The following is a 72,089-nucleotide window of genomic DNA, read 5'->3' as shown; positions in this document are numbered from 1 at the left end:
AAAATAGCAAACGGTCGGTAAACAAATTACTGTTGGGCAATTGATAGAACCTCGAATAATTATGACGATATCCAGGCAATGATCATTACATAGGCATCACGTCCAAGATTAGTAGACCAACTCCTGCCTGCATCTACTACTATTACTCCACACATCGACCGCTATCCAGCATGCATCTAGTGTATTAAGTTCATCGAAAAATGGAGTAATGCAATAAGAACGATGACATGATGTAGACAAGATCCGTTTATCTATGGCAGTAGATATAGATCTCGTCTTTTTATCCTTTTAGTAGCAATGATACATACGTGTCGGTTCCCTTTCTGTCACTGGGATCAACCACCGTAAGATCGAACCACTATCGGGCACCTCTTCCCATTGCAAGATAAATAGATCAAGTTGGCCAAACAAAACCCAAATATCGGAGAAGAAATACGAGGCTATAAGAGATCATGCATATAAGAGATCAAAGAAACTCAAATAACTTTCATGGATATAAAAAGATATGACTGGTCATAAACTCAAAGTTCATCATATCCCAACAAACACACCGCAAAAAGAGTTACATCATATGGATCTCCAAGAGACCATTGTATTGAGAATTCAGCGAGAGAGAGAAAGCCATCTAGCTACTAACTATGGACCCGAAGGTCTACAAAGAACTACTCACGCATCATCGGAGAGGCACCAATGGAGGTGGTGAACCCCATCTGAGATGGTGTCTAGATTGGATCTGGTGGTTCTGGACTCTGCGGCGGCTGGATGAATATTTCGTCGACTCCCCTAGGGTTCTGGTATTTTTGGGGTATTTATAGAGCAAACAGGCGGTCCGGGGGGCACCTGAGGTGGGCACAACCCACCAGGGCGTGTCTGGGCCTCCTGGCGCGCCCTGGTGGGTTGTGCCCCCCTCGGGGCACCCCCCAGGTGCAACCAGGGCCCATTGCCTTCCTTCTGGCCCATAAAAAATCATCGTGGAGTTTCGTGGCATTTGGACTTCGTCTGATATTGATTTCCTGCGATGTAAAAAACATGGAAAAAACAACAACTGGCACTTGGCACTATGTCAATAGGTTATTACCAAAAATGATATAAAATCGCTATAAAATGATTATAAAACATCCAAGATTGATAATAAAACAGCATGGAACAATCAAAAATTATAGATACGTTGGAGACGTATCAGCTTCCTCCAAACCGGAGAACTTCCCGGCGACCAAGATGAGGCTGAGAAAGTAGCCTGGAGGGCCAGTACATATTAGTTTGTCGATGACACTCTGTATAGAAGGAGTCCCAACGGTGTGAAATTGAAGTGTGTCTGCCGGGAGGATGGAAAGGAACTGCTGGCTGAGATTCACAGAGGAATGTGCGGCTCACACAGTGGATCAAGGGCATTAGTTGGGAAAGCATTCTGGCAAGGATTCTATTAGCCCACATCCCTCCAAGATGCGGTTGAGCTCGTCACGACATGTGAAGCCTGCCAGTTCCATTCCAAGAGAACATACCTGCCTGCCCAAGCCCTTCAGACAATCCCTTTATCATGGCCATTTTCGGTCTGGGGGCTCGATATCCTCGGCCCCTTCCCCCGAGCAATCGTGGGCTTTGAATTCTTGTTCGTCGCCATAGACAAGTTTACAAAGTGGCCGAAAGTGACTGCCGTGAGAAAGGTGACTGCCCAATCAGCTATCAAGTTCTTGAAAGAATTAGTGTGTCGTTTTGGAGTTCCGGCAAGAATCATCACCGACAACGGCACCCAATTCACGAGCCACGCCTTCATGCAATATGTCTGTACCCTCGGATGCAAGATCTCATTCGCCTTTGTGGCACAGCCTTGGAGCAATGGACAAGCTGAGAGGGCGAACGCTGAAGTGCTACATGGACTCAAGACAAGAACTTTCGATACGCTACAGAAGCACGGCAGGCGGAGGATCAAGGAGCTGCCGATAGTTCTCTGGCCCCTCGGAACGGCACCTAACCGAGCTACCAGGCAGACTCCCTTCTCCCTGGTCAATGGGGAAGAAGCAGTTATCCCCACGGAACTCATTTATGGGTCCCCTCGAGTGCTTGCCTATGATGAAGTAGCGCAAGATCAGCACCGGCGTGACGACGTTGTGCTACTCGAGGAGAACCGTCTCTGGGCTACTACGCGTGCTGCACGCTACCAGCAAGCCCTGCGCCGCTATCACAGCCGCAGGGTTCATGCCCGGTGTTTTGAGGATGGTGACCTTGTCCTTAGGCGCGTTCAGTCAGCCAAGGGTACAAACAAGCTATCACCGAAGTGGGAAGGCCTTACCGGGTGGTACGAGTCACCAGACCCGCGCAGTCCGTCTGGAGACCGGAGATGGCACTCAGTTGCAAAACTCATGGAATATTGAGCATCTCCGCAAGTACTACCCGTAAGGCGCGAGGCTGTCGGGCACTCCCCGGCAGCCACCCTTTTGTACAGGCCTTGCCTCAGCTGCATGTAACCCCTTGTACAAAGCCGGAGCGATGACCCCGTGCAAGAGAAAATAAAGAAGCGATGTAGGGGGCCCCCAACTAAGATTGCATGCATGCATGAGCACACCAAGATCACTGCATAAGCATTTCATGAGCATTTTCATATGCATATAGATAGGATTGCATCCTGCATTCATTCTCATCTACATGGAGTTGCAGGTTCCTGCCGTGAACTTGGCTTCGACAAGGGACGAGAAGATTGCACGACACTGCGATCCCCGGCAAGCCAAACAGATAAGTTTTACCTCTTGTCCATTAGTGTTCTGTAAAGCTATAACTTTGCATGAGAAAACCTCGCCTCTCTTTTGAAACTTAGGTGCTCCCATCCATGACTCGAACGTTGCTTCAGTCAGGATGGTTGCACTGGCCTTTAGTAAAAAGGAGTTGGTGGGGGGCTTGCCCCTCTGTCTGTCCCCCGGTAGACGTAGCTCTCTGGCAGACAAGAGGGTGCCGGCAGGATATCCTGCCGGGGAAAACTCGTTTATTTCACTAAAGAAGCACCCCACCTCTGCATGGACATACACATGCACGGGTTCCCGGCAAGGTTCATCTTTTTCATTCATATGCTGATACAAGTACAAGCATTACAGAACACAAAGATGGACTCGAGAGATTACATTATTTGAATTAAAATTTGGCAAGTGCTGGCTGATTTAAGATTGGAAAAAGATAAGTGCTCCGTAAACTCCTCTCCCTGTCCCTCTTATCCCAGGTATTGCGGTGGGAAGGGAAGAGGACAGGCGCCGCACCGGCACAACGCCACCCCGATCCTTGTCAGGAGCTGTCAACCCCAGCCTGACAAGATCGGGAGTGGCGAGGCTGCGAAGGAGGAAGACGTGCGGAGCACCGCGACGGCCCCCTGGTCACCGCCCCTAGGACCGAAAGGGGGGCTCCAGCACAGGCACCTGCAGAGGAAGGCGCCGGAGCCCAGCTAGAAGGCCCCAAAAGGAAGTGGAAGCACCAGGGGGACGAGCCTTTTCCCGGCAGCCAGAAGAAACGGTGATGACAACGCCGGGAAAATGTGGGAAGAGCCAGGCAGACAGGCAACAGGTCACCAGTACAAGACGAACGTGTTGATGCGGTCGTGCTCCTACTGGACGGCCTGCCTCCCGTCTTCTCCTTCTCCCCAGGCTTTATCTCCATCCACACCGTCCCAGAGGAAGGCCGGGGCTCCAGTCCGGCACCCCCTTGGGAAGACGACAAGTGACTAGGGCGGCCAGGAGGCTCGATGCGTGCCGCACCCCAACTTGGCGGGTAGGAAGGCGCGCCTCTCGTCGACAACAGCCCCAAGATCTCCGGGAGGGGCATTGCTGGGATTACCAATAATCTCCAGCCCCGCCTCCCGGCCGAGCCTCGAAGAGACCAAGATATTCACCACGCCAAGGACCAAGCTCACTCCCCGAGCGTCAGCACCAGCATGGGGCGACAATAACCCCAAGCAGGAGCCTGGGGGCTGGCCCCAGGCTTTTCTCTTCGGTATCGCCGGCGGAAGCAGAGAACAAGGGAAGAAGAGGGGGAATGCAAAGATGGATGACTCCGCCCTCCTCCGCCCCTCCCTTTTATAGGCCGGGCGGGGAAGGGCAGCTGCTCCATCAACGGGTGACCATCACCCTCCTCCGCCAATTCAAGGCAGGCGGACCCTCTCCAAGATGCTCTCCCGCGCCACGCGCCTCCGTTACCTACCCCGCGCGATGCATGCAGCATACGTGCCAAGGTTAAGGGCGCACTATGGGAAGAGTAAATTGGAGTTTCTACCCCGTGCGTTAAAGTCATTCACGGGCAATCATTGGAGCGGCCCCACCACTATTTGCTTTACACCACACGCGGGGAAACCGGAAACTGGCCCGAAATCAAGGCTAATGAAGCAGCAATGGAAACCTCAAGGGGCCAACCCCATCAGCAACCCTGCCTGTGCACTTATTAGGCCCTACCCGACGACGCTCAGCAACGCGTTTGGGGCAGGCCCGAGGGCTTCTATCGGTGCAACAAACCCTGGGTCTGTTGCCCAGACTGTGCACAGGCACAAGAACAAGATTGAGGCACCAGCTCAAGTCAGAGATTGAGGGACCAAGAGATTTGAAGAACCAACATGCAGTATCTTGGTCCCTCTGAACTGCATGTTGGCTCTTCAAATCTCTTGGTCCCTCAATCTCTGACTTGAGCTGGTGCCTCAATCTTGTTCTTGTGCCTGGGCACAGTCTGGGCAATGGACCCAGGGTTTGTTGCACCGATAGAAGCCCCCGGGCCTGCCCCGAACGCGTTGTTGAGCGTCATCGGGGTAGGGCCTAATAAGTGCACAGGCAGGGTTGCTGAAGGGGTTGGCCCCTTGAGGTTTCCATTGCTGCTTCATTAGCCTTGATTTCGGGCCAGTTTCCGGTTTCCCCACATGTGGTGTAAAGCCAATAGAGGGGGAATGCAAAGATGGATGACTCCGCCCTCCTCCGCCCCTCCCTTTTATAGGCCGGGCGGGGAAGGACAGCTGCTCCATCAACGGGTGACCACCGCCCTCCTCCGCCAATTCAAGGCGGGCGGACCCTCTCCAAGATGCTCTCCCGCGCCACCCGCCTCTGTTACCTACCCCGCGCGATGCATGCAACATACGTGGCCAAGGATAAGGGCATGCTGTGGGAAGAGTAAATTGGCAGTTTCTATCCCGTGCATTAAAGTCATTCACGGGCCATCATTGGAGCGGCCCCACCACTATTGTCTTTACACCACACGTGGGGAAACCGGAAACTGGCCCAAAATCAAGGATAATGAAGCAGAAATGGAAACCTCAAGGGGCCAACTGTTGGGGAACATAGTAATTTCAAAAAAATTCCTACGCACACGCAAGATCATGGTGATGCATAGCAACGAGAGGGGAGAGTGTTGTCCACGTACCCTCGTAGACCGAAAGAGGAAGCGTTAACACAACGCGGTTGATGTAGTCGTACGTCTTCACGATCCGACCGATCAAGTAGCGAACGTACGGCACCTCCGAGTTCAGCACACGTTCAGCTCGATGACGTCCCTCGAACTCCGATCCAGCCGAGTGTTGAGGGAGAGTTTCGTCAGCACGACGGCGTGGTGACGATGATGATGTTCTACCGACGCAGGGCTTCGCCTAAGCACCGCTACGATATTATCGAGGTGTAATATGGTGGAGGGGGGAACCGCACACGGCTAAGAGATCAATGATCAATTTTTGTGTCTATGGGGTGCCCCCCTGCCCCCGTATATAAAGGATCAAAGGGGGAGGTGCAACCAGCCTTGGGGCGCGCCAGGAGGAGTCCTACTCCCACCAGGAGTAGGACTCCCCCCCTTTTCCTAGTTGGATTAGGACTTGGGAGGGGGGAAAGAGGAGAGGGAGAAGAAGCAAGGGGGGCGCCGCCCCCTTCTCCTTATCCTATTCGGACTAGGGGGAGGGGCGCGTGGCCCAGCCCTAGCCGCCTCTCCTCTCTTCCACCTAGGCCCATTAAGGCCCATTATGTTGCCGGGGGGTTCCGGTAACCTCCCGGTACTCCGGTAAAATCCCGATTTAACCCGGAACACTTCCGATATCCAAACATAGGCTTCCAATATATCAATCTTTATGTCTCGACCATTTCGAGACTCCTCGTCATGTCCGTGATCACATCCGGGACTCCGAACAACCTTCGGTACATCAAAACATATAAACTCATAATATAACTGTCATCGAAACATTAAGCGTGCGGACCCTACGGGTTCGAGAACTATGTAGACATGACCGAGACACGTCTCCGGTCAATAACCAATAGCGGAACCTGGATGCTCATATTGGCTCCCACATATTCTACGAAGATCTTTATCGGTCAGACCGCATAACAACATACGTTGTTCCCTTTGTCATCGGTATGTTACTTGCCCGAGATTCGATCGTCGGTATCTCAATACCTAGTTCAATCTCGTTACCGGCAAGTCTCTTTACTCGTTCCGTAATACATCATCTCGCAACAAACTCATTAGTTGCAATGCTTGCAAGGCTTAAGTGATGTGCATTACCGAGAGGGCCCAGAGATACCTCTCCGACAATCGGAGTGACAAATCCTAATCTCGAAATACGCCAACCCAACAAGTACCTTCGGAGACACCTGTAGAGCACCTTTATAATCACCCAGTTACGTTGTGACGTTTGGTAGCACACAAAGTGTTCCTCCGGTAAACGGGAGTTGCATAATCTCATAGTCATAGGAACATGTATAAGTCATGAAGAAAGCAATAGCAACATACTAAACGATCGAGTGCTAAGCTAACGGAATGGGTCAGGTCAATCACATCATTCTCCTAATGATGTGATCCCGTTAATCAAATGACAACTCATGTCAATGGCTAGGAAACATAACCATCTTTGATCAACGAGCTAGTCAAGTAGAGGCATACTAGTGACACTCTGTTTGTCTATGTATTCACACAAGTATTATGTTTCCGGTTAATACAATTCTAGCATGAATAATAAACATTTATCATGATATAAGGAAATAAATAATAACTTTATTATTGCCTCTAGGGCATATTTCCTTCAGTCTCCCACTTGCACTAGAGTCAATAATCTAGATTACACAGTAATGATTCTTACACCCATGGAGCCTTGGTGCTGATCATGTTTTGCTCGTGGAAGAGGCTTAGTCAACGGGTCTGCAACATTCAGATCCGTATGTATCTTGCAAATTTCTATGTCTCCCACCTGGACTAAATCCCAGATGGAATTGAAGCGTCTCTTGATGTGTTTGGTTCTCTTGTGAAATCTGGATTCCTGTGCTAAGGCAATTGCACCAGTATTGTCACAAAAGATTTTCATTGGACCCGATGCACTAGGTATGACACCTAGATCGGATAAGAACTCCTTCATCCAGACTCCTTCATTTGCTGCTTCCGAAGCAGCTATGTACTCCGCTTCACACGTAGATCCTGCCATGACGCTTTGTTTAGAACTGCACCAACTGACAGCTCCACCGTTCAATGTAAACACGTATCCGGTTTGCGATTTAGAATCGTCCGGATCAGTGTCAAAGCTTGCATCGACGTAACCATTTACGATGAGCTCTTTGTCACCTCCATAAACGAGAAACATATCCTTAGTCCTTTTCAGGTATTTCAGGATGTTCTTGACCGCTGTCCAGTGATCCACTCCTGGATTACTTTGGTACCTTCCTGCTAGACTTATAGCAAGGCATACATCAGGTCTGGTACACAGCATTGCATACATGATAGAGCCTATGGCTGAAGCATAGGGAACATCTTTCATCTTCTCTCTATCTTCTGCAGTGGTCGGGCATTGAGTCTTACTCAACTTCACACCTTGTAACACAGGCAAGAACCCTTTCTTTGCTTGATCCATTTTGAACTTCTTCAAAACTTTGTCAAGGTATGTGCTTTGTGAAAGTCCAATTAAGCGTCTTGATCTATCTCTATAGATCTTGATGCCCAATATATACGCAGCTTCACCGAGGTCTTTCATTGAAAAACTCTTATTCAAGTATCCCTTTATGCTATCCAGAAATTCTATATCATTTCCAATCAGCAATATGTCATCCACATATAATATCAGAAATGCTACAGAGCTCCCACTCACTTTCTTGTAAATACAGGCTTCTCCAAAAGTCTGTACAAAACCAAATGCTTTGATCACACTATCAAAGCGTTTATTCCAACTCCGAGAGGCTTGCACCAGTCCATAAATGGATCGCTGGAGCTTGCACACTTTGTTAGCTCCCTTTGGATCGACAAAACCTTCCGGTTGCATCATATACAACTCTTCTTCCAGAAATCCATTCAGGAATGCAGTTTTGACATCCATTTGCCAAATTTCATAATCATAAAATGCGGCAATTGCTAACATGATTCGGACAGACTTAAGCATCGCTACGGGTGAGAAGGTCTCATCGTAGTCAATCCCTTGAACTTGTCGAAAACCTTTCGCAACAAGTCGAGCTTTATAGACAGTAACATTACCGTCAGCGTCAGTCTTCTTCTTGAAGATCCATTTATTTTCAATGGCTTGCCGATCATCGGGCAAGTCAACCAAAGTCCATACTTTGTTCTCATACATGGATCCCATCTCGGATTTCATGGCCTCAAGCCATTTTGCGGAATCTGGGCTCACCATCGCTTCTTCATAGTTCGTAGGTTCGTCATGGTCTAGTAACATAACCTCCAGAACAGGATTACCGTACCACTCTGGTGCGGATCTTACTCTGGTTGACCTACGAGGTTCAGTAATAACTTGATCTGAAGTTTCATGATCATCATCATTAACTTCCTCACTAATTGGTGTAGGTGTCGCAGAAACCGGTTTCTGTGATGAACTACTTTCCAATAAGGGAGCAGGTACAGTTACCTCATCAAGTTCTACTTTCCTCCCACTCACTTCTTTCGAGAGAAACTCCTTCTCCAGAAAAATTCCGAATTTAGCAACAAAAGTTTTGCCTTCGGATCTGTGATAGAAGGTGTACCCAACAGTCTCCTTTGGGTATCCTATGAAGACACATTTCTCCGATTTGGGTTCGAGCTTATCAGGTTGAAGTTTTTTCACATAAGCATCGCAGCCCCAAACTTTAAGAAACGACAACTTTGGTTTCTTGCCAAACCACAGTTCATAAGGCGTCGTCTCAACGGATTTTGATGGTGCCCTATTTAACGTGAATGCAGCCGTCTCTAAAGCATAACCCCAAAACGATAGCGGTAAATCAGTAAGAGACATCATAGATCGCACCATATCTAGTAGAGTACGATTACGACGTTCGGACACACCATTACGCTGTGGTGTTCCGGGTGGCGTGAGTTGCGAAACTATTCCGCATTGTTTCAAATGAAGACCAAACTCATAACTCAAATATTCTCCTCCACGATCAGATCGTAGAAATTTTATTTTCTTGTTACGATGATTTTCAACTTCACTCTGAAATTCTTTGAACTTTTCAAATGTTTCAGACTTATGTTTCATTAAGTAGATATACCCATATCTGCTCAAATCATCTGTGAAGGTGAGAAAATAACGATATCCGCCACGAGCCTCAATATTCATCGGACCACATACATCTGTATGTATGATTTCCAACAAATCTGTTGCTCTCTCCATAGTTCCGGAGAACGGTGTTTTAGTCATCTTGCCCATGAGGCACGGTTCGCAAGTACCAAGTGATTCATAATCAAGTGGTTCCAAAAGTCCATCAGTATGGAGTTTCTTCATGCGCTTTACACCGATATGACCTAAACGGCAGTGCCACAAATAAGTTGCACTATCATTATCAACTCTGCATCTTTTGGCTTCAATATTATGAATATGTGTATCACTACTATCGAGATTCAACAAAAATAGACCACTCTTCAAGGGTGCATGACCATAAAAGATATTACTCATATAAATAGAACAACCATTATTCTCTGATTTAAATGAATAACCGTCTCGCATCAAACAAGATCCAGATATAATGTTCATGCTTAACGCTGGCACCAAATAACAATTATTTAGGTCTAAAACTAATCCCGAAGGTAGATGTAGAGGTAGCGTGCCGACCGCGATCACATCGACTTTGGAACCATTTCCCACGCGCATCGTCACCTCGTCCTTAGCCAATCTTCGCTTAATCCGTAGCCCCTGTTTCGAGTTGCAAATATTAGCAACAGAACCAGTATCAAATACCCAGGTGCTACTGCGAGCATTAGTAAGGTACACATCAATAACATGTATATCACATATACCTTTGTTCACCTTGCCATCCTTCTTATCCGCCAAATACTTGGGGCAGTTCCGCTTCCAGTGACCAGTCTGCTTGCAGTAGAAGCACTCAGTCTCAGGCTTAGGTCCAGACTTGGGTTTCTTCTCCTGAACAGCAACTTGCTTGCTGTTCTTCTTGAAGTTCCCCTTCTTCTTCCCTTTGCCCTTTTTCTTGAAACTAGTGGTCTTATTGACCATCAACACTTGATGCTCCTTTTTGATTTCTACCTCCGCAGCCTTTAGCATTGCGAAGAGCTCGGGAATCGTCTTATCCATCCCTTGCATGTTATAGTTCATCACGAAGCTCTTGTAGCTTGGTGGCAGTGATTGAAGAATTCTGTCAATGACGCTATCATCCGGAAGATTAACTCCCAGTTGAATCAAGTGATTGTTATACCCAGACATTTTGAGTATATGCTCACTGACAGAACTATTCTCTTCCATCTTACAGCTGTAGAATTTATTGGAGACTTCATATCTCTCAATCCGGGCATTTGCTTGAAATATTAACTTCAACTCCTGGAACATCTCATATGCTCCATGACGTTCAAAACGTCGTTGAAGACCCGGTTCTAAGCCGTAAAGCATGGCACACTGAACTATCGAGTAGTCATCAGCTTTGCTCTGCCAGACGTTCATAACATCTGGTGTTGCTCCTGCAGCAGGCCTGGCACCCAGCGGTGCTTCCAGGACGTAATTCTTCTGTGCAGCAATGAGGATAATCCTCAAGTTACGGACCCAGTCCGTGTAATTGCTACCATCATCTTTCAACTTTGCTTTCTCAAGGAACGCATTAAAATTCAACGGAACAACAGCACGGGCCATCTATCTACAATCAACATAGACAAGCAAGATACTATCAGGTACTAAGTTCATGATAAATTCAAGTTCAATTAATCATATTACTTAAGAACTCCCACTTAGATAGACATCCCTCTAATCCTCTAAGTGATCACGTGATCCATATCAACTAAACCATGTCCGATCATCACGTGAGATGGAGTAGTTTCAACGGTGAACATCACTATGTTGATCATATCTACTATATGATTCACGCTCGACCTTTCGGTCTCCGTGTTCCGAGGCCATATCTGTTATATGCTAGGCTCGTCAAGTTTAACCTGAGTATTCCGCGTGTGCAACTGTTTTGCACCCGTTGTATTTGAACGTAGAGCCTATCACACCCGATCATCACGTGGTGTCTCAGCACGAAGAACTTTCGCAACGGTGCATACTCAGGGAGAACACTTATACTTTGATAATTTAGTGAGGGATCATCTTATAATGCTACCGTCAATCAAAGCAAGATAAGATGCATAAAAAGATAAACATCACATGCAATCAATATAAGTGATATGATATGGCCATCATCATCTTGTGCTTGTGATCTCCATCTCCGAAGCACCGTCATGATCATCATCGTCACCGGCGCGACACCTTGATCTCCATCGTAGCATCGTTGTCGTCTCGCCAATCTTATGCTTCTACGACTATCGCTACCGCTTAGTGATAAAGTAAAGCATTACAGGGCGATTGCATTGCATACAATAAAGCGACAACCATATGGCTCCTGCCAGTTGCCGATAACTCGGTTACAAAACATGATCATCTCATACAATAAAATTTAGCATCATGTCTTGACCATATCACATCACAACATGCCCTGCAAAAACAAGTTAGACGTCCTCTACTTTGTTGTTGCAAGTTTTACGTGGCTGCTACGGGCTTAGCAAGAACCGTTCTTACCTACGCATCAAAACCACAACGATAGTTTGTCAAGTTGGTGCTGTTTTAACCTTCGCAAGGACCGGGCGTAGCCACACTCGGTTCAACTAAAGTTGGAGAAACTGACACCCGCCAGCCACCTCTGTGCAAAGCACGTCGGAAGAACCAGTCTCGCGTAAGCGTACGCGTAATGTCGGTCCGGGCCGCTTCATCCAACAATACCGCCGAACCAAAGTATGACATGCTGGTAAGCAGTATGACTTATATCGCCCACAACTCACTTGTGTTCTACTCGTGCATATGACATCTACGCATAAAACCAGGCTCGGATGCCACTGTTGGGGAACGTAGTAATTTCAAAAAAATTCCTACGCACACGCAAGATCATGGTGATGCATAGCAACGAGAGGGGAGAGTGTTGTCCACGTACCCTCGTAGACCGAAAGCGGAAGCGTTAACACAACGCGGTTGATGTAGTCGTACGTCTTCACGATCCGACCGATCAAGTACCGAACGTACGGCACCTCCGAGTTCAGCACACGTTCAGCTCGATGACGTCCCTCGAACTCCGATCCAGCCGAGTGTTGAGGGAGAGTTTCGTCAGCACGACGGCGTGGTGACGATGATGATGTTCTACCGACGCAGGGCTTCGCCTAAGCACCGCTACGATATTATCGAGGTGTAATATGGTGGAGGGGGCACCGCACACGGCTAAGAGATCAATGATCAATTGTTGTGTCTATGGGGTGCCCCCTGCCCCCGTATATAAAGGATCAAAGGGGGAGGTGCGGCCAGCCTTGGGGCGCGCCAGGAGGAGTCCTACTCCCACCGGGAGTAGGACTCCCCCCCTTTTCCTAGTTGGATTAGGACTTGGGAGGGGGAAAGAGGAGAGGGAGAAGAAGGAAGGGGGCGCCGCCCCCTTCTCCTTGTCCTATTCGGACTAGGGGGAGGGGCGCGCGGCCCAGCCCTAGCCGCCTCTCCTCTCTTCCACCTAGGCCCACTAAGGCCCATTATGTTGCCGGGGGGTTCCGGTAACCTCCCGGTACTCCGGTAAAATCCCGATTTCACCCGGAACACTTCCGATATCCAAACATAGGCTTCCAATATATCAATCTTTATGTCTCGACCATTTCGAGACTCCTCGTCATGTCCGTGATCACATCCGGGACTCCGAACAACCTTCGGTACATCAAAACATATAAACTCATAATATAACTGTCATCGAAACGTTAAGCGTGCGGACCCTACGGGTTCGAGAACTATGTAGACATGACCGAGACACGTCTCCGGTCAATAACCAATAGCGGAACCTGGATGCTCATATTGGCTCCCACATATTCTACGAAGATCTTTATCGGTCAGACCGCATAACAACATACGTTGTTCCCTTTGTCATCGGTATGTTACTTGCCCGAGATTCGATCGTCGGTATCTCAATACCTAGTTCAATCTCGTTACCGGCAAGTCTCTTTACTCGTTCCGTAATACATCATCTCGCAACAAACTCATTAGTTGCAATGCTTGCAAGGCTTAAGTGATGTGCATTACCGAGAGGGCCCAAAGATACCTCTCCGACAATCGGAGTGACAAATCCTAATCTCGAAATACGCCAACCCAACAAGTACCTTCGGAGACACCTGTAGAGCACCTTTATAATCACCCAGTTACGTTGTGACGTTTGGTAGCACACAAAGTGTTCCTCCGGTAAACGGGAGTTGCATAATCTCATAGTCATAGGAACATGTATAAGTCATAAAGAAAGCAATAGCAACATACTAAACGATCGAGTGCTAAGCTAACTGAATGGGTCAGGTCAATCACATCATTCTCCTAATGATGTGATCCCGTTAATCAAATGACAACTCATGTCAATGGCTAGGAAACATAACCATCTTTGATCAACGAGCTAGTCAAGTAGAGGCATACTAGTGACACTCTGTTTGTCTATGTATTCACACAAGTATTATGTTTCCGGTTAATACAATTATAGCATGAATAATAAACATTTATCATGATATAAGGAAATAAATAATAACTTTATTATTGCCTCTAGCGCATATTTCCTTCACCAACCCCTTCAGCAACCCTGCCTGTGCACTTATTAGGCCCTACCCCGATGACGCTCAGCAGCGCGTTCGGGGCAGGCCCGGGGGCTTCTATCGGTGCAACAAACCCTGGGTCCGTTGCCCAGACTATGCACAGGCACAAGAACAAGATTGAGGCACCAACTCAAGTCAGAGATTGAGGGACCAAGAGATTTGAAGAACCAACATGCAGTTTAGAGGGACCAAGATCAAGCCAGAGTTGCAAGATAGCGGCAACAGAAGGGCCTCCCTTGTCGGGCAGGTGAGCCCGAGAAGGGGCGAGGCCACCGCCAGAAGCACGCAACCAGGGCACCCCGGCAAGGTCTGTCGGGGCTCGCGGGGGCAGAACCCCCCCCCCCCCACACACACACACACCAACCACTCAAGCACGACCCACGTCGTTAATCAGTGCGGTGTCAAGCCGCAGGGTGATTAAGTGGCAGCCATTCTCCACATGGCAGCCATTTCCTACAGAAGAAACCCACAGATGACACCCGTCCTGCGACGTGTCAAGAGAATAGGCGCGGAGCTGGCAAGATAGCCCGGCAAGCCTTGTCGGGCAACTAGTGATCTGACACTAAGCGGTGCATTTAATGCACCCTGTCAGCCTGCAGAGTTAGGTATGATAGCACTGTTTGCTATCATATCAGTGGATAATGACTACTTTGCCATTGTGGCGACCCCTTAATCTATAAAAGGAGGCCCATGGCACCCGTAGGAAGGGTTGGAAAGTAGACAAACCCACACCCCCATATGCGCGTAGTCGCTGCTGCCCTACGGTAACCCCTGTCGGGCAAGTGTACTGCGCTTCACCATCCCCATTCCGTCATCAATCCACTAAAGCAAGAGTAGGGACTTACACCTCGCGGTGGCCAGAACCTGGGTAAATTGCATGTGTGCTCTCTGTCGTGTTGTTGTGCGCTGGTCTGCTCTTTGTGCGACGCGACGCCCCCCTGCTGAACCAGCAAGGGGCCTCCTGGACCCATAGGTGGCCGTGGATACCCGGTGATAATGCCCTAGAGACAATAATAAAATGGTTTTTTATATTTCCTTAATCATGATAAAGGTTTATTATTCATGCTAGAATTGTATTGACCGGAAACTTAAATACATGTGTGGATACATAAACAAATACCGTGTCCCTAGTGAGGCTCTACTAGACTAGCTCGTTGATCAAAGATGGTTAATGTTTCCTAAGCATAGACATGAGTCGTCATTTGATAACGGGATCAGATAATTAGGAGAATGATGTGATGGACAAGACCCATCCGTTAGCTTAGCATATGATCGTTCAGTTTATTGCTGCTGCTTTCTTAATGTCAAATACATATTCCTTCGACCATGAGATCATGCAACTCCCGGATACCGGAGGAATAACTTGTGTGCTATCAAACGTCACAACGTAACTGGGTGATCATAAAGATGCTCTACAGGTATTTCCAAAGGTGTCTGTTGAGTTGGCATGAATCGAGATTGGGATTTGTCACTCCGTGTATCGGAGAGGTATCTCTGGGCCCTCTCAGCAATACACATCATAAGAAGCTTGCAAGAAAAGTGACTAAGGAGTTAGTTACGAGATGATGTATTATGGGATGAGTAAAGAGACTTGTCGGTAACGAGATTGAACTAGGTATAGAGATACCGACGATCGAATCTCGGGCAAGTAACATACTGACAGACAAAGGGAATTACGTATGTTGTCATAAAGGTTCAACCCATAAAAGATCTTCGTGGAATATGTAGGAATCAATATGAGCATCCAGGTCCCGCTATTGGTTATTCCCGAATCCGCAGGGTCGCACGCTTAACGTTCGTTGACGCTAGAGTAGTATTGGGATATTTGATGAGTGGTAACCAAATGTTGTTCGGAGTCCCGGATGAGATCCCGGACGTCATGAGGAGTCTCGAAATGGTTGAGAGGTAAATATTTATATATAGGAAGTCATATTTTGGGTTCCGGAAAAAGGTGCAGTTTTGTCGATATTGTACCGGGAAGCTTCCAGAAGGTTTCGGAGGATTCCAGAGGGGTCCGGAAGTCCAAAAGTGGGTCCACCACGACCTAAGGGCTAGCCTGGGCTGCGGGGAGGTGCCCTGGCCTTATTGGGCAAGGCGCACCAAGTCCTCAAAAGCCCATGTGGCTAGGGAAGGCAAAAAGGAAGGAGTCCTAGTAGGAATAGGATTGGACTTGGAGTCCAAGTCCTCCCCCGTTTAGCTGCGCCCTAGGGCTTGGAGGGGCTGCTTCTCATGCACCTCCACCTATATATAGAGGGGAGGGGGTGCCCCAAGAGGAGACACCAAGCCTTTGGCGCCCCTCTCTCTCCCATTACTCCGTCGTTCCACCGCCTCATCCCGGCGACGCTTAGCGAAGCGCTGTCGGTGCTCCACCACCACCATCACCACCACGCCATCGTGTTGGTTGTGATCCCATCTACTTCTCCTCTCCCGCTTGCTGGATCAAGAAGGAGGAGATGTCATCGAGCCGCATGTGTGCTAAACTCGGAGGTGCCATCCGTTCGGCACTAGATCGGTTGGATCGTGATCGGATCACGAAGAGTACGACTACATCAACCGCGTGATAAACGCTTCCGCTTAGCGATCTACAAGGGTATGTAGATGCTCTCCCCCTCTCGTAGCAATGCATCTCCATGGATAGATCTTGTGTGTGCATGGAAAATTTTTGTTTTCCATGCAACGTTCCCCAACAGTAACCCCACAAGGAAAACTCATGGATCATGGGTTAGTACACAAAGCGTAATGGACAATGCTTACCATACCATGGGATCACTTGATCTCACTCGGTACATCTTTTATGCTTTGTGTAATATCTTCTCTCTTCATAAAGATGATGTCTTGAAGGTAAACATGAATGTTCACACAAACTTCTTCTCCAAGACATGCTTGCAATAAGCTCAACTCTCACATGACCAATCGTTGGATAAATCATTGAATATCACCTTGGTCAACGCATAATATTCTACTTATAGCCTTGAAACCAATGAATGATCTTCAAGCAAAGCCTATGGACAAACCATGCAAATGTAAGTCAAGGCAACTATTAGTCCATAAGGATTGCCATCAATTACTAAAACCAAACATGGGGGCACCATGCTCTTTCAGTGGTGGTGATGGCTATGGAGATGGAAATGGCAGCGGCTAGGGTTTGTGGCTGAATATGATGATGAGAGCTTCTGGCTGCTCCCATGCTCATTGTTCTGTTCACATTTCTATGGGTCCCCTTTATAAAAGTTGTATAGGTGCACGACCTGCCTCGAAATCCACACCAAACAGGCGCCCATACGGGCGCATGTGCCCGTATGGAACGTCGTCTATTGCACTGTCTTCACGCAGATGCCTCCTGTTGATTCCTTCTTCTTCTTCCATTCTCCTTCCACTCCATTCCTACATGTGATTTCTTCCCTTTTTAGCCCATTTCCAGTGGAAACACATCAAAGAGAGGATTTGTGGAATCCTTTGCATTCATTAGTCATTGGTAGTAATATCGGAGAGAATATATGTTTTTAAATAACGAGAAGGTTTTGGTTCACTTACGATCGGTACGCCTAGATAGCCCTCCGCTTCTTGACCTAAAAATTTAGAATAGCTGTAGCAGTGGCATGGTTATTGTGCAAATGTTAGTGAAGCAAAGATAATCAACACAAAGTTCTTGATCTAGTAGATAAAACAACTTTGCAACACCCTATTCTATTTATTCTAGACAACACTTGCTTCCTAGGAATGCACGGAATAGTTTTCTTTTGATAGAGCCATAAAACATAAGTTAGGGAGTGAAAAGCATGTAAAAATATGATTCTCTAGTGCTCATAAGCACACCCACAATTATTTCCTCCTCGAGGCTCTTAAGCACTTTATTTCACTCATTATTTGCTGGAATTTTGGTTGTCACGTGAAGGGGTTATGCCAACTAAGTGATCATGCATAGGTTTTCATTGTAGCTTAATGTTTGGGAACTATAGACCTTTGAAATATGTCTCTTTCGAGCCCTTTTGATCAGTCCCCTTTATTTACCACATACACGCTCGTTCAAGAGAAACTTGAATAATATGCGTTTGTAGTGTTGCCACTACGTACAATAACAAACTCATAGCCGAAATCCAAGCTATCGCTCTTGGTGGATCGTTCATTGGCTGGCGGAGTCCTCGGCATAACATTAAGAAAGGTGATGAAGCCACATTTACACACGTACACGTGCATAGAGTAGTGGGGTCATAGCACCAGCAAGAAGCTGAAGCACCATGTAAGAGATACAACACATATTTTTGGCATAATCTCGTTCACCCTTCCACTAAGTTCCTCTAGACAATCTAATCCACAAGTGCTATCAAGTTTATTAAAATTAACAACATGGGGTTGAGAATTTCAAACATCAATTCTACTACAATTTTTCTCAACTCCCAAGTCTTGAAAGACTTTCTCTTGTGCATATTTATTCTTGGTTAATATCATTTCATTTAAAAACAGTCCCACGGCAAGTCTTGGTTGTCTAAACTAAACAGAACAAAGGCTAAAAAATTATTTCAGCTACTAGAACAAAACCTTGTCTTAATTATCAAGACTTACTCCTATCTGCACATATCACACATACTACTACTACATCTACTCTTAAGTATTTCAAGTGCAAAAGACGAGAGTCATATGACATACCTTCACGGTTGCAAATTTATGCACTTCTCTTCCTTACTCTTGCATTCCTCGTTGTCTGGCATAGATCAACTCTTATGAAAACAAAATGCAAATGAACTCTGTCGGGGCTCTGGGACTAGGGGTACCCAAGCCCGTCTGCCTGTGGCCCATCGCGTGGCATCATTGAAGGCCTGGCATGGCCCAGCGTTGATAACCCACAAGTATAGGGGATCATTTGTAGCCTTTTCGGTAAATAAGAGTGTCAAACCCAACGAGGAGCTAAAGGTAGAACAAATATTCCCTCAAGTTCTATCGACCACAGATACAACTCTATGCACACTTGACGCTTGCTTTACCTAAAACAAGTATGAAACTATTTTGCAAGAATAAAACTATGAGTACTTTGCGAGAATAAAACTACGGATAAATTGCAAGGTAATAAAAGTAGATAGCTTTTGTCAACAAGAAAGTCATTTGTCCCTAGGTAATCGATAACAAGTACCGGTAATCATTCTTGCAATTTTACATGAGGGAGAGGCATGAGCTAACATACTTTCTCTACTTGGATCATATGCACTTATGATTGGACCCCTAGAAAGCATCCGCAACTACTAAATATCATTAAGGTCGTGAAACCCAACCATAGCATTAAGTATCAAGTCCTCTTTACTCCCATATGCCATAACCCACTTATCCGCGTTTAGGTTGCTGTCACCCCCGCAACACTGACAATAAGCAAACCATGAACACATTGCAACACCCTACAACGGGGGCCCCTCATGTTTGCGCGAGACAGACGTCACCATAAATAAAATATACAATCATACCAACCAAGATCACGATTAACCCACAGGACAAAATGGATCTACTCAAACATCATAGGATAGCCAAATATCATTGGGAAATAATATATGGAGTTGAGCACAATTTTTAAGTAGATATTACAGCGGGGAGAAGGGGTGTTACACCGCTGCATAGAGGGGGAGGGAGTTGGTGTTGATGGTAGCAAGATTGTTGATGTAGATTGCCGTCACGATCCTTGCCCCGGTGGCGTTCCGGCGCCACCGGGAGAGAGGGGGAGAGAGCCCCCCCCCTCCTTCTTCTTCTTCTTCCTTGGCCTCCCCCCTAGATGGGAGGAGAGTTACACCTCTGGTCCATGGCCTCCATGGCGGTGGAGGCGTGGGGGCCCCTCCAAGATTGGATCTCCCTCTCTATTCTCTTCTGTTTCGCGCTCCCCATATCTGGCCCTTCATGGTTTCTTAAATTCCTGGAGATCCGTAACTCCAATTGCATTGAAATTTTTACACGATTTTTTTCCATAAATTATCTTTCTTGCGCCAGATGGAGGGCCCCAACCGCCTTACGGGGTGGGCACAAGACACCTGGGCGTGCCAGGGGGTGCCTGGCGCGCCCTGGTGGGTTGTGGAGGTCGTGGGCCTCCGTTAGCATTGATTCCAAGGCCCAAAAAACACATATATTCCAAAATAATTCTCTGTAAATAGTGTTTGGACTTCGTTTGATATGGATTTTCTGCGAAACAAAAAACATGCAACAAACAGGAACCTACACGGGGCACTGGATCAATATGTTAGTCCAAATAAATCATATAAAATCTTGCCAAAAGTGTATAAAAGTTGTATAATATTGGCATGAAACAATCAAAAATTATAGATACGATGGAGATGTATCAGCATCCCCAAGCTTAATTCATGCTCGTCCTCGAGTAGGTAAATGGTAAAAAAGATAATTTTTGATGTGGAATGCTACCTAGCATAAACTTGATCACATATCTAATCATGGCATGAATATCAAGACATAAGTGATTCAAAGCAATAGTCTATAATTTGACATAAAGACATCAATACTGAGGCATCCCAACAAACAATCATGTCTTTCAAAATATCAACACTAAAGAAAGACTTGATCACATATCTAATCATGGCATGAATATTAAGACATAAGTGATTCAAAGCAATAGTCTATAATTTGACATAAAGACATCAATACTGAGGCATCCCAACAAACAATCATGTCTTTCAAAATATCAACACTAAAGAAAGCTATCCCTACAAAATCATATAGTCTTGTCATGCTCTGTCTTCTTAACAGAAAGTATTTATCATGCACAACCCCGATGACAAGCCGAGCAATTGGTTCATACTTTTTAACGCGCTTCAGCTTTTTCAACCCTCACTCAATACATGAGCGCGAGCCATGGATATAGCACTACGGGTGGAATAGAGTATGATGATAGGGGTAAATATAGAGAAGACAAAAGAGTAAGAAAGCCTCACATCAATGCGGCTAACCAACGGGCTATGGAGGTGCCCATCAATTGATATCAATGCGAGGAGTAGGGATTGCCATGCAACGAATGCACTAAGAGTTATAAGTGTATGAAAGCTCAATATGAAAACTAAGTGGGTGTGCATCTAACTCTATAATGGAAATTTTCCACTAGTATATGAAAGTGACAACATAGGAGACTCTCCATATGGAAAACATGGTGCTACTTTGAAGCGCAAGTGTGGAACTAGCATGCCCCTTCTCTCTTTTTCTTTTCTTTCTTTTTCTTTTTCTTTTTCTTTTCTTTTTGTTTTCTTTTTTGTCTTTCTTTTTTTCTTTTTTTCTTTTTTTTCACTCATTGTCCAGAGTCTCATCCCGACTTGTGGGCGAATCATAGTCTCCATCATCCTTTCCTCACTAGGGCAATGCTCTACTAATGAAAATTGATGATCATCACACTTCTATTTACTTATAACTCAAGAAATAAAAATTACAACTCAATACCTATAACAAAATATACCTTTATATGAATGCCTCTAGCAATACCAAGATGTGCAATGATCTAGCGTAACATGCATAAAAATGATGAATGGTGGCTGAGCCACAAATACTATGTCAGCTATATGATCATGCGAAGCCTTATGACAATGAATGCTCAAGTCATCAAAACGGAAGAGGTGGAAGTTGCATGGCAATATATCTCGGAATGGATATGGAAAGGCCATAATAGGTAGGTATGGTGGCTATTTTGAGGAAGATATAATAAGTCTTATGTGTGATAGAGCGTATCATACCACGTGGTTTGGATGCACCAGCGAAGTTTGCACCACGTCTCGAGGTGAGGAAGGGCGATGCACGGTACCGTAGAGGCTAGCAAAATGCAGAAAGGTAAGAGTGCTTATAATCCATGGGCTGACATTAGTCATAAAGAACTCATATACTTATTGCAAAAGTTTATTAGCCCTCGAAGCAAAGTACTACTACACATGCCCCTAGGGGGTAGATTGGTAGGAAAAGACCATCGCTCGTACCCGGCCGCCACTCATAAGGAAGACAATCAATAATAAATCATGATCCAACTTCATAGCATAATGAGAGACTATACGTGCATGCTTCGGGAATCACAAACCATAACACCAATATTCTTACTAACCACAACCATTTACTAGTACCTCCCACATATTCCATCTCTATATCGCAAAACTATTGCAAGGAATCAAACATATCATATTCAGTGATCCATAAGTTTTATGTAGGATTTTATGACTAACCATACAAATGGCCAATTCCTGTTGACTCTCTAAATAGATATAAGTTAAGCGTGAGAGTTTAATTCTTTCTACAAAAGACCAAGCTCTAATAAATATAAGTGAAGCAAAAGAGCATTCTTCAAATAATGGTTTTCTATGTGAAGAGAAACAGGCAATCCAAACTTCAAATGATATAAGTGAAGCACATGAAGCATTCTATAAAGCCATACTCAAAAGATATAAGTGAAGTGTAATGATTATTCTATAATCAACCATGTACTATCTCATACCAGCATGGTGCATAAAAGAAAAATGAAAACTAAACACAAAAGACGCTCCAAGATTTACACATATCACATGAACGAAACGAAGACAAAAACATACCGATACTTGTTGAAGAAAGATGGGATGCCTTCCGGGGCAGCCCCAAGCTTAGCCGCTTGAGTCTCCTTGAATATTTACTTGGGGTGCCTTGGGCGTCCCCAAGCTTGAGCTCTTGTCTCTCCTCCTTCTCCTCATATCGAGACCTCCTCGATCTTTGATCACTTCATCCACACAAAACTCAACAGAAACCTCGTGAGACCCGTTAGTATAATAATGCAAATCACTACTTTAAGTACTGTTGCAAACCAATTCATATTTTGTTTTTGCAATGTAGCTACTGTATTATAACTTTTCCATGGCTCATACCACCGATAGAATCGACAGTTTCATCAAAACAAGCAAAACAATGCATCAAAAACAGAATCTGTCTTAAATAGGACAGTCTGTAGCAATCTGAACATCTACCATACTTCTGTAACTCCAAAAATTCTAAAAAATTAGGACAAAATAAAAAATTGTATATCAATACTGTGCAAAAAGTTTCAGAAACGTTTGAAGTTCCGGTAAAAAATAAAAATTCACACGCTACAGCCAAAGTTTCTGTTCCTGCACCGCACATACCAACAAGCAATCTACTCATCCTAAAGGCAAATCTTGGCACAATAATTTCACAATACAAAGGATTTGTACAAGGGGATAACTATTTTTTTTGAAAAGTTTCTATAATTAATATTCACAAAGTTTCCATGGGCATGAACAAAGTTCAAGGAGCTCCCCCATTTCAACGGTGTTCGTCTTTCTCATTTTCACTTTTATTTTTGTGAAGTTTTAGGTTCCCCTCTATATTTTTTTTCAACTTTATAAAAGCACTCAACAGAAATAAAGGACTCTCTAAAACTTCCGCGTTGTCTCCCTGGCAGCGCTTTCTTTAAAGCCATTAAGCTAGGCATAAAGTGCTCAAGTAATGGATCCACCCGGATCCCAAGGTATATCAAAGTTTAATTAACAATGATTTGGCATTTAGTAGTGAGCACAAAGCAACATCATACAATGATGAAGTCTAACTCTCTTCCTATGCATTGGCATGTCATGCAAGAACAATTCTTGCACATCAAGTAAAGGCCAATACATAGCATAAGCCGTTTCTTGCAATTTTATCATGTTGGAAACATAGAGAGGCGGAGATGTAGTTCCTCTCTCATAATAATTGCAAGTAGGAGCAGAAAGCACATGCATATTATATTCATCAAAATCATCATGTGCAACGATAAAAGGCAACCCATCAATGTAATCCTTAATAAGTGCAAACTTCTCCAATATAGTGTACTTTGGAGAATTCAAAAAGATAATAGGACTATCATGTGTGGGTGCAATAGCAACAATTTCATTCTTAACATAAGGAACTATAGCAAGTTCATCTCCATAAGCATAATTTATATTGGCATCTTGGCCACAAGCATCAAGTTCATCAAAAAGGGATATTTCAAATAAATCAATGGGATCATAGCATTCATCCTTCGGTAAGAACGAAGGGACTTCAAACAAAGTATGAGTTGAAGAGTTACTCTCATTAGAAGGTGGGCACGGGTAGCTAATCCGCTCTTCCTCCTTTTGTTCTTCGCTCTCCTCGTCATCTTTTTCATCCAATGAGCTCATAGTTTCATAAAATTCTTCTTCCATAGACTCCTGCAGAATGTTAGTCTCTTCTTGGACAGCGGAGAAGTCCTTAATATATGGTTTAATATAAGCATTAGAAGAATAATTTTCATAGCAATATTTAAGTATGGCAAAATTTTAGATTTGTAAAGAGTAGCATCATAATTTTCAATCAAAGAAGCAACTTCATAGGCACCCTTAAAAGCAACAAATTCCTCAATTTGTTCAATATCAAAGTAATTATAAACACCCTTGGCATAAGAAGATAAGACTTCATCATCCTTAAACTCACATTGGAAGAAAAGGTGTTTCTTAGGGTCTTCGGAACAACAAGTAAAATCATGTATTTCACATAAATTCAAAGCATAGCAATACAAACTATTGATATGATGCCACAAAAGTTTCCCTTTTTGAGATAAGCGATGTCGCACAAAATAAGCATGCTCATTTAATGATTTTCCCTCAACTAAGCTAGTTGGGTTTTCCGCACTAGCACAAATGGATCAAAGATGATCCAAATAGAAAGTTTCCGCAGTATGATAGATTTTGGGTGGTTCTTCAACCATTGGTTTAGTAGGTACAACTAATTTTTCGGTATTTTGCATTTCCCACCCATAACTAGAGATAGAAAACAAGAGCACAAAATAAAAACTACTTAGTGATAAAGCAAACAAGCACACACGAGAATATTCACCCCACGCTATTGCTCCCCGGTAACGGCACCAGAAAAAGGTCTTGATAACACACAAGTATAGGGGATCATTTGTAGCATTTTTGGATAAATAAGAGTATCGAACCCAATGAGGAGCTAAAGGCAGAACAAATATTCCCTCAAGTTCTATCGACCACCGATACAACTCTACGCACACTTGACGCTTGCTTTACCTAAAACAAGTATGAAACTATTTTGCAAGAATAAAACTACGAGTACTTTGCGAGAATAAAACTACAGATAAATTGCAAGGTAATAAAAGTAGATAGCTTTTGTCAACAAGAAAGTCATTTGTCCCTAGGTAATCGATAACAAGTACCGGTAATCATTCTTGCAATTTTACATGAGGGAGAGGCATGAGCTAACATACTTTGTCTACTTGGATCATATGCACTTATGACTGGACCCCTTATGCACTTATGATGACAGAGGACACCGTAGGACAGCACCATAAATAAAATATACAATCATACCAACCAAGATCATGATTAACCCACAGGACAAAACGGATCTACTCAAACATCATAGGATAGCCAAATATCATTGGGAAATAATATATGGAGTTGAGCACCATGTTTAAGTAGAGATTACAGAGGGGAGAAGGAGTGTTACACCGCTGCATAGAGGGGGAGAGAGTTGGTGTTGACGTTAGCAAGATTGTTGATGTAGATCGCCGTCATGATCCTTGCCCCGGCAGCGTTCCGGCGCCACCGGGAGAGAGGGGGGAGAGCCCCCCTCCTTCTTCTTCTTCCTTGACCTCCCCCTTAGATGGGAGGAGAGTTCCCCCTCTGGTCCATGGCCTCAATGGCGGCGTAGGGGCGGGAGCCCCTCCGAGATTGGATCTCCCTCTCTGTTCTCTTCTGTTTCGCGCTCCCCAGATCTGGCCCTTCACGGTTTCTTAAATTCCCGGAGATCCGTAACTCCGATTGCGCTGAAATTTTTACACGGTTTTTTTCCATAAATCATCTTTCTTGCACCAAAAGAAGGGCCCCAACCGCCTTACGGAGTGGCCACAAGACACCTGGGCGCGCCAGGGGGTGCCTGGCACGCCCTGGTGGGTTGTGGAGGTCGTGGGCCTCCGTTAGCGTTGATTCCAAGTCCCAAAAATCACATATATTCCAAAATAATTCTCCGTAAAATTTTATCGCGTTTGGACTTTGTTTGATATGAATTTTCTGCGGAACTAAAAACATGCAACAAACAGGCACTGGCACGGGGCACTGGATCAATATGTTAGTCCAAATAAATCATATAAAATGTTGCCAAAAGTGTATAAAAGTTGTATAATATTGGCATGTAACAATCAAAAATTATAGATACGATGGAGACGTATCAAGCGTCAAGACTTCATGAGCAAAGCCCTCGCGAGGCCCCCGCCTCACGAGGCAAGCGTCAGCAAGCTTCATCAGGTGGCCCGAACGCTTCGCGAGGGGCAGATACTTCTAGGCTCGCCACCCCACCTCGCGATGCACGTGGGTGACGCGAGCCACGACGAGTGTCGCCAAGACTGATGCCAGCGGGTGCAGAATGAGAGGCCTTCCACTTTGGTGCTAAAGGAACAAGGCCAGCGCGTGGGTTCCCGAGGTGGCTCCAAATCTTACCCCTTCGGTGCAACAAGACCTAGACGTGGGCTCGGCAGGATGGAGGTCATCGCCGAGCCCACCTGCGCATCACGACCAGAAGCTTTGCAGGCAAAGACCACCTTTAGTCAGGATAGGGTGTACTCTTGTCCCCCTTCAAAATTGGCCGTTGTGGCATCCCTTCCCGCCTAGAGCTTTGGGGGAAGAGGACCGAGCCAGTATAAGTATAGGTTAGTCTCCACCATAGAGAGGCGAGACCACCGATTCCTGAGCTCCCAGAGCGAGTTCATCTTTGTACACACATATCCATCCTCCCTCGCGAGGCAATCCACCACAAAGCAGGAGTAGGGTTTTACACCGCAAGGTGGCCCGAACCTGGGTAAACCATCATGTTCCTCTCCCTTCCCTCTCGCTCGAGCACGCCGGAGCAACACCGTGGAGTAGTGAGCAGCGGGCCATAACTTAGCGGAGTCCACCGTGCACACCCCAGAGTTCAAACCTTTCTTTGGGTCAGCGGATCCCCGATTCCGACATTTGGCGCGCCAGGTAGGGGTGTGCCGGAGTCTTCCGCTTCGTTGACGCGTACGCTTTCCTTAAAAAAAATAGGTTGTATGCTGTTTTCCATAGATTTGAGGCTGATTTGTGGGCCTACTAGGTTGACGTGTATGCTTTCCTAAAAAAAATAGGTTGACGCGTACGCAAGGTTGTGTCAACTTAGTGAACACACGAGAGCAGTGACTGTTGGATGTCCATCCAACACCTGTCATGCTTCTTCAATCTCTGATCTTCCTGCTCCAGCCGCCCAAACCAGTGGCGGCGGGACTGCTTGCTCCCGCCTCCCGTGGCCGGCTGTGCTGCCTCACAGGCCTCACCGCCCCACCCTACTCCCATCGTTGGCCTGGTCATCCCTCTACTCACCCACACATGTTATTCTCCGGCGACAATAGCCTCACACTATAGGCAAACCAGTAAACCCTCATACTTTCCTCCGCGTGGGAAACAACTGCCGAGTCTTCTCCGACTCCAGGTCGTTCCCTTCCTAGGCCTCGCCGTCATCCACCGCCTTGGTGCTCTCGGCACGGCGTAGTCAAGGTGGTCAAGGAACGACATCCATCGGAAAAGGACTATACGTGGAGAGGCTGACAGCTGGGTCCACGGCCGCACGCAAGGAAGTGCCTCCTTATTACGCCTGAAGTAATAATTCCTCTACCTTACGGCGGGGACCCACCGGAAGGTCCTCGGTATTTCATGAAAAAAAATGTTTTCTCTTGACAGCTGGGACCCACCAGCTATATCTTCGCACGCAAGGAAGTGTCTCCTTATTACGCGGAAAAGAAATGCTTCCTTTCCCTCACAGCTGAGACCCACTAGCTACATCTTCAGTAGGAAGGAAGTGCCTCCTTATTACGTGCAAAAAATGATGCCCCCTGACAACTGGGATCCACCAGGTCGAAGCGTACGTAGCGTTATCTATCTGGTCGCGAACGTGTATGTACATAGCGGTCGATCGGTCTCTCTACAGCGATGAACCATGGACGAGTAAGGAGCGACACGTGTCGTAGTAGAGCCGCCGACGTAGCATGTCACGCAATCTCGTCTATATCGTGTATACATACGTACAACCACGCTGCAAGAAAGTAAATATGTCTACATACGTATATACAGGCAGGGTCTCGAACACATACAGCGACGGCGTCCTATTCATCGGCAGCCAACTGGCTGGGTCGGAACGGAGGAAACAACGTCATGTTCATCGGGAGGCAACTGACTGGGTCAGAATGCGTCCTGTTCATCGGAACCAACTGGCTTGGACGGAACAACCAAAACGAGGTCTGGCGTACCACAAACGGAGGAAACGAACTTATCTCCAACCGCCTACGGTCAAAACGGGGTCCTGTTCATTGGGAGGATTGTGGCGTACCAAAAAAATGGAGGAAACAGACTTCTCTCCAAACTCCTACGGTCGAAACGGGGTCCTGATCATCAGGAGGGGTGTGGCGTACCGCAAAATGGGACTTCATGGGCTACTGTTCATCCACTGTCTACTGCCTCGCTCCAGCCTCCACGGGCTACTGTTTATCCACCGTCGACTTCCTCCAACCTCCACTAGCTACTGTTCATCCAGCCTCCACGTGGTCATGTTCGTCCACCCCAACCGGCTGGGGTGTGGCGGACTCCTCGGGGTCCTGTTCATCCAGCCGAAACCATGGCGTCTTGTTCATCCAACCTCCATCAGAAACTGTTCATCCATAGCCAACCAACCGGTTGGACTCACCACATGTCTCGACTCTATTCTACGTATCGCGAGCATGGCAGCAACGGGCACTACTCATCGAGAGGCAACCCAACACACCGGCTGGCTACGTCTCGCACGGGGGCTCGATCGGCTTCAGTGAGCAACGAGAAGGATCGATCGGGTTCAGTTAGCAGCGAAGGTATCGCTCGAGTTCAGTTAGCAGCGAAGGGATCGATCGATCGGCTTCAGTAGCTAGGTAGTGGGATCGATCGCTCTTGTTCAGTATGTAGCTAGCTAGTGCGATCACTCGGGTTCAGTTAGCGAATGCCTTGCACACACGCGCGTACGAGGGAAACAGGCAAACCACACTACATCGTTTGGCCCCGACCACCCACCGTAATCGGGAACTCCCCGAAATTTTCCTGGCCCTCACTTCTACCATGATTTTTTACGTCATGGACAACCCAAAGACTGTCATGCAGGTGCGTCTCCGGCCGGCCCAGGATGAAAAACCAATTTTCTGTCATGATCTTTTGTCATAGAAGTAGGAACCCACCACATCTATGATGATACGTGTTTTTGCCACAATTATCGTCATATAAGTGTCATAACCATGACAGAAAAAGTTCTCGTTTGGGCCATAATGTCACGGATGTGTCCTTTTTTATAGTGAAGCAATCTGGACATCAACGCTCACAACTTCTTTATGTTCTACTTGTGCATATACATCTATGCATAGACCTAGCTCTGATACCACTGATGGCGAATGAAGCATGAAAATCTAAAAAAATCCTACGAACACCCAAGATCTAATCTAGGAGATGCAAGGCAATGAGAGGGGAATGTGTCTACATACCCTTGTAGACCGAAAGCGTTAGCGTATGTAACACGGTTGATGTAGTCGTACTCTTCACGATCCAATCCGATCTAGTGCCGAACGGATAGCACCTCCAAAATTAGCACACATTTAGCTCGATTGCGTCCTCTCCTTCCTGATCCAGCAAGCAAAGGAGAGGAGGTAGATGAGATCGGAACTAGCACGGCGGTATGGTGGTGGTGGTGACAGCGGAATTCCGGCAGGGCTTCTCTAAGCCCGTACCGGAGAAACGTGGGAGGAGTTGGGAGATGCAATGGGCAAGGGTGAAGGAGTGGCTGCCCCCATGTGCCTCCCTCCTCTACATATAGGATAGGCGGCAGGGGAGGGCGTCCAAAACCCTCCTAGGGCTAGCCACATGGGAGAAATCCCTTTAAACTTGGAGATAACATATTATCTCTAGATTCAACCCTTTAAATTTAGAGATAAGACCTTATTTCTAGATTTAAACGACATGTGCCTTGTGGAATGGTGTGGCCAACCCATGTGGGCTGTAGCCCCACCCCTCGGTCCATGTGGGCCCTTCCCGGGTCATTGGGCCCCACTGTGGAACCTCGAAACCTTCTAGAGCCTTCCCGGTACTCTACCGAAAATTCCCAAACTTTTCCGGAACCCTGAATATGACTTCCCATATATGAATCTTTACCTCTGGACCATTCCGGAGCTCCACGTGATGTTTTGGATCTCATCCAAGACTCCAAACTACTTTCGGACTTTCCACTATTAATATCTCAACATTACCCTAGCGCTACCGAACATTAAGCGTGCGACCCTACGGGTTCGGGAATGTTGTAGGCATGACCGAGACACCTCTCCGGGCAATAACCAATAGCGGGACCTGGATCCCCATATTGATTCCTACATATTCCACGAAGACCTTTATCGGCTGAACCGCGATGTCGAGGATTCGGATAATCCCATATGCAATTCCCTTTGTCCGGTGATATGTTACTTGCCCGAGATTCGATCGTCGGCATCTACATACCTAGTTCAATCTCGCTACCGGCAAGTCTCTTTACTCGTTCCGTAATACAAGATCCCGTGACTAAACTCATTAGTCACATGAAGCTTCTTGTCATGTTGTATTACCGAGAGGGCCCAGAGATATCTCTCCGTCACACGAAGCTATAAATCCCAGTCTTGATCCATGCAACCCAACAGACACCTTCAGAGATACCTGTAGAGTACCTTTATGATCACCCAGTTACGAAATGGCGTTTCATAGCACACAAAGTATTCCTTGGGTATCCGAGAGTGGCATGATCTCATGGTCTGAGGAACTGATACTTGGCATGAAGAAAGCTATAGCAAATAACTAAGCGACATGATCTGTTGCTAAGCTTACGGTTGGGTCTCTCCATCACATCATTCTTCTAATGATGTGATCCCGTTATCAAATGACAAGTCATGTCTATGGTTAGAAAACATTAGCCATCTTTGATCAACAAGCTAGTCCATCAGAGGCCTACTAGGGACACGGTGTTGTTTATGTATTCACAAATGTATATAAGTTTCTGATCAATACAATTCTAGCGTGAATAATAAACATTTATCATGAACAAGGAAATATGATAATAAGCAATTTATTATTGCCTCTAGGGGATGTTTCCAACACGGACATGGGCACAGCGAAGCCGAATGAGCTCCGCTTAAAGATCCGTTTACATTGGATGTAATAATATGGATTTGAGGTATTCGGTTGTCGAATATAATATTTAAAGGGTGACTGATCATTGTCCACGAATGCGTTTATGGGTGTTTGAGGGATCGGATTTTCCAAATCTAATAGGAGAGATAATCCAACTAATAATATGGATTTGAGGTATTCGGTTGTAGAATATAATATTTAAAGGGTGACTGATCATTGTCCACGAATGCGTTTATGGGTGTTTGAGGGATCGGATTTTCCAAATCTAATAGGAGAGATAATCCAACTACTACTTAAATTTTTTTCAGATGAGATAATCCAGTTAAATCCTTAAACCTGTGTGGCTTACAACCACTCAGAGGAAGTGAGAAAGGTTCTGGATCTTACTGGCTAACCCATGAGGTGGTGACTCGTGAGTTGCCCAGCCAGCTCACTTCTACAGTGCCCTATAGTTTCCCCTGGGACAAGTCGTTACACCCACTGACGACAAGTCCCTACCATAGAAGCACCACCGAAGCAAAACTCTTTGTTTGATTGCCCGACCCGTCTCTTCATATTGAAATCCACAGCCGCGCGCAAATGTCACGCACCACGTACGATATGGAAATGGAAGGCGACGGCACAGAGACAGCAGACGCCTACGCCAGGTACGAGGCGATCGCTTCCTCCCTCCCGGCGTCGGCGTGCCAGGGCCTGGGGGCCGCCGCGTACAAGAACCACCGCAACTTCTGGTATCCGGCGCACCAGATGGCGCCGACGCTCGCCGCGCGGGACACCTTCGTCGCCCGCCCCACCGACATCCTCGTCGCCACCCTGCCCAAGTCCGGCACCACGTGGCTCAAGGCGCTCGTGTTCGCCATCGCGCACCGCCGCGTGCACACCCCGGTAGCGGACGGCGCGGGGCAACGCCGCCACCCGCTCCTGGGCTCCAGCCCCCACGACCTCGTCCCCTTCCTGCACTACGTCTACGAGAAGCACCGGTCGGCCGCGGTCCCGCACCTGGAGGCGATGCCGGCGCCGCGCGTCCTGGCCGTGCACGCGCCGCTGTCGGCGCTGCCGGTGTCCGTGGCCGGGTCCGGCTGCCGCGTCGTGTACATGTGCCGGGACCCCAAGGACGCGCTCGTCTCGCTCTGGCACTACCTCCGGAAAGCCAACCGTCCTGGCGCCACCGCGGCGTCGCTGGAGGAGCTGCTCGCGGCGTTCTGCGACGGCGTCTCGCCGTTCGGGCCGGCGTGGGAGCACATCGCCGAGTACTGGAGGGAGAGCCTGGCGCGGCCGGAGCAGGTCATGTTCCTCCGGTACGAGCACCTCGAGGAGGACACGGTGGGGAGCGTCAAGCGGCTCGCCGAGTTCCTCGGCTGCCCGTTCACGGGCGAGGAGGCGGCCGGGGCGGTCCCCGAGGCCGTGGCGGCGCTGTGCGGCATAGAGCGGATGAGGAGCGTGGAGGCGAACCGCACCGGCGAGTACGGGGTTCACTGGAAGTTCAGCAACTCCGCATTCTTCAGGAACGGGGAGGTTGGGGACTGGAAGCAGCACATGACGGCCGAGATGGCGCAGAGAATCGATGGCATCATGGATGGTAAGTTGCGGGGCATTGGCCTCTCGCTTATCACCCAACCAAAGCAACTTCCGAATGAAAATTAAGTTATGATGATTTAGGTAATTGGCTCTACTTTACAAAAATACATAATCCAAAAAAATTGTGACGATGCTCATATTTATTATTAGGGACTGAAAGTCGTGAAAAATGCAGCACTTCTGAGTGCAGCGATCTAAACGTTGGAACGAATCTCACGCATCAAATTATCTACCATGGAAAAAGAATTGATTTTTTTATTTTCTAGTTTTGTTTTGAATTTTTCTTTAGCACGGGTGCGGCCGGAGGGATCCGTGATTTGTTATACGTTAGGAAAGTTCTGGTTGTAATAAAGAGTAGAGAGAAAAATAAACCGATGGACCAGGATGGGAGGGGTGGTGTGAGGAGAGACGAAAAAACCCAGCAAAAATAAACCGCGGACCAGGATAGGAGGGGGTGGTGGGAGGAGAGACGAAAAAAGCAGCGAAAATAAACCGCGGAGACTATTCACCAACTCGTCCATTAAAAGTAGAGATGGAGGAGTTGGTAGCCTGGTATGATTTATTTTCGTCCGGTTTTTATTCGTCACCTCCCACCAACTGGTTTTTTCCTTTCCATTAAAAATCCAAATCTTATTGAAGGAGATATCTTGTTCCGTGCTTACTTTGGCAGGTTCTGATGCATTCCAATCACGTCAATAAATAGGTAATTAAGAATTCAGAACTCACACCATATATTTGAGATTACCTTCCTAAAATATAGACGTAATATTTTCCTCGATAACCTTCCAAAACAAAATGAGATATTCCTTAATAACAAATCAGTAATCATGCGCACTATGTCATTATTATTATCTCCACTATTAATTGACTATCACAAGTTTCCTAAACAACAAAAGAACATATCATTTACTTGTGGGCGTACGCATCCGCGTGCCTCTACGGAGGACGCCGTGCGCGACACCATGGAGGATGTCGCGGCCGGGCCTAACACTTGCGTGATACTCAAGAATGCCAAGGCGTGCATCACGACGTCAAGGACGGCCATGACGGAAGGCGTGTCGCCATACCACCACGTACATATGTTCGTGGACACAATCATATTATATTTCTTGTCATTAATACACAGAGACACACATACTACATTCTCAAATCAAGTCTGTCCATTCAAATGTCAAGAAATTCATAAAGGAAATGTGTCCTACAATACTTGGTAGTCGTCGTCATTCGTGCCATTCATGCAATAATATTTTGGAAATCGAGCGCTGAATCAATTTGAAAGTATAACCATTGATGTAATTAATTAACTAGACGGTTAATTATGTATGCAATTAATTAGGTCCATTTAAATAGAAAATATTTTTTTGCACCCAATCAATTTTGAAACCAAGTCATTAATGTAATTAATGGTTTAGGTAGACACTTAATTATGCCTATAGATAATTAGAAGTAGAGATTTTTTTCCCAATTAGGCGGGTAATTAGTCGATTTGGTTGCGGTTAATCAGGCGTGCGAAGAATTAGGTAGGTTATTAATTTTTTGTGTTATCAATTATAAGCAAGCAGTTCATCGCTTTGAATCATTTTAAAAGCGCTCGTCGGCAAGGACAATCAACAGGCTCTCAGCGACATGGTCGAGCACCACTTGCCAACATGGACAACGGACACCATGCGCCCGCGATATGAACGACCTAGCGTTCACCAAGATGGATGACGACTATGCTCTGCAGGATGTCCACATGTTGACGGTTTTCGAAAGTTCGCGGATGAGTACAACACGACACTAGATTGGCGAGGTGGTTCATGCTATAGTTGAAAGGGCGAGTGCTCCATGAATAAGAAGGAAAAAAGGAACTAAAGCGACCAAGTGGTCCATGGTGATGGAGATGGAAAGAGTTTTCCAAAAATATAAAGCGAAACAAGAAAGAAAGAGTATTATAAAAAATAAGTAGGAATGAGAATTAAAACTGGCAAGGAAGGAGGAAGAAGAAGAAGATGAGGCGTCAACGCGCTGAAGTTGGCGTCAACGAAATGGGTTGGCGAAGAGACTAGGAGTAGAAGATGTGGGGAAGGACGAGGAAGAGAAGAACATCAATTATCCCTTCTAGCAATGAATGGTATCTGGGCTGGAGGTGGAGCTTATTGGTGACTAGGAATACATTCAGGTTGCCACTTACCTCCCATGTCAGTGTGCATTTGCGAAGTTGAATGGCCCTTTGAGACTGATCTCTATAGTTATTTATTATTTTGTGTCAATAGTATGTGTTAGTTTAATCCATTTTATTATACAGTAAATATGAAAAAATTCATCTTTGTTGCAACGCATGACCAAGGTGAGGTGGGTGTCATTTGATTTTAAAGAAGGAGGCTCCAGCGATAAATGTCCCACTACGACGGAAAACCGAGTGAGAAAGGGAGGGTCCGAGAGAAAAAGAGGGTGATACGTTGTGGGGTGGGTTTTTTGTGTTGGATATAACATAGGATAGTCTGAACAATCGCATTTCTCCCCCATATATGGTCTAAATTTGGGGAAGCTCGGACTGTCCATACAGTTGAATTTTGAAGAGGCTACTAAGCGTTCGTTCGATGTCCGAACACATCCGGACCTTTGAGAACAAATGAGATTTGACCTTATAGATAACCTTAATCATTTATTTAATTAATTTATATATGCATAGCTCGTAGCAACACGAGCGTTCTGCTAGTATTTATTAGGGACTGAAAGTCGTGAAAAATGCAGCACTTCTGAGTGCAACGATCTAAACTTTGGAGTGAATCTCATGCATCAAATTATCTACCATGGAAAAAGAATTGATTTTTTTTTATTTTCTAGTTTTTTTTGAATTTTTCTTTAGCGGGGGTGCAGATGAGCCTAGGCTCAAAAATGGATATTCGAGCACTTCTTCCTTATTTTTCTTTGGCCCAATCGATCCAAAAAAAACCTCAGAAGCAGCCTGTGAATTGAAACACAAACCCTCGGCGCCGACTGAGACGGCAATGGAGGTCTTGTTGATATGCAATGTGTATCTAATGTTGTATGTACGATTTAAATAGTAGAGATAGAGATACAAGAATCTTGACACTCCGTTGAGCATAATTCAGCTGCAAGCCAGCGATTGCTTGCCACAAAAATTTTCATGTTACATGCACACAATGCTCAAAATAAGGCATCGGTAATTTCCGTGTTGGGCAATGGTCAAGGAACAGAAGAGAAAGGCCTACACCACCAACGACTGCATCTCGTCCCAAATTCAAAATGATCATCAGAATACGAAGCAACTACCACGAATCCTGAGGAACGACCGCCCTCAAATTAACTAGGAGTAGTATAGAGGGTACGGATAACACCCACACTAAATTCTCATATTACACAGGGTAAGGCAACAAATGATGAAATGATACATACGTATATTCCAGTGAAGAAGCGAACAACAACACCACGAAGCAAAGCAAAGGAATCAACCAAAATAAAATATTACTTTGCATTGACAAAATCAATCCTGCAAGAGATTACACTGACCTTCTGACGAATTTTATTTTCATACCTGGAAGATTAGAACGACTAGACTGATAGTTTACACACCTGTACAGTGTAAAGCTTAAATTACACAGCTATGGGGTGCCATTCTTCTTGCTCCCTCAGACTTTCTTACTATGTTTCACATATAGATGTTTGTTTCTGATGTACCCCATGCTGCATCTTCATTATTCTGATTCATTCCAGAGGTAGGTGGATGGCGGGTGCAAGCTCCTCCTTGTAATGGCCTGGAGTAGTCTTGGAATAGGAGGCGTGTCAAGATCAGATAGGCCCTCTAGAAAACGAACAACTTCACCCATCGTTGGCCGATCAAACTCATCATCCTGAATGCACCAACAAGCAACCTTGCATAGTCGTTCAGCCTCCTCTAGATTTACATCACCGGATAATTTTTCATCCACCAAGCTTGCCACATCTCCCTCGAGAAGCATTTGCGCAGCATGCACAGGGAAGAAAACAGCACAATCACCACCTACAGTGTATTGTTCAAATGAATTCTGTCTTCCTGATATTATTTCCATTAGCACCATCCCATAGCCATAAACATCGACTTTTGCTGTGATAGCAACCCCGCTTATCCATTCGGGTGCAAGGTATCCTGCAGTTCCTCTTGTTGTAGTCAGAACCCGGCTAAAATCCCTCCCTATTAACTTGGCCATACCAAAGTCAGCAATTTTAGCAACAAACGACGTGTCAAGAAGTATATTTTGTGGCTTGATATCACAGTGTATGATCAAGTCTTGGCAGCTCTCATGCAGGTAAGCCAGCCCTCTAGCAACTCCCAGAGCTATTTTATACCTGGTTCCCCAGTTTAAAACTGTGTTGTTGTCCTGAAATAGATGGATGTCAAGAGAACGATTTGGCATGTGCTCATATGCAAGTAACCTCCGTTCACCCTCGCAACAGAAACCGATCAGTCTAACTAAATTGATATGTTGTATAACTCCGACTGAAGTCACCTCAGCCCTGAATTGTTTTTCTCCTTGACAAGCACCATCAAGCCTTTTCACTGCCATTGTAGCTGAGTCGGTCAGATATGCCTTGAACACAGAACCAAAGCCGCCGGCACCTAGCTTCTCAGAGAAATTTCTTGTTGCCCTCTGCAAATCAATGTATCTAAATGCAATAATTCCACCACCGTCTTGAGGATTTTTCAGTGTACCACCAGACCAATCCCTATTGTTTCTCTGAATCATCAGTAGAAGAACTAGCAATATGAGTGCCAGCAACCCCAGTGCGGTGACAATGGCAGCTGACAAAATCCGAGTGGTCACTCTTCTGTCAGGTTTCTGAGTTTGCATCTCTTTTGCAGCAAGGCGAAGATAAAGAACGGCACCATCATTTGTCTCGGTAGTGTCAGCATGCTGCTGTTTTACATTGAGGAGTTCCTCACGCCAAATGGAGCATCGACTGTCGGTGCAAGAATATGCAGTGCATGAGCAATTGCTCAGGCAAACCTCTGCACATTCTCTAGCACTGATAGCAGCGCCTATGTTGTCAGCATTCTGAGGCAATTTCACATTGGACAAGGAGTAGAATTCATCAGTCATTCCTCCAGTACTCCTGTTACTGCCACAATTTAAAGGAGTATTTCTCACGCATCCACCACTTCTATCATTTTGCTCCCAGTCATCTGGGGATCTTATGGAGAAGCCCTTCATACAGCTACAATATGGAGCTGAGTTATCATCGCACACAGTGAATGGTCCACAGAGAGCATAGACATCACACTGAGCTTTGGGGTTGGAGTAGGAACCTAACCAATCCTGTGAGACCTCATCCCAGATTAAAGTCTTCATTTGACCAGAAACATCAAGTAGATGATGCATGATCATCGTGTCGTTCAGTAAGGTGAATGTGAAGTACTCTTCATTTGTGTTGTTGACAAACTTGAAGTCTATCAAGCTGCGGCTTAACATCTCTGGAATGGAGCTAAAATACTGTCCATTCCATTCCCCGCTAGACCAGTATGCTATGGATGAGTTCAAAAGCTTAAGGATCAACTCGTTAGGAACTAACTCATAACAGTAACGACCACGAGCTGGGTCAATCAAGTTCTTTCTGGAAACAAGACGGCGAGTCAAACCAGTGACCTTGTCTCGGCCGATCTTTGCACCAGGGAGGAAAGTATTTGTTGGGTGGTCAAAACTCTGCCACAAAATGTCGGATGAGTTTGAGGCATTTTGTAGGACAAGGTTTCCATTGTTCATGAGCATGCCAATGGTGGTGTTGGTTCTGATACTAACTCCGCTAGACCAGATCATGGAATTGGTGGCTTGATCTAAGATGACAAGATTGCCATCTTGGGAAATTGTGAACCTAACTAAAGCGGGCTGTGTGATTGGGTCATCACGGTTTGCGACCCACACAGGAGTTATCTTGGGTACTTTATTAAACCAAATGCCTAGGTACCAATTCAAGGTGTTGCGGGACTTACTGCCTGGTTGGAAGAAGCCAAGCGCAAACTTGCCATCTAGGGAGACAAGCTTGTCACTGACACCGCAAACAAGTCCTTGGCCTGGTGCAATGGAGTCAATGGCAGCAGAGGATGAAGGAATATGTTGGGTGGAAATAAGGCCAAGAAGTAATAGGTGAAGAAGCATATTGAAGTTGAGCAGACTGGAAAACAAGCTTCCACTGATACGAAAAACAGAATGGGTAGCGCTGCTTTAATATTAAGAAGCAACGAAAACATAGTACAACACAGGACAAGACTAGGCATGGTGGAGACTGGAGAACGCGACGGGTACCCTTGCCGTTGGGGCACGGCTGAAATGGTAACCACAAAAACTGTTGAGTGAAACATCCTGACAATGACCATAAGACCTCTTGAGTGGTGACCTGCCAACAAACAACCATAAAGTGGTTAGGTTCTATCAGCATCAGGGAAACAGAGATACCTGAACAGCAGCTAACAAACATAAGAACACCTGCCACCAGTCTTGGGACCCTCGGAGCTCGGCAACAAGTACTGCGATTTCTCGGTCACATCAAACTACCTTCAGCCTTTGCTTGCGATAACTAATAAAGATCATTGGCACTATAATACTCCCTCCATTCCAAAATATAGTGCGCCCGCGCTTCTCGAGGTCGAACTTTGACCATAAATTTAACGAACGAGACCGACTGCGGCGGGTGAAAAAATTACATAATTAAAAACTTCTTTCGAATACGAATTCACTGATATAATATTTGCTCCCGCCGCAATCGGTCTTGGTAGTTAAATTTACGGTCAAAGTTGAAGCACGGAGATAGAGGAAGCACTACATTGTGGAATGGAGGGAGTACTTGGTACTCGGAATTACATCATTCGTGGAGCTTCAGATTTTGCGATGCCAACTATTTTGACACCAAAATGCATTGCCCTCTCGAGGCTGGCAGCATGCACTTTACTAACTTATTATGTTCTTCATCAAAGGGCACTTTGCAATTTCAAAAATTGCACTGGATGCATCTCAGTAGAATCAGGGGAAGCAGTCTAGATCTAAAACTAGGAAACAGCAACAGGTGGCTGGTTCTCATCCGAAACGCGTGGACTCGAATCTTCACGGAAGACATCCGCAGTACTACTTCCGAATCTGAAACTATCTACCAGAAATTTAGGCTCAAACAACTAGAGACTAGTAAGGCTAATCTGAGTATAGAATTCCTTTACCGAGGGATAGGCTGCGATTGACCTGCGATGCGGGGAAGGAGCTCGATCCACCAAGGGCTCCCGCCGACTCTGCCGTGTGGAGCACTGGGCGAACAGAGCCATCCCCGGAATGCTCACCGTCTGCTGTTTGGGGGTCGAGTCGTGGGTGAGCAAAGGGCCTAGGCCTGACTAATTGTTCGGCTGTCACGGAAAAGGCCCAACGCCGAGAACTAACCAACAGAAGTAGGCCCAATCCATAGAAGAGATGGCTCAAAAAATTTGTCTCAAAAGAGAGATGGCTCGCTCGCGGAACTACCGAACTGCAGCATCTCCATGCAAAGATTTTCAGACTTTATTGAGCATTCGTTGTGAAAAATATTTCTGATGCTCGTGCGGACAACTGAAGATGCCCCACTCGATTACACACAAACACCGTTGTGACGACCACATCACAGTGCTTTCATCAAAGAACAAAATTCAGATGATACCACGCGCGTAAAGAAATGCAGTGAACACAAACACTCACAGAGCAATGAAGCAGTAGTATCATTCCATTGAACAATCCAGAGGCGAACCATCCCTACAAGATAGCAAGCAACAGGCGACAGCCCAACATTTTCTAAATCCTAACACACGACAACACCGAGAACATCAAAGCCGGCCGAGAACAGAGACAGAGAGCTCGTTCATCAGGCCCTCTCGCCCCTGATGCGGCGCGCGAGCTGGATGTCCTTGGGCATGATGGTGACCCTCTTGGCGTGGATGGCGCAGAGGTTGGTGTCCTCGAAGAGCCCCACCAGGTACGCCTCCGCGGCCTCCTGCAGCGCGGACACAGCAGACGACTGGAACCGGAGGTCCGTCTTGAAGTCCTGCGCGATCTCCCGCACCAGCCGCTGGAACGGCAGCTTCCTGATCAGCAGCTCCGTGCTCTTCTGGTACTTGCGGATCTCGCGCAGGGCGACGGTTCCCGGGCGGAACCTGTGCGGCTTCTTCACGCCGCCGGTGGCCGGCGCCGACTTGCGCGCTGCCTTCGTCGCCAGCTGCTTCCGCGGCGCCTTCCCGCCGGTGGACTTGCGCGCCGTCTGCTTGGTGCGGGCCATCGGAGGGACTCGGTGGAAGCGAGGGGAGGCCGGGAGGAGCTTGGAAGGTTCGAGAATGGCGCGGTGGGATTGCTGTGTGGGTTCCCGATTTGGGGGGGACTGTATTTGTAGCAGCTGCGGAGGCGGGCTCGCGAAAATTTTCGCACGGTGAGGCGGGTTGGCGTTTGGGTGATTCTCGAGCGACGGATGCGATCCGACGGCAGTGAGGGCGCCCGTGCGACTGGCGATCCGCGAGACGGGCAATGCCGTGAACTTATTGGCTGCGATGATGTTACGAAGGATCGACGGGCCCATAGAGGATGCTGGATTGTTTTTCTTTCTATTCTTTTGCAGGGCCTGTTTCTTTATTTTTTGCAGGGCTCGCCGCCCATTATACGAATACGGCCCAACGGCGCTCTGCGTGGACACGTACGTCGACCGACTCGAATGGCCTTATTTGGAGGCGATTATGGGTAAACTTGGTTTTGGGCAGCCATGGATTAAAATTGTGATGAGTATGATCAAGTCAGTCTCATTCTCGGTGTTGTTAAATGGTGAGAAATTGGAACAATTTAAACCTACCAGAGGGATCCGACAAGGAGATCCAATCTTCCCTTATCTTTTCTTGATTGCAGCGGAGGGCCTTTCGTACCTATTAAAATCCGTTCCTCAATTGTCAGCGTTTGTTAGAGTGCAGGTGGCATCGACAGCTCCAGTTGTTAACCATTTGCTCTTTGTTGATGATAGCCTGCTGCTTTTCAAGGCAAGTAATGAAGGGGCGGAGGTGGTTTCATACCTGGTGAATGCTTATTGTGATGCTTCGGGTCAAAGGGTAAACAATGACAAGCCATCCATATTTTTCAGTAAGGGGTGCCCACAAACAGTTAGAGATGATATCAAAAAACACTCTTTAGGTGCATGATGAGCAATTGTGTGATAGGTATCTTGCATGCCTACGGACGTGGGCCACTCAAAGAATGGAACATTCAAATATTTGCGGGACAGAGTGTGGGATAAAATAAAGGGATACATGGAAACGCTCTTATCATATGCAGGAAAGTAGGATCTTATAAAGGCTGTAGCTCAAGCTATCCCAGTCTATTCGATGTCTTGTTTCAGGCTTCCAAGAGGTATATGTGAAAGTGTAATGTCCATGATTCGGCAATTCTGGTGGGGCAGCAAGAGCGGCAAGAGGAAACCGTGCTTGATTTCGTGGGACGTTTGCACAAAACCGAAGAACATGGGAGGTCTGGGCTTCTGAGACATTGAGTTATTTAACCTTGCCCTACTTGCAAGGCAGGCTTGGCGATTAATCAATGATCCTTTCACTTTAAGTTCAAGAATACTGAAGTTAAGTACTTTTCAGTTGTCTCTTTTCTGAATGCTTAATTGGGCCAACAACCTTCACAGATTTGGAGGGCACTGTTGGATGGAAGGGAGGCTATGTCACATGTATAATTAAGAGAATTCGTACGGGAGAGGGTACGCTCATTTGGGAACATAACTGGATACCCAGGCCTGGGATGATGAGCCCGATTACATGTCTGGTGAATGACCCGCCCCAAAGGGTCTCGAAGCTGATTGACAGTACATCTACATCATGGCGGGAAGATAGAGTCCGTTCAATTTTTCTATCAGTTGATGTTGATTTCACCCTGAGGACACCACTGTGTACCATGAGAGTAGATGATTTCTGGGCAGGGAGAGGATAGTAAAGGAGTTTTTTCAGTGAGCTCGGTTTACAAACTGTTGCGACGAACTAAATTACAAAAAGAGAACCTTCTGGAGCAGGTGGGTGGCCAATCTGATATGAGTTTGGAGGAGAGGGCTTGGACTAATTTATGGAATATCAAAGTGCCCTCAAAACTGAAAAACTTCTTATGGAGATTGTGCCACGAATCTTGACCAACAGCAGATCTTCTGAACCATAGAAGCATGTCAACTACAAACGTGTGTGGTCTGTGCGCAGCTCAAGACAGACATGCCTTGATAGATTGTGTTATGGCCAGAAGTGTTTGGTCGTTGTCTTCAAAAGAGCTGGTGGAGAGTATGTGTGAGAATCTATCAATGAATGCAAAAACCTGGGTGTTCACAATGCATGATATTCTGGAACATAATGAGTTTACAAGAATGGTGGTGACACTGTGGGCAATTTGGCGCGCTCGGAGAAAAGTTATTCATGAAGAAATATATGAAAGCCCTTTATCCACCAATTCTTTTATCAACTTCTATCTGAAGGAACTGAAGCTTGTAGCAAAACCATGCCAACCATTGGTCAGAACAACCACACACAGGCAGTCAGCTTGGTTGCCTCCACTTCCAGGATATGCGAAGGTAAATGTAGATGATGTAGTAGATGGGGAGTGCAGGAAAGGAGCCGTGGCGGTGTTCTGCAGAGATCAAGAGGGAATATTTCTAGGAGCATCTTCGATTACCCATCAGTTCATTTTGAACCCGATCATAATCGAGGCATTAGCGGTCCAGGAAGGACGGGCAGTGGCTGCGGACCTTTATTTGAGTAATATTCAGATTGCTTCGGAATGCAAGATAGTGGTGGACGGCATCAAACAGAAATCTGCAGCGGAGTATGGTGCCATTGTGCATGAAATTTTAGAACCATCTACATATTTTTCTGCGTATAATTTCATTCACGAGAATAGGAGCTCGAATTTTGAGGCTCACAATCTCGCTAAGCACACTTTGACTCTTGGGTTTGGCCGCCCTGTGTGGTTGGCCAACCGAGAGATCTCCATTTTCTTCCTGTAAACGTTCTGATATGAATAAAGCATAGCAAAGATTGTCTAAAAAAATGTACGTCGACCAATCGGGCACTGCCATCGGCAACAATGCACATCAACCAAGTTCTTCTACAAAAAAACAATTCGTCAAGCTGTGGAAAATTCTGAACCAACAAAGAGACCTATTGTCTTTGGTGTTTCAAACTCAAGAAAAGTGAGAAAGTTTCTCCATGAATGAGGAAGCTTAGCAACAAACTTGTTTGGGAGCACACACTGACCGCCTCCAGCTTCCGAACTAGCCAACTTTCCTAGAAGCCACCAAGCGCCAGCTTCCAACGAGAGCAGCGATGCATTCGGCTGCAGAGAGCAACTCCTCTCCGTCGGTAGAAAACGGAGCGAGGTAGAGGAAGGCGCAACTCCTGTTGGGGTTTGGTGTCCTGTTGCCGGCGACGAGGATGCGGTGGAGATGCGAGGGGCGGGTGGCGGAGACTAGCTGCGCCGTTGCGGCACGTCCGTCGACCAGCCAACGACGGGGTGGGCGCTGTTGGGGAACGTAGTAATTTCAAAAAAAATCCTACGCACACGCAAGATCATGGTGATGCATAGCAACGAGAGGGGAGAGTGTTGTCTACGTACCCTCGTAGACCATAAGCGGAAGCGTTATGACAACGCGGTTGATGTAGACGTACGTCTTCACGATCGACCGATCCTAGCATCGAAGGTACGGCACCTCCGCGGACTGCACGCGTTCAGCTCGGTGACGTCCCACGAACTCACGATCCAGTAGAGTTTCGAGGGAGAGTTCCATCAGCACGACGGCGTGGTGACGGTGATGATGTTGCTACTGACGCAGGGCTAAACCTAAGCACCGCTACTATATGACCGAGGTGGAATATGGTGGAGGGGGGCACCGCACACGGCTTGGAACAATCAACTTGTGTGTCCTAGGGTGCCCCCCTGCCCCGTATATAAAGGAGCAAGGGGGAGGCCAGCCGGCCCTTGGGGCGCGCCAAGGAGGGGGGAGTCCTCCTCCTAGTAGGAGCATGACTCCCCTTTCCTAGTCCAACTAGGAAGAGGTAAGGGGGAAGGAAAGAGAGGGAAAGGGAGAGGGAAAGAGGGGTCGCGCCCCCCTCCCCTAGTCCAATTAGGACTCCCCTTGGGGGGGCACCTCCTGGGCTGCTGCCCTCTCTCTCCCCTAAGGCCCAATACTTCCCCGGGGGGTTCGGGTAACCCCTCCGGCACTCCGGTTTTCTCCGAAACCACCCGGAACACTTCCGGTGTCCGAATATAGTCGTCCAATATATCAATATTTATGTCTCGACTATTTCGAGACTCCTCGTCATGTCCGTGATCACATCCGGGACTCCGAACTATCTTCGGTACATCAAAACACATAAACTCATAATACCGATCGTCACTGAACGTTAAGCGTGCGGCCCCTACGGGTTCGAGAACTATGTAGACATGACCGAGACATGTCTCCGGTCAATAACCAATAGCGGAACCTGGATGCTCATATTGGTTCCTACATATTCTACGAAGATCTTTATCGGTCAAACCGCAAAACAACATACGTTGTTCCCTTTGTCATCGGCATGTTACTTGCCCGAGATTCGATCGTCGGTATCTCAATATCTAGTTCAATCTCGTTACCAGCAAGTCTCTTTACTCGTTCCATAATGCATCATCGTGCAACTAACTCATTAGTCACATTGCTTGCAAGGCTTATAGTGATGTGCATTACCGAGAGGGCCCAGAGATACCTCTCCGATACTCGGAGTGACAAATCCTAATCTCGATCTATGCCAACCCAACAAACACCTTCAGAGACACCTGTAGAGCATCTTTATAATCACCCAGTTACGTTGTGACGTTTGACAGCACACAAAGTGTTCCTCCGATATTCGGGAGTTGCATAATCTCATAGTCATAGGAACATGTATAAGTCATGAAGAAAGCAATAGCAACATACTAAACGATCAAGTGCTAAGCTAACGGAATGGGTCAATTCAATCACATCGTTCTCTAATGATGTGATCCCGTTAATCAAATGACAACTCATGTCTATCGCTAGGAAACTTAACCATCTTTGATTCAACGAGCTAGTCAAGTAGAGGCATACTAGTGACACTCTATTTGTCTATGTATTCACACATGTACTAAGTTTCCGGTTAATACAATTCTAGCATGAATAATAAACATTTATCATGATATAAGGAAATATAAATAACAACTTTATTATTGCCTCTAGGGCATATTTCCTTCAGTCTCCCACTTGCACTAGACTCAATAATCTAGTTCACATCGCCATGTGATTTAACACCAGTAGTCCACATCACCTTGTGATTAATATCCATAGTTCACATCGCCATGTGGCCAACACTCAAAAGGTTTACTAGAGTCAGTAATCTAGTTCACATCGCCATGTGATTAACACCCAAAGAGTACTAGGGTGTGATCATGTTTTGCTTGTGAGATAAGTTTAGTCAACGGGTCTGCCAAATTCAGATCCGTATGTATTTTGCAAATTTCTATGTCTATAATGCTCTGCATGGAGCTACTTTAGCTAATTGCTCCCACTTTCAATATGTATCTAGATTGAGACTTAGAGTCATCTGGATCAGTGTCAAAACTTGCATCGACGTAACCCTTTACGACGAACCTTTTGTCACCTCCATAATCGAGAAACATATCCTTATTCCACTAAGGATAATTTTGACCACTGTTCAGTGATCTACTCCTAGATCACTATTGTACTCCCTTGCCAAACTCAGTGTAGGGTATACAATAGATCTGGTACACAGCATGGCGTACTTTATAGAACCTATGGTTGAGGCATAGGGAATGACTTTCATTCTCTTTCTATCTTCTGCCGTGGTCGGGCTTTGAGTTTTACTCAATTTCACACCTTGTAACACAGGCAAGAACTCTTTCTTTGACTGTTCCATTTTGAACTACTTCAAAATCTTGTCAAGGTATGTACTCATTGAAAAAACTTATCAAGCGTTTTGATCTATCTCTATAGATCTTGATGCTCAATATGTAAGCAGCTTCACCGAGGTCTTTCTTTGAAAAACTCCTTTCAAATACTCCTTTATGCTTTCCAGAAAATTCTACATTATTTTCGATCAACAATATGTCATTCACATATATTTATCAGAAATGTTGTAGTGCTCCCACTCACTTTCTTATAAATACAGGCTTCACCGCAAGTCTGTATAAAACTATATGCTTTGATCAACTCATCAAAGCGTATATTCCAACTCCGAGATGCTTGCACCAGTCCATAGATGGATTGCTGGAGCTTGCATATTTTGTTAGCACCTTTAGGATCGACAAAACCTTCTGGTTGCATCATATACAACTCTTCTTTAAGAAATCCATTAAGGAATATAGTTTTGACATCCATTTGCCAAATTTCATAAAATGTGGCAATTTGCTAACATGATTCGGACAGACTTAAGCATCACTACGAGTGAGAAAATCTCATCGTAGTCAACACCTTGAACTTTGTCAAAACCTTTTTTCGACAAGTCTAGCTTTGTAGATAGTAACACTACTATCAGTGTTCGTCTTCCTCTTGAACATTCATTTATTTTCTATGGCTTGCCGATCATCGGACAAGTCAACCAAAGTCCACACTTTGTTCTCATACATGGATCCCATCTCAGACTTCATGGCCTCAAGCCATTTCGCGGAATCTGGGCTCATCATCGCTTCCTCATAGTTCGTAGGTTTGTCATGGTCAAGTAACATGACCTCCAGAACAGGATTACCGTACCACTCTGGTGCGGATCTCACTCTGGTTGAGCTACGAGGTTCGGTAGTAACTTGATCTGAAGTTACATGATCATCATCATCAGCTTCCTCACTAATTGGTGTAGGAGTCACAAGAACAGATTTCTGTGATGAACTACTTTCCAATAAGGGAGTAGGTACAGTTACCTCATCAAGTTCTACTTTCCTCGCACTCACTTCCTTCGAGAGAAACTCCTTCTCTAGAAAGGATCCATTCTTAGCAACGAATGTCTTGCCTTCGGATTTGTGATAGAAGGTGTACCCAACTGTCTCCTTGGGTATCCTATGAAGACACATTTCTCCGATTTGGGTTTGAGCTTATCAGGATGAAACTTTTTCACATAAGCATCACAACCCCAAACTTTAAGAAACGACAACTTTGGTATCTTGCCAAACCACAGTTCATATGGTGTCGTCTCAACGGATTTAGATGGTGCCCTATTTAACGTGAATGCAGCTGTCTCTAATGCATAATCCCAGAACGATAGTGGTAAATCGATAAGAGACATCATAGATTGTACCATATCTAATAAAGTACGGTTACGATGTTCGGACACACCATTACGCTTGTGGTGTTCCAGGTGGCGTGAGTTGTGAAACTATTTCGTGTTGTTTCAAATGAAGACCAAACTCGTAACTCAAATATTCTCCTCCACGATCAGATCAAAGAAACTTTATTTTCTTGTTACGATGATTTACCACTTCACTCTGAAATTATATGAACTTTTCAAATGTTTCAGACTTTTGTTTCATCAAGTAGATATACCCATATCTGATCAAATCATCTGTGAAGGTCAAAAAATAACGATACCTGCCGCGAGCGTCAACACTCATCGGGTCGCATACATCAGTATGTATTATTTCCAATAAGTCAGTTGCGCTCCACTGTTCCGGAGAACGGAGTCTTAGTCATCTTGCCCATGAGGCATAGTTCGCAAGCATCAAGTGATTCATAATCAAGTGATTCAAAAAAGCCCATCAGCATGGAGTTTCTTCATGCGCTTTACACCAATATGACCTAAACGGCAGTGCCACAAATAAGTTGCACTATCATTATTAACTTTGCATCTTTTGGCTTCAATATTATGAATATGTGTATCACTACGATCGAGATTCAATAAACCATTCACCTTGGGTGTATGAGCATTGAAAGTTTTATTCATGTAAACAGAACAACAATTATTCTCTGACTTTAAATGAATAACCGTATTGCAATAAACATGATCAAATCATATTCATGCTTAACGCAAACACCAAATAACATTTATTTAGGTTCAACACTAATCCCGAAAGTATAGGGAGTGTGCGATGATGATCATATCAATCTTGGAACCACTTCCAACACACATCATCACTTCACCCTTAACTAGTCTCTGTTCATTCTACAACTCCCGTTTCGAGTTACTAATCTTAGCAACTGAACTAGTATCAAATGCTGAGGGGTTGCTATAAACACTAGTAAAGTACACATCAATAACATGTATATCCAATATATCTTTGTTCACTTTGCCATCCTTCTTATCCACCAAGTATCTAGGGCAGTTCCACTTCCAGTGACCATTTCCTTTGCAGTAGAAGCACTCAGTTTCAGGCTTGGGTCTAGCTTTGGGCTTCTTCACAGGAGCAGCAACTTGCTTGCCGTTCTTTTTGAAGTTCCCCTTCTTCCCTTTGCCCTTTTCTTGAAACTAGTGGTCTTGTCAACAATCAACAGTTGATGCTTTTCTTGATTTCCACCTTTGTTGATTTCAGCATCACGAAGAGCTTGGGAATCGTTTCCGTTATCCCTTGCATATTATAGTTCATCACGAAGTTCTAGTAACTTGGTGATAGTGACTAGAGAACTCTGTCAATCACTATCTTATCTAGAAGATTAACTCCCACTTGATTCAAGCAATTGTAGTACCCAGACAATCTGAGCACATGCTCACTGGTTGAGCTATTCTCCTCCATCTTGTAGGCAAAGTACTGTCAGAGGTCTCATACCTCTCGACACGGGCATGAGTATGAAATACCAATTTCAACTCTTAGAACATCTTATATGCTCCGTGGTGTTCAAAACATTTTTGAAGTCCCGGTTCTAAGCCATAAAGCATGGTGCACTAAACTATCAAGTAGTCATCATACCGAGCTTTGCCAAACGTTCATAACGTCTGCATCTGCTCCTGCAATAGGTCCGTCACCTAGCGGTGCATCAAGGACATAATTCTTTTGTGCAGCAATGAGGATAATCCTCAGATCACGGATCCAATCCGCATCATTGCTACTAACATCTTTCAACTTAGTTTTCTCTAGGAACATATTAAAAATAAAACAGGGGAGCTAAACGCGAGCTATTGATCTACAACATAGATATGCTAATACTACCGGGACTAAGATCATGATAAATTAAAGTTCAATTAATCATATTACTTAAGAACTCCCACTTAGATAGACATCCCTCTAATCATCTAAGTGATCACGTGATCCATATCAACTAAACCATGTCCGATCATTACGTGAGATGGAGTAGTTTTGAATGGTGAACATCACTATGTTGATCATATCTTCTATATGATTCACGCTCGACCTTTCGGTCTCCAGTGTTCCGAGGCCATATCTGCATATGCTAGGCTCGTCAAGTTTAACCCGAGTATTCTGCGTGTGCAAAACTGGCTTGCACCCGTTGTATGTGAACGTAGAGCTTATCACACCCGATCATCACGTGGTGTCTCGGCACGACGAACTTTCGCAATGGTGCATACTCAGGGAGAACACTTGTACCTTGAAATTTACTGAGAGATCATCTTATAATGCTATCGTCAATCAAAGCAGAATAAGATGCATAAAGGATAAACATCACATGCAATCAATATAAGTGATATGATATGGCCATCATCATCTTGTGCCTTTGATCTCCATGTCCAAAGCACTATCATGATCACCATCGTCACAGGCTTGACACTTTGATCTCCATCGAAGCATCGTTGTCGTCTCGCCAACTATTGCTACTACGACTATCGCTACCGCTTAGTGATAAAGTAAAGCAATTATAGGGCGATTGCACTGCATCCAATAAAGCAACAACCATATGGCTCCTGCCAGTTGCCGATAACTCCGTTACAAAACATGATCATCTCATACAATAAAATATAGCATCATGCCTTGACCATATCACATCATAACATGCCCTGCAAAAACAAGTTAGACGTCCTCTACTTTGTTGTTGCAAGTTTTACGTGGCTGCTACGGGCTGAGCAAGAACCATTCTTACCTACGCATCAAAACCACAACGACATTTCGTCAAGTTAGTGCTATTTTAACCTTCACAAGGACCGGGCGTAGCCACACTCGATTCAACTAAAGTTGGAGAAACTGACACCCGCCAGCCACCTGTGTGTGAAGCACGTCGGTAGAACCAATCTCGCGTAAGCGTACGCGTAATGTCGGTCTGGGCCGCTTCATCCAACAATACCGCCGAATCAAAGTATGACATGCTGGTAAGCAGTATGACTAGTATCACCCACAACTCACTTGTGTTCTACTCGTGCATATAACATCTACGCATAAACCTGGCTCTGATGCCACTGTTGGGGAACGTAGTAATTTCAAAAAAAATCCTACGCACACGCAAGATCATGGTGATGCATAGCAACGAGAGGGGAGAGTGTTGTCTACGTACCCTCGTAGACCGTAAGCGGAAGCGTTATGACAACGCGGTTGATGTAGTCGTACGTCTTCACGATCGACCAATCCTAGCACCGAAGGTACAACACCTCCGCGGACTGCACATGTTCAGCTCAGTGACGTCCCACGAACTCACGATCCAGTAGAGCTTCGAGGGAGAGTTCCGTCAGCACGACGGCGTGGTGACGGTGATGATGTTGCTACCAACGCAGGGCTTCGCCTAAGCACCGCTACGATATGACCGAGGTGGAATGTGGTGGAGGGGGGCACCGTGATAACCCACAAGTATAGGGGATCAATCGTAGCCTCTTTCGATAAGTAAGAGTGTCGAACCCAACGAGGAGCTAAAGGTAGAACAAATATTCCCTCAAGTTCTATCGACCACCGATACAACTCTACGCACGCTTGACGTTCGCTTTACCTAGAACAAGTATGAAACTAAAAGTACTTTGTAGGTGTTGTTGGATAGGTTTGCAAGAATATAAAGAGCATGAAAATAAAAAACTAGGGGCTGTTTAGGTGAAGAAGCAATAAAGTTAGTATAGCGAGTGTGGAAAAGTGGTGGTAGGAGTTGCGAAATTGTTCCTAAGCAATTGACTACTTTACTAGACCGATAGCAAGTTTTATGTGGGAGAGGCCACTGCTAGCATGTCATCCCTGACTTGGAATTCTATGCACTTATGATTGGAACTATTAGCAAGCATCCGCAACTACTAACGTTCATTAAGGTAAAACCCAACCATAGCATTAAGATATATTGGTCCCCCTTCACTCCCGTATGCATCAATTTCTATGCCAGGTTGAAGCTTCTGTCACTCTTGCCCTCCAATACATAGTCCTATCAACATACAACTAACCCTATGGTGTGATCCACGCGCGCCCTCATATGATGGGCACCAAAGGACAGCAACATAACCACAAGCAAATTAAACCAATCATAACAATTCACCAATTACCGATAGGACAACGAAAATCTACTCAGACATCATAGGATGGCAACACATCATTGGATAATAATATGAAGCATAAAGCACCATGTTCAAGTAGAGGGTACAGTGGGTTGCAGGAGAGTGGACCGTTGTAGATAGATGGGGGAAGGTGATGGAGATGTTGGTGAAGATGATGGAGGTGTTGGTGTAGATTGCGGTGATGATGATGGCCCCGGCGGCGTTCCGGCGCCACCGGGAGAGAGGGGGAGAGAGCCCCCTCCTTCTTCTTCTTCCTTGACCTTCTCCCTAGATGGGAGAAGGGTTTCCCCTCTGGTCCATGGTCTCCATGGCGTGGAGGGGCGAGAGCCCCTCCGAGATTGGATCTGTCTCTCTGTTTCTGCATTCTGGATTCTGCCCTTTCACCGTTTCTTTTATAACCGGAGATCCGTAACTCTGATTGGATTAAAACCTTCGCCAAGATTCTTTTCCGAAAATTAGCTTTCTTGCGGCCAAAGAAGAGCGGCAACCGCACTACGGGGTGCCCACGAGGGTCAGGGGCGCCCCCTGCCTCGTGGCCCCCCTCGGGCACCGTCTCGCGTTGATTCTTTTTCCCAAATATCACAAATATTCCAAAAATATTCTCCGTCCGTTTTATCCCGTTTGGACTCCGTTTGATATTGGTTTTCTGCGAAACATAAAACATGCAACAAACAGGAACTGGCACTAGGCACTGGATCAATATGTTAGTCCTAAAAATAATATAAAAAGTTGCCAAAAGTATATGAAAGTTGTATAATATTGGCATGGAACAATAAAAAATTATAGATACAATTGAGACGTATAGCATCCCCAAGCTTAATTCCTGCTCGTCCTCGAGTAGGTAAATGATAAAAAGGATAATTTTTGATGTGGAATGCTACCTAGCATAATCTTGATCATGTATCTAATCATGGCATGAATATTAAGACACGGGTGATTCAAAGCAATAGTCTATCATTTGACATTAAGACAATAATACTTCAAGCATACTAACCAAGCAATTATGTCCTCTCAAAATAACATAGCCAAAGAAAGCTCATCCCTACAAAATCATATAGTTCTGCCATGCTTCATTTTCGTCACACAAAATGCTCCGATCATGCACAACCCCGATGACAAGCCGAGCAATTGGTTCATACTTTTTAATGCGCTTCAGCCTTTTCAACCCTCACGCAATACACGAGCGCAAGCCATGGATATAGCACTATGGTTGAAATAGAATATGATGATGGAGGTTGTGTGGAGAAGACAAAAAGGAGAAAGTCTCACATCGACACGGCTAATCAACGGGCTATGGAGATGCCCATAAATTGATGTCAATGTGAGGAGTAGGGATTGCCATGCAATGGATGCACTAAGAGCTATAAGTGTATGAAATCTCAAACTGGAAACTAAGTGGGTGTGCATCCAACTTGCTTGCTCATGAAGACCTAGAGCATTTGAGGAAGCTCATCATCGGAATATACAAGCCAAGTTCTATAATGAAAATTCCCACTAGTATATGAAAGTGATAACTCAAGAGACTCTCTATATGGAGAACATGGTGCTACTCTGAAGCACAAGTGTGGTAAAAGGATAGTAACATTGCCCCTTCTCTCTTTTTCTCTCATTTTTTTATTTTTTATTTTTTTCTTCTCTCTTTTTTGGTGGGCTTCTTTGGCCTCTTTTTTTATTTGGGCTTCTTTGGCCTCTTTTATTTTGATAACCTCACATGGGACAATTTTCTAATAATGATGATCATCACACTTTTATTTACTTACAACTCAATATTACAACTCGATACTAGAACAAAGATATGACTCTATATGAATGCCTCCAGTGGTGTACTGGTATGTGCAATGATCTAGCGTAGCAATGACATCAAGACGGACAAGCCATGAAAACATCATGCTAGCTATCTTATGATCATGCAAAGCAATATGACAATAAATGCTCAAGTCATGTATAAGATGATGATGGAAGTTGCATGGCAATATATCTCGGAATGGCTATGGAAATGCCATGATAGGTAGGTATGGTGGATGTTTTGAGGAAGATATAAGGAGGTTTATGTGTGATAGAGTGTATCGTATCACGGGGTTTGGATGCACCGGCAAAGTTTGCACCAACTCTCGAGGTGAGAAAGGGCAATGCACGGTACCGAAGAGGCTAGCAATGATGGAAGGGTGAGAGTGCGTATAATCCATGGACTCACATTAGTCATAAAGAACTCATATACTTATTGCGAAATTTTATTAGCCCTCGAAGCAAAGTACTACTACGCATGCCCCTAAGGGGATAGATTGGTAGGAAAAGACCATCGCTCGTCCCCGACCGCCACTCATAAGGAAAGCAATCAAAGAACACCCCATGCTTCAAATTTGTCACACAACGTTTACCACACGTGCATGCTACGGGACTTGCAAACTTCAACACAAGTATTTCACAATTACTCAACTAGCACGACTCTAATATCTCCACCTTCATATCGCAAAACTATTGCAAGGAATCAAACATATCATATTCAGTGATCTACAAGTTTTATGTAGGATTTTATGACTAACCATGTGAATGACCAATTCCTGTCATCTCTCTAAATAGATATAAGTGAGGCGAGAGAGTTTAATTCTTTCTACAAAAGATATGACCACGCTCTAAAAAATATAATTGAAGCAAAAGAGCATTCTACAAATGGCGGTTTTCTATGTGAAGAGAAACAGGCAATCCAAACTTCAAATGATATAAGTGAAGCACATGAAGCATTCTATAAAGCCATACTCAAAAGATATAAGTGAATTGCAATGAGCACTCTATAAATCAACCAAGGACTATCTCATACCAGCATGGTGCATAAAATAAAAGTGAAAGCTAAATGCAAAAGACGCTCCAAGATTTGCACATATCGCATGAATGAAACGAATCCGAAAACATACCGATACTTGTTGAAGAAAGATGGGATGCCTTCCGGGGCATCCCCAAGCTTAGACGCTTGAGTCTCCTTGAATATTTACTTGGGGTGCCTTGGGCATCCCCAAGCTTGAGCTCTTTCCTCTCTTCCTTCTTCTCATATCGAGACTTCCTCGATCCTCAAACACTTCATCCACACAAAACTTCAACAAAAAGCTCGGTAAGATACATTAGTATAATACAGCAAATCACTACTCTAAGTATCGTTGCAAACCAATTCATATTTTTTTTGCATTATATCTACTGTAATATAACTTTTCCATGGCTTAATCCACTGATAGGAATCGATAGTTTCATCAAAACAAGCAAACTACGCATCAAAAACAGAATCTGTCTTAAACAGGACAGTCTGTAGTAATCTGAACATTCACCATACTTCTAGTACTCCAAAAATTCTTCCAAAATTAGGAAAAATAAATAATTTGTATATAAAGACAGTGCAAAAAGTTTCAGAACCGTTTGACATTCCAGTAAAAAATGTAAAATCACGCACTACAGCCAAAGTTTCTGTCCTGCACCGCACAAACCAACAAGCATTGTAAACATCCTAAAGGCAAACCTTGGCACATTATTATTATTTTTAAACTTTATAAAAACACACAACAGAAATAAATGACTCTCTAAAACTTCCGGGTTGTCTCCCTGGCAGCGCTTTCTTTAAAGCCATTAAGCTAGGCATATAGTGCTCAAGTAATGGATCCACCCGGATCCCAAGGTATATCAAAGCCAATTTGAATCAACAATGATTTAGAATTTAGTAGTGAGCACAAAGCAACATATATCAAGCAATGACTAAGTCTAACTCTCTTCCTATGCATCGGCATGTCATAAAAGAACAATTCATGCACAACTAGTAAAGGCCAATGCATAGTATAAGCAGTTTCTTGCAATTTTATCGTGTTGGAAACATAGAGAGGTGGAGATGTATTTCCTCTCTCATAATAATTGCAAGTAGGAGCAGCAAGCACATGCATATTATACTCATCAAAATCATCATGTGTAGTAGTAAAAGGCAACCCATCAATATAATCCTTAATAAGCACAAACTTCTCCGATATAGTGTAGTTTGGAGAATTCAAAAAGATAATAGGACTATCATGTGTTGGTGCAATAGCAACAATTTCATGTTTAACATATAGCAAGTTCATCTCCATAAGCATAATTAATATTGGCATCTTGGCCACAAGCATAGCAAGCATCATCAAAAAGGGATATTTCAAAAGAATCAATGGGATCATAACAATCATCATAGCATTCACCCTTCGGTAAGCACGAAGGGAAATTAAACAATGTATGAGTTAAAGAGTTACTCTCATTAGAAGGTGGGCACGGGTGATCAATCCGATCTTCCTCCTTTTTTTCTTCGCTCTCCTCCTCATCTTTTTCATCCAATGAGCTCATAATGTCATTAATTTCTTCTTCCATAGACTCCTACAAAATATTAGTCTCTTCTTGGACAGCGGAGGAGTCCTCAATATATGGTTTAACATAGGCATTAGAAGCATAATTATCATAACAATATTCAAGTACGGCAATTTTTTCAGACTTGTAAAGAGTAGCATCATACTTTTCAATCAAAGAAGCAATTTCATAAGCACCCTTAAAAGAAACAAATTCTTCAATTTGTTGAACATCATAGTAATTATAAACACCCCTAGAATACTAAGATACGATTCCGTTATCACTAAACTCACATTGGTAGGGAAGGTGTTTCTTAGGGTTTTCAGAACAACAAGTAACATCATATATTTCACATAAATTCCAAGCATAGCATTGCAAACAATGAATTTGATCCAGTAAAAGTTTCCCTTTTTGAGATAAGCGGTGTCGCACATAACAAGCATGCTCATCTAAAGATTTGCCCTCAACTAAGCTAGTTGGGGTTTCAGCACGAGCACGTAGGGATCGAAGATGATCCAAGTAAAAAGCTTCAGGAGTGTGATAGATTTTGAGTGGTTCTTCAACCATTGGTTCAGTAGGTACAACTAATTTTCTTGGTATTTTGTGTTTCCTACCCATAACTAAAGATAGAAAACAACTAAGAACATCAAATAAAATTACTTAGTGATAAAGCAAACAAGCACACACGAGAATATTCACCCCACGCTATTGCTCCCCGGCAATGGCGCCAGAAAAAGGTCTTGATAACCACAAGTATAGGGGATCAATTGTAGCCTCTTTCGATAAGTAAGAGTGTTGAACCCAACGAGGAGCTAAAGGTAGAACAAATATTCCCTCAAGTTCTATCGACCACCGATACAACTCTACGCACGCTTGACGTTCGCTTTACCTAGAACAAGTATGAAACTAGAAGTACTTTGTAGGTGTTGTTGGATAGGTTTGCAAGAATATAAAGAGCACGGAAATAAAAACTAGGGGCTGTTTAGGTGAAGAAGCAATAAAGTTAGTATAGCGAGTGTGGAAAAGTGGTGGTAGGAGTTGCGAAATTGTTCCTAAGCAATTGACTACTTTACTAGACCGATAACAAGTTTTATGTGGGAGAGGCCACTGCTAGCATGTCATCCCTGACTTGGAATTCTATGCACTTATGATTGGAACTATTAGCAAGCATCCGCAACTACTAACGTTCATTAAGGTAAAACCCAACCATAGCATTAAGATATAATGGTCCCCCTTCAATCCCGTATGCATCAATTTCTATGCCAGGTTGAAGCTTCTGTCACTCTTTCCCTCCAATACATAGTCCTATCAACATACAACTAACCCTATGGTGTGATCCACGTGCGCGCTCATATGATGGGCACCAAAGGACAACAACATAACCAAAAGCAAATTAAACCAATCATAGCAATTCACCAATTACCGATAGGACAACGAAAATCTACTCAGACATCATAGGATGGCAACACATCATTGGATAATAATATGAAGCATAAAGCACCATGTTCAAGTAGAGGGTACAGCGGGTTGCGGGAGAGTGGACCGCTGTAGATAGATGGGGGAAGGTGATGGAGATGTTGGTGAAGATGATGGAGGTGTTGGTGTAGATCGCGGTGATGATGATGGCCCCGGCGGCGTTCCGGCGCCACCGGGAGAGAGGGGGAGAGAGCCCCCTCCTTCTTCTTCTTCTTCCTTGACCTTCTCCCTAGATGGGAGAAGGGTTTCCCCTCTGGTCCATGGTCTCCATGGCGTGGGAGGGGCGAGAGCCCCTCCGAGATTGGATCTATCTCTCTGTCTCTCTCTGTTTCTGCGTTCTGGATTCTGCCCTTTCACCGTTTCTTTTATAACCGGAGATCCGTAACTCCGATTGGATTGAAACCTTCGCCAAGATTCTTTTCCGAAAATTAGCTTTCTTGCGGCCAAAGAAGAGCAGCAACCGCCCTACTGCCCACGAGGGTCAGGGGCGCGCCCCCCTGCCTCGTGGCCCCCTTGGGCATCGTCTCGCGTTGATTCTTCTTCCCAAATATCACAAATATTCTAAAAATATTCTCCGTCCGTTTTTGTCCCGTTCGGACTCTGTTTGATATGGGTTTTCTGCGAAACATAAAACATGCAACAAACAGGAACTGGCACTGGGCACTAGATCAATATGTTAGTCCCAAAAATAATATAAAAATTTGCCAAAAGTATATGAAAGTTGTATAATATGGGCATGGAACAATAAAAAATTATAGATACGACGGAGACGTATCACACTGGACACGGCTTGGAACAATCAACTTGTGTGTCCTACGGTGCCCCCTACCCCCGTATATAAAGGAGCAAGGGGGGAGGCCGGCCGGTCCTTGGGGCGCGCCAAGGAGGGGGAGTCCTCCTCATAGTAGGAGTAGGACTCCCCTTTCCTAGTCCAACTAGGAAGAGGGAAGGGGGAAGGAAAGAGAGGGAGAGGGAAAGAGGGGCCACACCCCCCTCCCCTAGTCCAATTCAAACTCCCCTTGGGGGGGCACCACCTCCTGGGCTGCTGCCCTCTCTCTCCCCTAAGGCCCACTAAGGCCCAATACTTCCCCGGGGGGTTCCGGTAACCCCTCCGACACTCCGGTTTTCTCCGAAACCACCCGGAACACTTCCGGTGTCAGAATATAGTCGTCCAATATATCAATCTTTATGTCTAGACTATTTCGAGACTCCTCGTCATGTCCGTGATCACATTCGGGACTCCGAACTATCTTCGGTACATCAAAACACATAAACTCATAATACCGATCGTCACCGAACGTTAAGCGTGCGGACCCTACGGGTTCGAGAACTATGTAGACATGACCGAGACATGTCTCCGGTCAATAACCAATAGCGGAACCTGGATGCTCATATTGGTTCCTACATATTCTACGAAGATCTTTATCGGTCAAACCGCATAACAACATACGTTGTTCCCTTTGTCATCGGTATGTTACTTGCCCGAGATTTGATCGTCGGTATCTCAATACCTAGTTCAATATCGTTATCGGCAAGTCTCTTTACTCGTTCCGTAATGCATCATCCCGCAACTAACTCATTAGTCACATTGCTTGCAAGGCTTATAGTGATGTGCATTACCGAGAGGGCCCAGAGATACCTCTCCGATACTCGGAGTGACAAATCCTAATCTCGATCTATGCCAACCCAACAAACACCTTAGGAGACACCTATAGAGCATCTTTATAATCACCCAGTTACGTTGTGACGTTTGATAGCACACAAAGTGTTCCTCCGGTATTCGGGAGTTGCATAATCTCATAGTCATAGAAACATGTATAAGTCATGAAGAAAGCAATAGCAACATACTAAACGATCAAGTGCTAAGCTAACGGAATGGGTCAAGTCAATCACATAATTCTCTAATGATGTGATCCCGTTAATCAAATGACAACTCATGTCTATGGCTAGGAAACTTAACCATCTTTGATTCAACGAGCTAGTCAAGTAGAGGCATACTAGTGACACTGTGTTTGTCTATGTATTCACACATGTACTAAGTTTCCGGTTAATACAATTCTAGCATGAATAATAAACATTTATCATGATATAAGGAAATATAAATAACAACTTTATTATTGCCTCTAGGGCATATTTCCTTCAGGCGCCTGCTAGGGTTGGCAACAGAGAGGAAACGCACGGGTGGGAGGGTGTTTCTACAGTCGCTCGGTAGCTCGGGGTGGGCTTCTGCAGATCGAAATAGTACGAAACCCCACTCTGGAATGCATTTCCTGAATTTAAATCAACTCCGCCTCCGTTTTTTCTGGAGATGGGCTTCTACTCCTCCACAAAAATGCACTACGTTGGGACGGGCTCTGCGAAGCGGGATTCTAGGAGCTGGAGCACTCAGGTTGGCTTCTCGCGGAGTCAGTGAAGCTGGCTCGTGAAGAGGTTCTGAACAAGGCCTTAATGAAGTCGCGTTCCTTTACTATCCACTACTTCTAATGAGCCTGTTCTACCACATAACAGTTCTCAACTATTATGTACTAATTGAACTGCTCTATTGAAGGAAATATGCCCTAGAGGCAATAATAAAGTTGTTTATTTTATATTTCCTTATATCATGATAAATTTTTATTATTCATGCTAGAATTGTATTAACCGGGAACTTGATACATGTGTGGATACATAGACAAAACACTGTGTCCCTAGTAAGCCTCTACTAGACTAGCTCGTTAATCAAAGATGGTTAAGTTTCCTAACCATAGACATGTGTTATCATTTGATGAACATGATCACATCATTAGGAGAATGATGTGATGGACAAGACCCACCCGTTAGCTTAGCATATTGATCGTTCAGTTTTATTACTATTGCTTTCTTCATGTCAAATACATATTCCTTCGACTATGAGATTATGCAACTCCCGGATACCGGAGGAATGCCTTGTGTGCTATCAAACGTCACAACGTAACTGGGTGATTATAAAGATGCTCTACAGGTATCTCCGAAGGTGTTTGTTGGGTTGGCATAGATCAAGATTAGGATTTGTCACTCCGAGTATCGGAGAGGTATCTTTGGGCCCTCTCGGTAATGCACATCATAATAAGCCTTGCAAGCAAATGACTAATGAGTTAGTCATGAGCTGATGTATTACGGAACGAGTAAAGCGACTTGTCGGTAACGAGATTGAACAAGGTATGTACATACCAACGATCGAATCTCGGGCAAGCACCATACCGATGACAAAGGGAATAACGTATGTTGTCATAACTGTTCGACCGATAAAGATCTTCGTAGAATATGTAGGAGCCAATATGAGCATCCAGGTTCCGCTATTAGTTATTGACCGAAGAGGTGTCTCGGTCATTGATACGTCTCCAACGTATCTATAATTTATGAAGTATTCATGTTGCTATATTATCATTCTTGGATGTTTTACAATCATTTTATAGCAACGTTATATCATTTTTTGGGACTAACCTATTGACCCAGTGCCAGTTGCTATTTTTGCTTGTTTTTTACATCACAGGAAATCAATATCAAACGGAGTCCAAACACCGCGAAACTTTTCGTGCATTTTTATGGACCAAAAGACATCCAATGGGCCAGAGCAGCACCTGGGGGGGTGCCCCGAGGGGGGCACAACTCACCAGGGCGCGCCTGGGCCCCCAGGCGCGCCCCGGTGGGTTGTGCCCACCTCGATGGCCTCCCGCACCTCCTCTTCGCCCTATAAATCGCCAAATATTCCAAAAACCCTCTCGGAGACCCTAGATCAGAAGTTCCGCCGTCGCAAGCCTCTGTAGCAACGAAAAACCAATCTAGACCCCGTTCCGGCACTCCGCCGGAGGGGAAAATCATCACCTGTGGCCATCCCCATCATCCCGGTGGCCACCATGATGAGGAGGGAGTAGTCCACCCTCGGGGCTGAGGGTTTGTACCAGTAGCTATGTGCTTAATCTCTCTCTCTCGTGTTCCTGAGATGTCATGATCTTGATGTATCGCGGGCTTTGTTAATATAGTTGGATCATATGGTGTTTTCCCTCTCTATCTTGTTGTGATGAATTGAGTTTTCCCTTTGAGATTTTGTTTTATCGGATTGAATACTTTTATGGATTTGAGAAAACTTGATATATGTCTTGCATATGAATACCCATGGTGACAATGGGGTACTATTTTGATTCACTTGATATATGTTATGGCACTCAACTCGTGGATTCCCGAGGTGACATTAGGGTAATCTAAGCATAGGGGTTGATGCACGTTCTTGTCTTTGTTTCTTCGGTAGAAATCTTGGGGCACTCTTTGAGGTTCTTTGTGTTGGATTGAGTATTATGAATCTGAAATTATTTGGTGTTATTTTAGTACGAACTCTTGGATAGATCGATCGGAAAGAATAGCTTCGAGGTGGTTTCGTACCCTACAAAGATTTCTTCTTATGTTCTCCGCTAGATAGGAACTTTGGAGTGATTCTTCATCGCACGTTGAGGCATGGTTATATGATCCAATTATATTAGCATTGTTGAGAGATTGCACTAGCGAAAGTACAGACCCTAGGCCTCATTTTAAAGCATTGCAATACCGTTTGTGCTCCGTTTTATCAATTGCTACCTTGCTGTTTTTTATTGTTCTTATTGCAAAAATCAATATCTACTATCCTTATTACACGTGTATCACCATCTCTTCGCTGAACTAGTGCACCTATACAATTTGCCACTGTATTTGGTGTGTTGGGAACACAAGAGACTTTTTATTATTTGGTTGCAGGGTTGTTTGAGAGAGACCATCTTCATCCTACGCCTCCCACGATTGATAAACCTTAGGTCATCCACTTGAGGGAAAATTACTATTGTCCTACAAAACTCTGCACTTGGAGGCCTAACACGTGTCTACAAGAATAAAGTTGCGTAGTAGACATCAGTCATGTCTACATAGTTCTCGAACTCGCAGGGTCCGCACGCTTAACGTTCGATAACGATTTTGTATTATATGAGTTATGTGATTTGGTGACCGAATGTTGTTTGAGTCCCGGATGAGATCACGGACATGACGAGGAGTCTCGAAATGGCCGAGAGGTAAAGATTGATATATAGGATGATAGTATTCGGACACCGTAAGTGTTTCAGGTAGTATCGGGTATTTATCGGAGTATCGGGGGGGGGGGGGGGGGGTTACCGGAACCCCGGGGGGAAGATATGGGCCATATGGGCCATAAGAAGGGAGCACACCAGCTCACAAGGGGTGGCGCGCCCCCCTTAGGCATGTGGCCGAATTGGAGAAGGAGGAGAAGGGGTTCGCCCCCCTCCTTCTCTCCTTCCCCCTTCCCTTTTCTCTCCGGCTAGAAAAGGAAGGGGGGAGGCCGAATTGGGATAGGACCCAAGTATTCCTCCTACTTGGGGCGCCCCATGGCTGCTCCTCTCCCCCTCCCACCTACATATACGTGGGGAGGGGGCTCCTAGAACACACACCAACAATTGTTAGCCGTGTGCGGCGCCCCCTCCACAGTTTACGCCTCCGGTCATATCTTCGTAGTGCTTAGGCGAAGCCCTGCGCGAATCACTTCACCATCACCGTCACCACGCCATCGTGCTGATGGAACTCATCTTCTTCCTCGACACCTTTGCTGGATCAAGAGGACGAAGGACGTCATTTAGTTGAACGTGTGCAGAACTCGGAGGTGCCGTACGTTCGGTGCTTGATCGGTCGGATCTAGAAGAAGTTCGACTACATCAACCGCGTTATCAAACGCTTCCGCTTTCAATCTATGAGGGTACGTGGACACACTCTCCCCCTCTCGTTGCTATGCATCTCCTAGATAGATCTTGCGTGAGCGTAGGAATTTTTTTGAAATTGCATGCTACGTTTCCCAACATCTATAACATGCCATTCACCACTGACATTGATGGTACGAAGCTTGGATTCACGTGCATCCCATAGATCTTTGATGCCCCGCATGTGTAAATATGCACCAACCAACCTATCACCCAACACACTTATGACGACACACACAAATTCTAAAGTGAACTCCGATAATGCTTTGTCCAGTTCAGGAGTAAGCGGTCCACTCAGAGTGCCAGCCGAAACTCAATACACGTTCATGACGGTTATCCATTAGATGTTTTTGGTGTGCTGTCTCTTGAAGTTTGCACCTGTAGACGGTCTCGATTTCATAGCAGTACCAATACAGTCAATGAAAATTGCCTAAACAAATATTTTTTAATTATTATGAAATTAGACCATTTTCATTTAAGCTTAATCCACATTAGCATTATTACAAGATTATTGACATGGAAAATCACATACGACACACTAGAAACATCCAATGCGCACTAGTATAAAATCGAGCATTAGCAGCGGCCCTCAGAAGCGGTTGTGACCAAGCAGAACAAAGCCGCATGTAATGAGCTCACTGGAGGTGGTTATTTGTCCTATACACATATCCAGAGACGCTTAGAAATATGAAACCGTGTGCAGAAACATTGGAGGCGTTGGAATTTTGAAACGCCTCACATTAGACACACATGCATGCGGGTGGAATCAAGAAACCGCTTGCGCTGGACAAATTCCCGAAAAGATGAACATGTTCTCGACAAATTCCGAGAGTGATTTTTGTCCACATTAATCCACTGTCTAAGTTGGCTTTGATTTTCTCGACAAAGTACATCAAATAAATACATATCATATCCGTGATCTTAGTATTTTTGAATACCACTGGGTGTATCATCTTTTAGTTGCACTACACAAATGAACTAATCGGATATGAGTACGTACAAATGACTTCGTAACCGCACTAGTCATCAGATTTAAAGGTTAACCTATTTCTCTCCATTCCCTTATATAAGGTGTATTTGTTTTTTTAAAAGTCATGTTTGACCGAGTTTTTAGAAAAAATATATCAATATCCACAATACGTAATTTATATCATTTGATCCACCATGAAAAGTAGTTTTGTATTTTACCTATTAGGTGTTGCAGATGTTATTATTTTATTCTATCAAACATTCACATGGTTGACTTGCATAGAAATCAATACATGATTGCCTATTAATAACTAATTTTTTTTGCATTCGATTAAATATTCCGTCCATGCATATTTCTCATATGTTGATTGATATTAATTGCACTGCACAAAATGCACAAAAGAAGACGACCGTATGGTAGGGGATAAATTGTGCCAGCTAATGATTGTTGTAGTCCGCTGAATGGGTGGCGCTGCGGGTATGATACTTTGAACCACAAGAAAGAAAATCAAACCAATTTTGTTATGTTCATTGCCTTGATAGTTTTTGTTCTGTGCAGATTTATATTTTTGTTACACTGCACAAGACATGATATAATCATTCTCGTCATCTCCTTCCTATCATGCGATCTCTACTTCACTAAGAGGCGCGATGGATAGACAACTTAGAGACAATGAGTAGTTTATGAATCTTTGGATTTAGTTTTATGTCCTCCTCTAGTTTGTTAAGAGGCGAGGCGAAAAGGGCATGCTACTTGGGACAAAATACTTTAGGGCAATAGGTTAGTGAGGGCGGACGCGGAGTTTCTCAGCCCGGACTCAAATGAGTTCGGGTGAACAGTAAAATCGAAAACAATTCTGTCGGATTTCGGGTTCCGGCAAAACCCTTAAGGTTCGAACACCGGGGTGCGCGCGAAGATCTCCCCCTCACCGATCACGCCCTCACACACTTCGCGATCTCTAGGCTAGGCACGATGAACTCACAACACACGAGGACACAAGATTTATACTGGTTCGGGCCACCGTTGTGGTGTAATAACCTACTCTAGTGTGGTGGTGGTGGATTGCCTCTTGGGCTGAGGATGAACAGTACAAGGGGATGAACAACCTCCTGAGGCGAGGTGTTCTTGTGCTTGTTGAACTTGTGGGTGTGAGGATGGCCAATCGAACCTCTTCCTAACGTGGTGGCTAGTCCTATTTATAGGGGCCCTGGTCCTCTTCCCAAATATTGAGCGGGAAGGGATCCCACAACGGCCAAGTTTGAAGGGGGACAACTAGTACAACTTATCCTGACAAAAGTAGTCTTCGCCTGCCAAAGGCTCTGGCGGTGACGCCGTCTTGGGCTCCACGATGACCTCCGTCTTGCTGTCCTGCTGGTCTTGGTCTCGTTGCACCGATATGGAAACCTTTGCCCGATGCCTCGGAACTCCTCGCCTGCGCTTGCCTCCTTAGCACCAAAGAGGAAACAAGGACACTGTGTGCGCTGGTGCCCGCCTGGTCTCGATCGTCATGACTTGCGTCATTGGAACCTCACGAGGTTTGCCTTGCCTTGATCTCTCCGCCCCTCACGAGCCAGCCTGGTGAGACCGCTCCCGAGGGGGTCTTGTGTCGCACGCCTCGCGAGGCTTGGCCCCTCGCGAGGGTCTCAAGTGCTCGCTGATGAAGATGGGCCATACGGGCCCGCTTGTGGAGCCACGCTGTGGGCCGCAGGCAGGCAAGTCTGGGGACCCACATTCCCAGAACGCCGACAGTAGCCCCCGGGCCCAAGGCGCGCTCGGACTTGGCTTCGAGGCGAAGCCAAGGGGCAAGTGCCCCACGCCGCCTCGGCAACTGCCCGATTTGACGAGTCCCTGCTGCATGCAAAAAAAACCATCATTACCTGTGATCGTGGGGGGTGCTGGTTGGCCTTCTCCTGCTATAAATGGGGAGGGGGGCTGAGCTCCCTTCGCCATCTCTTCCCATTCCGCTCGCTTCTCCCCTTTGCTCCATTGCTAGTAGCGACACCAATGGCGTCGCCGAAGAGGTTTTCCGCCACGGAGAAGGGGAAAGCCCGTCTAGAGGGGCCCGGCTCGCCGGTGCCCAAGCGTGGACGCGGCCGTCCCCGCAAGCACGTCGCGACCCCCGCCGCGGCCCTCCGCATCCGCGGCGGCACCGCTTCACGTGGTGGGGGTCGCCCTGGTCATGGCAGCCCTGTCGGTGAAGAGAGACGTGCCTTGGTCGCGCGGCCTCCCCGGTCGCGCTTCCACTCGGCGGAGGTGCTGCCGGAGTTCGTCGTCTGGTCGGAAAACCCGGCCAGCAACTGGCTTCAGCTCCCGCGCTTCTTCGTCGATGAGCTGCCAGCCGTTGGTCCAGGCGGGCTCTGCCTGTAGGCGGACGACTGCTGCAGTAGGGCTTCCTGGGTCGAGGTCGAGGTCTCCGTCGCGGGCAACATAGCCCTGGCTCACGGCTGGCAGGTGTTTGCCTGCGCGTGAGGCCTGGGCAGGCGGTGCACCCTCCACTTCAAGTACGACGGTGACGCGACCCTCTACATGAGGGTGTTTGGGGGAGACGGTCGCCGCGCCGGGTGCTGCCCCGAGATCAACGATGGCGACGAGGTGCTCAGTCCTGGCGATGGTCGTGACGAGGATGAAGGCGAGCCCGCCCCTGGTGCCGATTACGTCTCGTCCAGCTACGGCGGCTCTTCCTCCGGCGATAGCTCCAGCAGCGGCGGCTATGACCAGCCGCCACGCCGCCGCGCTTGCTTCGAAGGTGGCAGCGGGTCGTCTCGCCGCCGCGCCCCAGTGAAGCACGAGGAAGTATCCGGCTAAGCTCAGGAGAGCGTCATGGGCCCTTCCCCACGAACTGCCGCAGGGGCACGCGCCGCTTTTGTTTCATTCTTCTTTTCCTTCCTGCATTGAGAGAGACAAGTATGGGGCCCCGTGGGGGCGCGTAACAACTATGATTTCCAAATTATTATGCTGTATTTACTATTCCCGCGCCGTGTTGCGACATCCATGCTTTATATAGGTACGTAGAAAAAACATAGCTTGACGCGCTTGAAGCGGTTTCCGCCTCGCGAGGCGCGCGTTTCTCAGTACCTGGCCAGGCTTTTTGGGAACTAAAAAAAATTTTAGTTAGGAAATACCGAGCCCTGATCGCTGGCGCCGCCACCAGGCATGACTCAGCGCCTCGCATCGCGGTACCCGTGGGGCACGGATTAGGGGAGGAGCGCCAGCTTGCGCCTCGAACGAGGGTGCTTCGCGAAAAAAAGACGCTCACGAGGGCATCTGTCCAGCCTGAAGGAAATATGCCCTAGAGGCAATAATAAAGTATTATTTATTTCCTTGTATCATGATAAATGTTTATTATTCATGCTAGAATTGTATTAACCGGAAACATAATACATGTGTGAATATATAGACAAACAGAGTGTCACTAGTATGCCTCTACTTGACTAGCTCGTTAATCAAAGATGGTTATGTTTCCTAGCCATAGACATAAGTTGTCATTTGATTAACGAGATCACCTCATTAGGAGAATGACGTGATTGACTTGACCCATTCCGTTAGCTTAGCACTCGATCGTTTAGTATGTTGCTATTGCTTTCTTCATGACTTATACATGTTCCTATGACTATGAGATTATGCAACTCCCGTTTACCGGAGGAACACTTTGTGTGCTACCAAACGTCACAACGTAAATGGGTGATTATAAAGGTGCTCTACAGGTGTCTCCAAAGGTACTTGTTGGGTTGGCGTATTTCGAGATTAGGATTTGTCACTCCAATTGTCGGAGAGGTATCTCTGGGCCCACTCGGTAATGCACATCACTATAAGCCTTGCAAGCATTGTGACTAATGAGTTAGTTGCGGGATGATGTGTTACGGAACGAGTAAAGAGACTTGCCGGTAACGAGATTGAACTAGGTATCGAGATACCGACGATCAAATCTCGGGCAAGTAACATACCGGTGACAAAGGGAACAACGTATGTTGTTATGCGGTCTGACCGATAAAGATCTTCGTAGAATATGTGGGAGCCAATATGGGCATCCAGGTCCCGCTATTGGTTATTGACCGGAGACGTGTCTCGGTCATGTCTACATAGTTCTCGAACCCGTAGGGTCCGCACGCTTAACGTTACGATGACAGTTTTATTGAGTTTTGATGTACCGAAGGAGTTCGGAGTCCCGGATGAGATCGGGGATATGACGAGGAGTCTCGAAATGGTCGAGATGTAAAAATCGATATATTGGACGACTATATTCGGACTTCGGAAAGGTTCCGAGTGATTCGGGTATTTTTCGGAGTACCGGAGAGTTACGGGAATTCGTATTGGGCCTTAATGGGCCATACGGGAAAGGAGAGAAAGGCCTCAAAAGGTGGCCGCACCCCTCCCCATGGTCTGGTCCGAATTGGACTAGGGAAGGGGGGCGCACCCTTCCTTCTTTCTCCTTCCCCCTTCCCTTCTCCTACTCCCACAAGGAAAGGAGGAGTCCTACTCCCGGTGGGAGTAGGACTCCCCCCTATGGCGCGCCTCTCCCCTTGGCCGGCTGCCTCCCCCTTGCTCCTTTATATACGGGGGCAGGGGGGCACCCCAGAGACACAACAATTGATCCTTGAGATCTCTTAGCCGTGTGCGGTGCCCCCCTCCACCATATTACACCTCGATAATACCGTTGCGGAGCTTAGGCGAAGCCCTGCGTCGGTGGAACATCATCATCGTCACCACGCCGTCGTGCTGACGAAACTCTCCCTCAACACTCGGCTGGATCGGAGTTCGAGGGACGTCATCGAGCTGAACGTGTGTAGAACTCGGAGGTGCCGTACGTTCGGTACTTGATCGGTCGGATCGTGAAGACGTACGACTACATCAACCGCGTTGTGATAACGCTTCCGCTATCGGTCTACGAGGGTACGTGGACAACACTCTCCCCTCTCGTTGCTATGCATCACCATGATCTTGCGTGTGCGTAGGAATTTTTTTGAAATTACTACGTTCCCCAACAGTGGTATCAGAGCCTGGTTTTATGCGTTGATGCTATGCACGAGTAGAACACAAGTGAGTTGTGGGCGATATAAGTCATACTGCTTACCAGCATGTCATACTTTGGTTCAGCGGTATTGTGAGATGAAGCGGCCCGGACCGACATTACGCGTACGCTTACGCGAGACTGGTTTCACCGTTCGGAGCACTCGTTGCTTAAAGGTGACTGGCGGGTGTCTGTCTCTCTCACTTTAGTTGAACCGAGTGTGGCTACGCCCGGTCCTTGCGAAGGTTAAAACAACACCAACTTGACAAACTATCGTTGTGGTTTTGATGCGTAGGTAAGAACGGTTCTTGCTAAGCCCGTAGCAGCCACGTAAAACTTGCAACAACAAAGTAGAGGACGTCTAACTTGTTTTTGTAGGGCATGTTGTGATGTGATATGGTCAAGACATGATGTGACATAATTTGTTGTATGAGATGATCATGTTTTGTAACCGAGTTATCGGCAACTGGCAGGAGCCATATGGTTGTCGCTTTATTGTATGAGATGCAATCACCATGTAATAGTTTTACTTTATCACTAAGCGGTAGCGATAGTCGTAAAAGCAATTATTTGGCGAGACGACAACGATACTACGATGGAGATCAAGGTGTCGCGCCGGTGACGATGGTGATCATGACGGTGCTTCGGAGATGGAGATCACAAGCACGGTGCTTCGGAGATGGAGATCACAAGCACAAGATGATGATGGCCATATCATATCACTTATATTGATTGCATGTGATGTTAATCCTTTATGCATCTTATCTTGCTTTGTTTGACGGTAGCATTATAAGATGATCCTTCACTAAATTATCAAAGTATAAGTGTTCTCCCTGAGTATGCACCGTTGCGAAAGTTCTTCGTGCTGAGACACCACGTGATGATCGGGTGTGATAGGCTCTACGTTCAAATACAACGGGTGCAAAACAGTTGCACACGCGGAATACTCAGGTTAAACTTGACGAGCCTAGCATATAACAGATATGGCCTCGGAACACGGAGACCGAAAGGTCGAGCGTGAATCATATAGTAGATATGATCAACATAGTGATGTTCACCATTGAAACTACTCCATCTCACGTGATGATCGGACATGGTTTAGTTGATATGGATCACGTGATCACTTAGAGGATTAGAGGGATGTCTATCTAAGTGGGAGTTCTTAAGTAATATGATTAATTGAACTTAAATTTATCATGAACTTAGTCCTGATAGTATTTTGCAAATTATGTTGTAGATCAATAGCTCGCGTTGTTGCTTTCCTGTTTATTTTTGATATGTTCCTAGAGAAAAATTATGTTGAAAGATGTTAGTAGCAAAGATGCGGATTGGATCCGTGATCTGAGGATTATCCTCATTGCTGCACAGAAAAATTATGTCCTTGATGCACCGCTAGGTGACAGACCTATTGCAGGAGCAGATGCAGACGTTATGAACGTTTGGCTAGCTCAATATGATGACTACTTGATAGTTTAGTGCACCATGCTTAACAGCTTAGAATCGGGACTTCAAAGAGTTTTGAACGTCATGGAACATATAAGATGTTCCAGGAGTTGAAGTTAATATTTCAAGCAAATACCCGAGTTGAGAGATATGAAGTCTCCAACAAGTTCTATAGCTAAAAGATGGAGGAGAATCGCTCAACTAGTGAGCATGTGCTCAGATTGTCTGGGTACTACAATCGCTTGAATCAAGTGGGAGTTAATCTTCCAGATAAAATAGTGATTGACAGAATTCTCTAGTCACCATCACCAAGTTAGTAGAACTTCGTGATGAACTATAGTATGCAAGGGATGACGAAAGTAATTCCCGAGCTCTTCGTGATGCTGAAATCGACGAAGGTAGAAATCAAGAAAAACATCAAGTGTTGATAGTTGACGAGACCACTAGTTTCAAGAAAAGGGCAAAGGGAAGAAGGGGAACTTCAAGAAGAACGGCAAGCAAGTTGCTGCTCAAGTGAAGAAGCCTAAGTCTGGTCCTAAGCCTGAGACTAAGTGCTTCTACTGCAAAGGGACTGGTCACTGGAAGCGGAACTACCCCAAGTATTTGGTGGATAAGAAGGATGGCAAAGTGAACAAAGGTATATTGGATATACATGTTATTGATGTGTACTTACTAGTGTTTATAGCAACCCCTCAGTATTTGATACTGGTTCAGTTGCTAAAGAGTAGTAACTCGAAACGGGAGTTGCAGAATAAACAGAGACTAGTAAAAGGTGAGGTGACGATGTATGTTGGAAGTAGTTCCAAGATTGATATGATCATCATCACACACTCCCTATACTTTCGAGATTAGTGTTGAAACTAAATAAGTG

At 45.6% G+C, this 72,089-nt stretch overlaps 2 protein-coding genes across 3 annotated transcripts; both read right to left on the bottom strand.

The window, feature by feature from the left end:
• Positions 1 to 36,148: 36,148 nt before the first annotated feature.
• On the bottom strand, positions 36,149 to 40,391 carry LOC123053274 (G-type lectin S-receptor-like serine/threonine-protein kinase At2g19130). Of its 2 annotated transcripts, none has more exons than XM_044476730.1 (2): positions 40,000 to 40,391; positions 36,149 to 39,185 (listed from the first exon to the last, which is right to left on the bottom strand). In XM_044476730.1, the coding sequence occupies exon 2, from the start codon at positions 38,945 to 38,947 to the stop codon at positions 36,512 to 36,514; it is 2,436 nt and encodes an 811-aa protein (XP_044332665.1). In that variant the 5' UTR covers positions 38,948 to 39,185; positions 40,000 to 40,391; the 3' UTR covers positions 36,149 to 36,511. The 2 variants fall into 2 exon arrangements, with proteins under 2 accessions (XP_044332665.1, XP_044332666.1); XM_044476731.1 differs by having other exon boundaries at positions 40,022 to 40,391.
• Positions 40,392 to 40,511: 120 nt separating this feature from the next.
• Positions 40,512 to 41,148, bottom strand: LOC123053276 (histone H3.2). The gene has a single exon (XM_044476732.1). It carries the CDS (start codon positions 41,076 to 41,078, stop codon positions 40,668 to 40,670), a length of 411 nt encoding a protein of 136 aa, XP_044332667.1. The 5' UTR covers positions 41,079 to 41,148; the 3' UTR covers positions 40,512 to 40,667.
• Positions 41,149 to 72,089: the final 30,941 nt, after the last annotated feature.

Source organism: Triticum aestivum, chromosome 2D (assembly GCF_018294505.1).
Source record: "Triticum aestivum cultivar Chinese Spring chromosome 2D, IWGSC CS RefSeq v2.1, whole genome shotgun sequence".
In the NCBI taxonomy this organism is placed as follows: Eukaryota; Viridiplantae; Streptophyta; class Magnoliopsida; order Poales; family Poaceae; genus Triticum; species Triticum aestivum.
This window is presented reverse-complemented; position numbering and strand designations above follow the sequence as displayed.

What these genes read in the sequence shown, in the direction of transcription:
- LOC123053274 (XM_044476730.1), bottom strand. Translation starts at nt 38,947, where the DNA reads ATGCTTCTTCACCTATTACTTCTTGGCCTTATTTCCACCCAACATATT.
- LOC123053276 (XM_044476732.1), bottom strand. Translation starts at nt 41,078, where the DNA reads ATGGCCCGCACCAAGCAGACGGCGCGCAAGTCCACCGGCGGGAAGGCG.